The following is a 70,974-nucleotide window of genomic DNA, read 5'->3' as shown; positions in this document are numbered from 1 at the left end:
TCTTTGGAATTATGTTTTAGCTTGACAGGAAGGATAATCGAAGAGCAGCGACGTCGCCTGTTGCCTGAAATGGTGGAGATGCTGGCCTGTATAAAGGATTGGGAGTTGGGAGAGAGCAGATTACAACATACTGTTGACAACCAAGAACTGGAGGACTCCTTCAAGAATCTGTACCTCGATGATGATGCAGATGGGGCTGCTGGTGCTGGTTCATCTGGGGCTAGGGTTGGTTCATCTGGGGCTGGTACATCTAGGACTAGGGCTGCTGGTAGTTAATCACTTAATCTGTTATCTCCAATTTGTATCTGTCAGCTATGACTGACAAGTGTGACTTGGGACCTTTGAACAATGATGAAAGAGTTATTAAGAGCTGTGCTGCACTCTTTTTTCTTTTGTAGGGTTTCTCATAAGGGTGAGTTTTATTTAGAAATGTTTTTAATGAGGCAGCATTGCACAAACAACTCATTTATCTTATCTCCTTTGGTGCCTTTTGTTTTGTTGGCTTGGATTTGGTCATTTGGAGTTTGCTAAGTTCTTGACTGTGTGTGATCAGTTTGTGGCTGAGTATTGGTCTGTTGGATGAGAATGGGAAGAATTTTGGAGTTTGCTTAGTTCTTGACTTAGGCCCTGTTCGTTTGGAGGAATTTGGATGAATCTGTAGGAATTTGTGAGAGCGTGAACAGTATTTTTCATCCGCGCACAGTGAATTCCGGCTGAAATTGTGAGCAGCCGAACGGCCCCTTAGAAGTTAGAATCTGAGAAGAATTTATGATCAGTTTGACAGTTTGTGAATCTGTGATCAGTTTTACAGTTTGTGACTTAGAAGTTCTTGACTTGTGAGTTGAGATTTTGAAATTTGAATAAATGAATATGTGCTAACTGTTGGATGAGAAGAATTTTGAGGTGACTTACGATCACCGGGCTTTGAGCCAGCCCGGCTCATAGTTCTGGCCGTGCTTCCTGGGTCAGCACGGCATGAATTTCGGCCCGTAGGGCCGTGCTTGGGCCGAAGGCCAGGCACGATGCCCGGAGGGTCACGGCACGGAGGCACGGCGTGCCGTGCCGGCACGACCACCTGCGGGCCATGCTTGGCCCGGGCCAGGGCCTGGCCGGGCCGTTGGCCAACTATACCTTCAGCTGGCGTTTGCTCCGTTGCCCAAGGTACGGCGCTCCAAACTTTGCTGAGCCAATGCTAGTTCATTTCGGCGCCATAGCCTGCCAATTGTTTGGCGAGCAAATCGAGCGCCCAAGTTGTGGCGTCGCCCGTGTTCTGGCTCGGTGAGATGAGGCGTAGGCCAAACAGGCCCTAAAGCTTTACCAGATGCCCTAACAGGGCAGGAGACGCTACTTGCCCAATGCCCATCCAAAGATGGACCAGGGAAGTGGCGATCAGCTCTGAGCTAAATTCTCTGGCTGGGCTCAAGTGACAGTGGGCCACAATTGGGTTACAACGATTACCTATATAAGTCGGCCAGCCTACATCTAATCTTAAGCCATTTGAGTGTCATTTCATTCTCCAACTATTATACTTTGGAGAGATTATCTAGTGTCACGAGGAGACGCTATGTATGTTTGAGAGAGCACCACCATTCCTCTCCACCATAAATCGCAGTGGTCAGAGAACAAGCAAACCTGGACAGCAAACCTTCCTTTGAAGATAACCAGAGACTGGCGAGACAGCGACACACACCAGGGTACCAGAAACAGACCATGCTGTCATTACACCGGAACGTGACCCATCAAACAAGTTCAGGCGTCTTGGAAATTAAGATTCAGAATCAAGGGACCTGCTAAGTACAACACACAAGTTTATTCTTGTTGAAAATGAGAGTAAATTTTTTTGGTTATTCTACTTCGCACATCTGCATTGCCACAACAAATAATCACGACTGTCAACTGTTTCTATGAAAAGAATCCCCCAAGTAACAAATAAACATGTTTACTCCAAAACACCCATAGATGCTCCATTTGACAATCAACTCCCATGCACAAAGTTCAATATCCCAGTGTCAAACGTAGCATCCTTGCATCCAGTCCATTCAAATCTTATCACAGATCTGTCAAAATGATTCTTTGTAGCAACGTGTTTATGGGGTTGAACAATATCTTCAAGAGCGAAGCCGCGAAGGTCACCGAAGATATGAAGCCAACACAGAGCGCTCACTTTTTTGAGGAACCGAACCCGCCAAAACCCATCATGGCAGCAATGTCAGGGTCAACATCCTCAGGTTCATGTTGGGCTGACTGTTCTCTCTGAAACCATTTGATACCAAAGAGAGTATGAATTGTACTGATACTCAAACCCCAAAGGACTCAGTTATAATTTTCAGTTCAAACTTCAAAGTGAAAAGAAAAAATTGGCAACAGGTTGGGATCTGTGTTGCATGACTGCACTTACTTTCTTCTCTTTCTTCTTTTCTTTGCGTTGCCGCTTCCGTTCCTCCTCCTCTTGCTGTTGTTTCATTATTCTCTCATCCAAATCTGTAAATATTAAAAAAAACAATGGGATGATTTTGCTAGTAATTGCTTATGCTCCCTATTCCCTAGAGTTATATTGTGGAAAGATTATGTTCTGAATGGTAGAATGGGGCGACGAAATTGACACCATATATGAGGGATTTTCTTTCTCACCTTGTTCAGTAAAGGCGCTTGGGTCCTTCCTTTTCTTAAGTGCCTCAAACCTTTTCTGAACCTGCAGCCAGAAAATTCTGAGTGAAAACAAATAGCAGATGGTTAAAAGAATACCACTGGCTGAATATTGGCTGACAAACCTAACTATTCAAGCATTTGTTCACTAGCCTTGCATGAACCAATAAGAATAATGTCACGACATGATGTGCCTCTTTGGAATAGTTTCTGCTTCATCATCTAACAGGAAAAACAAAAGGCAAAGTACTACCAAACAAATTGATTCTAAAGCGGCTTATGAGGACTGAAATTGAACTTCTGCTTCTCACAAGCTATTCCTACGAGCTGGATTCTGCACAAGCAGAAGCTGTGCCAAAGGGAGCCAACGTATGACAAGAATTTGGGTCTGCTACTAAATATGACAAGAACAAAATTGCTGACTATCAAAGCGGATCCAATACCAGGCTCAAATGTACTACCTGTTCAAGTGATGCCCTTTCAACACGCATAGACATGCCCAGCGCTCTCTGATCTGTCAAATGTTAAAACCATGACCCATGAAACATGAAGATGCTGATGACAGCAAAATTTAATGCACTAAATGAGTATAAACTAGAGCTTCATCCACTTACGCTTCTTGCCATTTATATGATCCAAATAGTTGGCTGAATCTTTAACAACACATTCACATACAGAACAGTAGTACCCAGCCTGTCAGAAAGTAGGTAAACTTGAGAGGAAACTTTTATGTGTTGAATTAATTGTCGAAGTAAGAGAGGTTCATTCTGTAGACACACTAAGGTTTGTAAATAGCATTGGTATGAAATGCACGTAGTAACAAGTAGACTGAAATGAACACTGATGAACTGCAAAAGGATGAAATCAAGCCTACAACATGATAAAAGAATAAGAGGTAAGACACAAAAGTATCTTCTACTAAGACCTATGTTTACTATGGAAGGAGCAAAGCAACTACATTCTAGCAACTTTTTTCAAGAATTAAGGTATAATGAAAATAATGCAAGATCACTGTAAACACTACATGACATGCCTTATGGGATTTATGCACAAACCTGCTGATTCAACGGTGCAATCGGGGTCACCACCTGGAAAAATAGATAATGAAAGGCACGGTTAATTAACTTTTAAAATAGAAAGGTGCTCATTTTCTGAAAGCAAGTTGTTTACAGTAAAGGACTGAATGAAGTCAGAGTCCATATCTGCCTCTAATCGTACACACTACACAGCTTTACAACTCATTTAATTGTAGCAAAGAACCCACAAAAATATTGATGAAACTAGATGCAAGAAAACTAGGGCAGAACTAATTGATGAAGTTGCTCCTACAGCATGAAGTATTGAAGTAGCATGCTAAATGCACAAAGTATATAGTAAGATATTTACAAACCTGAGTCTTGCCAAGACGAGAATCAAGATCAACTTCATAGTCTCTGTGCTTCAAAGGCTGTCTTTGCACAGGAGGACCCCTTTCTGCATTCATAATTGAAAGTAGTCAAGTTTCATATATCACCAAAAACTAGTACAACTACAGATTTATTGAACTAAAAGTTGGACCACATACCCTTGCCTTTCCGGGCTTCATCCTGGATCAGCGACGGAGAAATGCAGAGTGAAGTTAGCAATACATAGAGGCAAAGATAAGTATGATCATAGTTTTGTTCAGTCTTGACAAAATTTAAAACAAATAAGACACATTACAACCTTTTCCCGCTGCTCCCTCTGTCGAGCTCTCTCCAAGTACTCTTCCTTGTCAAATTTCCTCCTAGAAGTGTTGTCGACGCCGACTGGCTGCACACAGCATACAAGAGATCAGATGGAATGCGCCACGGACCTCCACACATCAAAAGAGATTCCCCTCTTGCTCCAAGTTAGAGCGGCTCACAGTTCCAGACATCTTCCTCAGCTCACTGTAAACCACCGCCTACACATCCGAAGCAGGAGCCGACAAGTTTTTATAAAAAAAAAATGGAAGTTAGTAGGCATAATAACACATGTAATTAGGTCAGATCCGAACACAAATGGTTTACACTAGGGTTTGGCAGCTAGGTTTCGAACAGCAGGTAGGGAAGAGAAGCGGTGGCCGTTGGGCATACCTTGGTGGGCACTCGTCACCGCTGAAGGGCCGGCCGGCAAAGGGAGAAAGGGGAAAAAGGTTACACAGAAACACGTGCTCGCCTCCGGACCTTCCCGGCGATCTCGCTAGGGTTCCGCGATGGCGACACCGCGTTCCCGAGCCCCAGCGGCGACGCGCTCCTGGACTCGGCGCCTTTCCTCGGCGGTGTCGAGCGGCACCGCGAGGGCGCGCTGTGCCAGTCGTCTCTCCGGGGCGCGGGGCGGGCGCCGAGCGATGTTTGAGCCGCCGCTGCTGGTGCTGGAGGCCGCGGCGGAGCAGATGGCTGTGCGTGCGTGCGCACAGATTGAACCCTGGGTCGAGTTGTTCTGCTTCTGCGGCACAACGCAACGAAGAAAGGAGTCGGGGCGCTGACACGCGGGCCCATCCAATCAGCGAGTCGAAGGAGAAGGGAGGAACGTGGGGAAATAACGGGCTCTGCTGCTAAGCCTGAGCGGTTAGCGGGCTGGCCCAAAAAGAAGACAGGCCCAAGCTCGGCTGTGAAGGAAAGAAAGGAGATAAGCCTCCCCTAAAAAAAAGAGAGATAAGCCGAACCCAAAATATATATATATATATATATATATATATATATATATATATATATATATATATATATATATATATATATATATATATATATATTATGTGAACTCATACGAAGATAATATTATATGGAGATTGTAGAGAAAAAATGTATGTGCAACTTTTTAGTTTATGGTTTTTTTTATTTCAGATTGTTTTGATACTTAAACATTTGATACAATGTTCAGATTTGTATTTGTAGAACTGAATAGGTTTTTAGGTATCTGAAAGCATCTAGCCCCCTAGTTGGGTTTCGGTGATTAATGACAATATAAGGCTACTATGACTAACGTGTGTTTTGCAGAGACAAGTAAGTTAGGTCATGGTAATGAAGATCAATTGGGCAATCAAGGTTGTCATGCCCCTACGATGGAAATCGTTTCGGTCTTCAAAGGATAGACGACAAGGTTAAGGATGACTAGTTCTAAGTGTCGATTGAAGTTGAAGTGACACTTAGAGTAGTTTAGGACTTTGTTTTTCCTTTGGCCGTACTATTAAGGGGGGGTATGGATGGGTAGCTTGACCTAGCTGAGTCTAGTGAGTTAGGTGTGGTGCACACTTGTTAAAACTGGCTCTAGGTAGCTCCTATGAATGCCTAAGATCCTTTGGAGCAAACTTCATTCACATATGATCAAGAGTTGGAAGTGAATGGAGGGTCAAATGCTGACCGGACGCTGGCCGCAGGGTCCGGTCAGTTCATTTGATCAGCAGTCTACGTTCGGTGCGACCGGACGCTCGAGAGGTCAAGTGACCAGACGCTGAAAGGCAGCGTCCGGATCGACTCCAGTAAGGTTCCAGAGAAGGAAATCTGCGACCGGACGCGTCCGGTCAGTACTGACCGGACCCTGGGGGTTCAGCGTCCGGTCGAGTCCAGTAAGGTTCTAGTAAGGGTTTAATGCGACCGGACGCGTCCGGTCAGTGGTGACCGGACCCTGTCAGCGTCCGGTCAACACATTTTCACTGGTTCGCGGGTTGAACTGACCGGAGCGTCCGGTCACCCCGCAGAAGCTCATAACAGGTTCGTTTTTCAGGCTGCCTTATAAATAGAAGCTCCACTCGTGTGTGGAGTCACTTTTGCTCATTCCAACAACTGAGAAACACGTTTGAGTGCAAGAAGAGCAAGGTCCTAGTGAGGTGATTGAGATTTGAGAATCCAAGAGAGTAGCCTCATCAGTGAATCAAGAGTAGCCAAGTGTGCATCCATCTTCTCATTAGGCTTCGCGTGGTCAAGTGAGAGTTCGTGCTTGTTACTCTTGGTGATCGCCATCACCTAGACGGCTTGGTGGTGATTGGGAGTTTGGTGATCACCCGGCGAAGCTTGTGGGTGACCCAACTCAAGTTGTGAGCAGCTTTGGGTGATTCGCCGCGACGAAGTGTCGAAGAATTAACCCGTAGAGAGCACTTGATCCTTGCGCAGGATCAAGGGGAAGCTACACCCTTGCGCGGGTGCTCCAACGAGGACTAGTGGGGAGTGGCGACTCTCCGATACCTCGGCAAAACATCACCTGCGTTCCTCTCTCTCTATTTACTTTGAGCATTTACTTTGAGCAATTCAATACTTGTTCTTACATTCATAGAATTGCTATGCTTAGAGTAAGTTTGGAATATAGGTTGCAAGTCCTCTGTGCGTTAGAGTAATAGAAACACTTTTCTAGACACAAGGGGTTAATTGGGCTAACCGTAGGATTTAATTATTGCAAGAAAATTTAGAATTAGCCCAATTCACCCCCCCCCTCTTGGGCATCTTGATCCTTTCAGTATCAAGATGGCTTTAGACAAAAATATTGTTAAGTAAAAAATGTTGATCTCTTTGGTATCTACAACATTTTTATAATTATTATCCTATATGAGGTTTTATGAAAATATATTATTTCTCCAAAACATGTTGCACTTTCTAGTGGATAAATCAAGGCAATTTAATCACATCCTTACCTAGCACATCTTTAAATAATTATATTTTTTCACATAGTAACAACGAAGGTAAAATTTACATAAGAGTTGTATTTTTTTATATACCAATGAGATATACAACTTCAATTCACAACATTTTCGCTTGAAAGCCATCTTGTTACCAAAATAATCGATATAATGTTTAATTCTACAAGTATAAATCCTTTTACTAAACCTTTAGTTAATCAAATCCAAACAAATCCTTCTGTTGACCCTTGGTCAAATCAAAATTCCCTTCTTCCAAAATTAGTAAACCAAACACCTACTTCATTTGAAAATCAACATACCACAAAGACCCACCCATCAATCGAAGTCCACACCAACTGTACTGGTCCTATTAGACCGCTCGACACGCACCACCAGGACAGTTTGACGTGCTAATCAAAGGCTACCTTAGCATCAGCCTTGACATGTCAGCGCCTGTTTGACGATCCGCACCTTCACGATAGACAAAGTAGTCAAATCCACATATACATCAACACCTTCCATGGCCGACCATAGATTATCTCCAACGACGGGAACCTAAAACAGAGACCCATTCTACGATTTACGTCGCCTACAGTAAAAGGGTATCACACCCAAATCTTTCATTCTCCAACTGGCGACCGCAAAAAAAGAAAACGCGAGCGAGCAGGCGGGGGGGGGGGGGGGGGGAGCGAGCGAGCGAGCACGCTGGCTGGGCGAGCGGCGGGGGCTGGGTGGAGCTCGAGGGCGAACCAGATCTGGACGGAGAAGCAGCAGGCCTCGCCGTCGGCGCCTAGGCGGAGCTCAAGGCCATGGTCGCCGGGAGCAGCGGTGGCCTGGGCGAGCAGCAGCGCACCTGGGCTCCAGGGGGCGGCGCGCCTCGCGCGGATCTAGGCGAGCGGCGCGCATGGCGGAGGCGGCATACCTGGTCTTCGTGAGGGCGGCGCGCATGGCGACGGCGGCGCTCCTGGGTGAGTGGCAGCGACTTTGGGTGCTCCGTTTCGGGCTCTGTTTCGCACGGCAGGGAGGGCAGAGAAGCGGCTTTGGGTGGCTTCCTCTCCCCTTCCGGCCAGCTGCCTCGACGTCCGCGCAGATGGCCTCCGCGCAGGAGCTTCCAGGGGCAGGCGCGCCTCGCCATTCGTCGTTCGCTACAACATTGCTGTCGTGGAGAATGAGGACGCGTTTTTGCCTACCGATTCACATGGTACGCAAAATGGCTGGTTGGTTTGCGCCCTCCGTTGGAGCGGATTTCCGGGACGCAAATCACTGTACGTAGCGCATTTTGCGTTTGGGTTGCTCTTTGCGTCCACCGTTGGAGACAGTCTTAGCTTGATTGGTCCATGTCTGGTACACAATCCATCAGTACATAGCAACACATGTTCCGTACTTCCATGCACCATCTAAGGTGTCATATGCACCCTACCAGTCCCTCTCTCTCTCTCTCAACATCAGAACAGAAGACGAAAAGAGGAGAGCGCTCCCCAAAACCCACCATCCCCGCCAGAGTTCATCGGGAAGCTCGTCGGAGAGGCTTTCCGTCCTTCTCACCGACGTCTTCCCCACCCCAGATTGGAGAAAGGAGTCCTTCCCCATGCCTTCTTTTGTTGTTCAAGCCATGGATTATCCACAAACATCGAATCCCTTTTCCAAGCCACTCAAAACGGAGCTACTATTGGTGGAGCATCCCTTCGACCCGGTGAGACAACCGCCAAGCCCCTCTCTCTTCCTTCCTATCCCTACTTACAGCCTGTTCGTTTGACTGTGGCTTGTCGTAAACGATCGTAAATTTTCAGCTGGAACAATATTTTTCTCTCACACAAACCTAGCCAGCAGTATTTCTTCACGAACCAACAACGATACGAACCAGCCTAACCGAACAGGCTGTTAGCTCCTAGAACCGCATGCATGCGAAATCCATTATCCAAACAAGTTCCCCACACTCAGGCTACAGGCTAATATATGTAGACCGTGTATGATTCAGCTCAGCAGCAGACTGAGATAGAGACCTAACGTATTTAGCGGGTGCCAAGGAGCACTCAGGTGCTCGTCAATTTTTAAATAAACCCTACGACGACTGATGGAGTGATGGTGGGTAGCAAAGTACGTAGGTCCTAGGAAGCGTAGCAAAGCATGCATGTTTGTTTTCTCCAAAAGCAACAAATACGTACGCATCATCAGAGTAAACATGCACCACGTTATCATCAGCAATTCAGCATAGATAAAAGGCATAACCAAATAGAGCCATATCATCAGGAGCAGTCGTGATGGAGTGTAATGGTAACTATAGGTTGGTCGTTGCCAGTGCTACATCTGCTGCTGCTAGAAACAAAAAAGGGAAAAAGAAAAGACGAAAGGGAAATGGCAACCGGCAGCAGCAGGAGCAAAGAGGAGTAAAGTAACGTGCTAGGCAAACCGCACCGTACGTACCGTTATCATCACACACACGACACACAGGGACAGGCCATGTAGGAGTATCCTCCTTCAGTAGTCAACGTCCCTTGCAACGTACGTCTGGCTCTAGCAACTGCGCGTGTGCGTGCATGGACACACGCACGCGGTCCTCACTCTCCTCTCCCCTCTGGACCTGGACTGTTTCTTCATTCTCGCGTTGCTTTTGCTGCGTCGTCCCTGTGGCACGTTGCTTTTTAGGCTGTTGGGAATCCAGGACTAAAGTTTAAGGAGGCTATGTCTCATACGGAGGTGTCACATTGAGTGTTTGATAGTAATAATCACTACTATATGATCGAATTTGTGCGACGTCGCCCGGGTGGCCTCCGTGGCGGGCATCTTTTTGCCCGCCACGGTTAATGCCTGTCGATTTACGTAGGCGGGCGTTTTTATTTTCTGAGGCGGGCACTTTTGCCCGTCACGGTAAATCGATTTACCGTGGCGAGCGTCTTAAGACGTCCGCCTCGGAAAATAGCCTATTTCCCGAGGCGGGCGTCTTAAGGTGCCCGCTACGGTAAATTGATTTACCGTGGCGGGCATCCTATATGGCCCGCCTCGGAAAAGACCCAAGCCCAAAATCCCCAGCAAGGCCCGATTTTAACCTTGAACTATATATACGAGGAGTTAGGGTTTTCTATCCCACTCCTCTGTCTCTCTCTTCCTCCACCGGTCGGCCCGACCTCCTCTCCGTTCCGCACGACTGAGTCCGAGGCGAGGCGACCTCCCCACTCCCCACTCCACGTGAGACCGAGGCAGTCTCCTCTCCACTCCGTCGTCACCACCTCTCCACTCCTCTCCCGACGCGACATCCACCGGCGGCGCTGGGGACAGGGGACGCGCGTCGGCTTCTGCGCGCGGGACCTGGCTCCCTTCCTCGCGCGGCGGCGCGACATCCACCGGCGGCGCGCCCTGGTCTCCTCTCTCTCCCTCGGGCAGATCTAGCCCCCTTCTTCCTCCCTGGGCGGATCTGGTGGGAGGCGGCCTCCCCATCCCTCCCTGACGACGGCGGCAGGCGGTTCTAGGTGGAGGGCTGCCGGATCCTATAGGAGGGCGGCTGGATCCGACGGATCCCGGCCGGATCCGGTGAATGCCGCGACGGTGGCGCTGCCAATGCAGGTACATGTCTCTCTTCGTCTCCCTCGCTTTCTCTCTTCGCCTCCCTCACTGTGCCCTCTCCCCAATCCCAGATCTAGAGCCGGCACGGACGTCGGAGCTACGGTGGCGGCGCACGCGGATGCGCGGCTGCTCGGCGCCCTCCTCCTTTCCAGCGTCATCTTCGGCAGCGGCGCTACAGAGGCGGTTGCAGCTGGATCCAGGGACGATGATGGCGGCGCTAGGGTTTTCGGTTTGGGATTGGGCTCGCCGGTGGGCTTTGGGTTTTTTTTGTTTTTTCCAAACGATTAACCGCGGCGGGCGGTGTAACGTGCCCGCCGTGGTAAATCGGTTAACCACGGCGGGCAAGGCCTGCCCACCTGCGGTTAAGCCACGATTTACCGTGGCCTCTAGGCCGCGGCGGACGGCTTTGTCCCGCCGCGGAAAACCGAAAACGTCCGCCTCCAGTAAAGTTTTTAGTAGTAGTGAATAAAACAAATTACAGAAGTCATCGGTAATCCGCGAGATGAATTTATTAAGCCTAATTAACCAGTCATTAGCACATATTTACTGTAGCACCACATTATTAAATCCTAGGACTAATTATGGTCTGTTTGGTTTCCATAAGTCAGGTGACTTATTAAGTCAGGTGACTGAAAACCAGTGACTTATAAGTCATGCATGTTTGGTTGTAGATGACTTATAAGCTCATTAAAGGTGTGGGCCCCACGTGAAAAAGGGTGACTTATAAGTTTTAAGCAGGGGTGAACCAACTTAAAACTTATAAGCAGGGGTGACTTATAAGTTAGGTGGTGTTTGACAAAATAAGTCACTTATTTTACTTTTTAATAACTTATAAGTAGGTGACTTATTTGGAACCAAACAGGCCCTTAGGGTATGTTTGGTTCCAAATAAGTCACCTACCTATAAGTTAAAAAGTGAAATAAGTGGCTGATTTTGTTAAACACCACCAACTTATAAGCCGCCCCTGCTTATAAGAAATAAGCTAGGTTCACCCCTGCTTAAAACTTATAAGCCACCCTTTTTCACGTGGGACCCACACCTTTCACTTAACAGGCATGAGCTTATAAGTCATCTACAACCAAACAGGCAATGACTTATAAGTCACTGATTTTCAGTCACCTGACTTAATAAGTCACCCGACTTATGAAAACAAATAGGGCCTTAGGTTTGAAAAAACCGTCTCGCAAATTCGTCTCAATCTGTGCATTTAGTTTCGTAATTAGTCTATATTTAATACTCCATGCACGTGTTCAATCCGGCTAGGTAGCTATATATATATATATATATATATATATATATATATATATATATATATATATATATATATATATATATATATATATATATATATATATAGGGAGAGGCTATTCAGCAGCCGGCTACAAAATAAGTTATTCTGTAGCCACCTCTATTTACCATAATTTTATATACTAATTTACCATAATGTCAATACATATTTACGATAGTTGGGTTACTATAACACATGGGAATATTTACCATAACGTTATAGTAAACCACTTAGTAAGAAGTTACTGTAAATCTCGTAAATTAACATAGTAATTATCGTAACTCAAAGTGGCTACAGAATAAGTTATTCTGCAGCCAGCTATAGGATAGTAGTTCTATATATATATATATATATATATATATATATATATATATATATATATATATATATATATATATATATATATATATATATATATATATATATATAGGAAAATAGGATTTGAACCAGCAAAGAAAAAAAGTTTCAAAAAAAGAAAAGGACGATGCACGTGCGTGCGCACGCACGCACGCGACGCATATGCGTGGCCCGGCCCTGTGTACTATTGCCATTGCAATAATGGCCGGCCAGCGGCTGGTCTACGGCTTCAATTCGTCACGTTGGGACCGGAGGAGAGACCAAACGGCGGCGGATCGGATCGGAGGAAGAAGCTGCTGCCGCGGTCGCGCTGGTTGCTCACTTTTGCTTGTTTCCATTGGTTCGTCCGTTCCGTTCGATCATGGAGATAGAGGAGTGGTTGCCATACATGCATGTTAATTACCTAACCAAATGGCTAGACGATTGATTGATTAGTACGTAGTACCAATTAATTAGCGGGTAAAGACAGGACAGGATGCGTGGGCGCACGTTGCAATGATGCATAGGCTAAAACCAACAATGGACTATATATATGATCTATATATACCTATTACCTGGTACTTAGCTAGTTAATCCGCGAGTTGTTGCGTGCAACATCAGTGCACACTGCTGGATCGGCAAAGGCCAGATTACACTTGACAAAGCCTTTGCCGAATGCGACACTCGGCAAAGAACACACGGCAAAAAATTGATCGGTAAAGCCCTCTTTGCTGAATGTCTTTTATCGGACACTCGGCAAAGGCTTTGCCGAGAGCCCGGGGGCACTCAGCAAAGAAAAGCGACCGTCACAGTACCGGCCCGTTGACGGTCGCTTTGTCGAGTGCCAACCCTGCAGGCACTCGGCAAAGATTTTTTATTTTTTTAAAAAAAATTCTTTGCCGAGTGCCCTCTATCGGGCCCTTGGCAAAGATGTTTTTTTTTTCTAAAAATTCTTTGCCGAGTGCCCTCTGGCCGGCGCTCGGCAAAGTTTGATTTTTTTTTAAAAAAAATTCTTTGCCGAGTGCCTTCTGGTCGGCACTCGGCAAAGTTTGAATTTTTTTTTAAAAAAAAAATTCTTTGCCGAGTACCATGGTCATGACACTCGGCGAAGCTGAAAAAATGTTTTTCCGAGCGCCCTTTTTTCCAGCTTTGCCGAGTGTTGTGACCATGGCACTCGGTAACGGGTTTTTTGCCGAGTGCAACACTCGGCAAAATGACCAAAAACGGTAATTTTTAATTTTTTTTTACATTTCATCATGACAAATAAATTCATACAAACATATATCACATATATATCTCATCCATCACATATATATCCCATCCATCCACACATCCATCCGCACATATCGCATCCATCATAATATCTATCACATATATAATAATAAGTGCTCAAGTCCATCCAAATAAATCCACAAGTCTATCACAAAGTCCATCAAAATCCACAAGTGCATCACAAGTCTATCATCAAGTGAACAACAAATGAAAAAAATACAACGTGCACTCATCTCGGACACTACGACTGTGGTAAAGGCTGAGCTCCATCATTCGGAGGTGCATGAGGTGGATTATGCGAACCACCGTCAGATGGAGACCGCACAAAGAAGAAAAGATTGCATATGAGACAAGATTATTTGGATAGCTAATCTAGGAAGGTAGAGGCCATACAAACAAAGCACAAGCGAAAATAAAAAACTTTCATACTCACAGGAGTAGTTGCAGCTGCAGGACACGGAGGCGGAGGTGGAACCAACAGCCCAGCTGGCAGAGAGAAGCCCACACGTTGCCCAAGCCCTTGTAGGAACTCCGTAATGTCCGTTAGCCTCTGCGCCTCAGTCTGCCGCTCGGCCCGCTCGGACTCTAACTGGGCCGCCATCCTGTGCTGCCCAGCCTTTAGCTCCTGACGTTGCCTCATTTCTTGTTCTAGCCAGGTCTGTAATATTTCACTCCAATGTTTCAGTAATGCAAAGCTAATTAAGGTATGTAAAGATCAATGTATGACGAGTAAAATAGGAATAACCTCGAGTCCGTTGACCCGGTGCTGTGCAGCGATCGGCCGTGTGCGAATGGCCGGGCTCTCGCTTGTGCTCCATGCTCGGATCTGAGAGAGAGAGAGGGAGTAGAGACCGTGTCGATGACGCCATCGCCAAGCCAGAACCATCCATGTTTCTTGCCTTGCCCCACCCTCATGACGGCCTCTCCATTGAAGTCCTAGGTGCTTGAATCGTGGTCTGGCCCATGGAGCGACCTTGTCACCTCAGTGTACTCACTGATACGGGAGTGGACGCTCGGGTTCGTGTATGCCTCAAGCGGGTCCTCCAGGTTGAAGGAGACGTCGGACGTCGCCTTGCCCTTGTGGGCCATATACCATGCCTGGAAGTTCGAGCAAGCCTGACCACTATGTGACGTCGACTGCGAGAAAGACAGCACGATGATTAGAAATCAGGCAGACACATATAGAGATGTCTTAGTTTATAAGTATCGTACGTGACATCGTGCACAAAATCTTCTGAAATTTTTATCATAGCCTCCACATACGATATCACGATATCTCAACAAGTTTCATGATTTTTGGACTTCGTTTGTTTTTTTTATAGAATTTAAAAACACTTCGCACGCAAGTTCGCGGTCATGTTTCATGAACAAGATGTCCGAAATTTCGGGTCCGTTCCTGGATACGGCCTCACACTACACTCAGTAATATGACTATCATTTTTTGAATCATTAAATTCCATTATTCGTACCACGTGCAGTTCAAATTTATTTTTTTCGAAAAAATTCAAGTAAACGAAATAAAGTAACTAAATATATCAAAAATGGAAAATGGTGTTCTTACCCTGTCCAGTAAGCTAATTGTGATTTTGCCCTTCCTTTTTTATCTTTGTGTTTTTACCCCTGTTATTTTGAACTGAACGGTCCGTTTGCCCCTGCTTCTGACGTCCGTCACATAGACATGGATTAAATGAATGAAAAAATTCTAAATCTGAAAAACAAAGGCCAAATGACCATAGTGCCCCTTATCTTATCTCATCATCCCAAACCGAGCTCTCGCTTTCGGCGCGGTCCTCTCCCCCGCGTCTTCCAGGGCACCCATGAGCTGAGGCCGCCGCCGATGGGCCCGCCCCACGCCACGCAGGACACCGCGCCGTCGCCGTCTGGTGGCAGCGGCTTCGGCTCCTCCAGGCGCCTCCTCCGCCGGCTCGACCGCCGCAACGCGTCCAAGAACATCGACTACAACGCCCCCAACTACTGCCAGTACCCGCCGTCCCCGCAGCCCGCCTCCGCGCCGGGGTCCGGGCCGACCTCGCTCGCCGCCTCCGTCGCCTGCTCCCTCGACCTCGTCAACAGCTTCCGCATCGACGGTAGCGGCGATGGGGGCAGGGACCTCCGCTTCCTGTGCGAAAGCCTCGGCCTCTCCGGGCCCGACGACTTCGCCATCCCGCTGGCTGACTGGGAGGCGCACAAGGCCATTCGCTCCTCCACCTCCGCTTCGAGCTCCCCCTCCTCCGCACGCCCCAACCATGACTCCCCTCAGCGGGACTCACCGCTCTGTCAGGTGGGTGCCGAGGAGCCCGCCCAGGCTACGGACGCCGACCCGGAGCTACCGGCCGCAACGGGAAGGGACAGCCCAATCGAAGCTCCGGAAGCGGCCGGCGCGCCTGGATCCGCCGCCCGAGTCCACCTTTCCGGATGCGAGGAGGGCAGCTGGGGAGGGAGGAATCAAGGGCGTGCGCCCGCCGCCGGTGCTCAAGCCGCCGCCTTCGATGGCGCTGCCAGCTATCTGCGGCGTCGGATCCACGTGGGATATCTTGCGGTCGTTCGCGCCGGATGAGAAAGAAGGATGCCCCCGCGAGCAGATATGGCCGTCGTTTTGGACACCGGGATGCAGTGGAGAAGGATGACGATGAGGATGGGGCGGTATTGTTAATGTTGGACGATCTTGGGCTAGAGGAGTCGTCCGAGGGCTTCACTGGTACTTCTTCGCTATCAACGACCAACGATGACGAGACCTCAAGCACCACCACAGAATCCATGTTCTATATCTCACCAAACGGGATTGTCCTGGATGAAGCAATTCAGCATTTGTCCTTTTTTCTCCCAATATGCAATAGGGATGGTTGCCTTCACTATTTATAGCCTGCTCTAGTTTTTTCCTGTTGCAAGCCTGAGCCCAGTCTCTTACATGCTTTTCTGCTTCTGTGTCATATTATCAGTGAGGGTGTCTTCTTTGCTGTCAAAGAAGTAAACTTATTTGATCAAGGGAGCAATGCGAAGCAGTGTATCTTTCAGCTTGAGCAGGTTCGTTTCACTATTTTTTTCTTGATAGTACGAGAGATTTAATCTATTACTGGCAATTTCCCATCCTATCATGAATTGCATGTCCCGTGTTCTTCAACTTGAATGGCATAGTTCATGATAGGTTGAAAGGTTATTTAGGACAAGTACATCTGTACGTGTGAGCCGTCTCATAGGCCATCTCATGCCCCTTGTATGCATGCTTAGGCTATTAGATTGATGACCCTCCAACTGTGTTACTATTGCAGGAAGATTCAAAGCTTTACATCTTCCTTGAATTAGTGACCCAAGGATCCCTTGCATCATTGTATCAAAAATTCTAAGGGTTAAGTTTATTTCTGGAGTGTTTGAGCATCCATTTTCAGACCAATCTCTACTGGACATAGTTGGCTGTAAGGTAACATGCTTCTGGTTTCTTTCAAACTTCTGCGTATCTTTCTGCTTGAGCCATCTCAAAATTGATGTCACTAATGATAGGCAATATGTTGACCTTTCAGGAACATCGATTACTAGGGTGTGAGGCTGTTCGCAAGTCTTTGGTACTTCTGAAAAATGGCAAGGATCAGAAGGAGCCATTCCTTCCATTGGCCAAAGATGTGAAAAGAATACTGGTTGCAGGAACACATGCTGACGATATTGGATATCAATGTGGTGGGTGGACGATAGCATGGCATGGAGACAGTGGAAAAATAACTCCTTTGAGTATTGGATCACTGAAGTAGTATGCTGTGATTTTCCTTTGAGTAGATCAATGTTGTAGTTTTCCCTTGAGGGGCTCTGATCGGTGGATGGCGCGTCGGATTGGAGCAGTCGAGTTTGGGGGATTTCCTGTCCCACTGGAAGGGATCAAATGCAGCGCCTACCTGGTGGACTGGGCGGAGCTCTAGTGTCAGCTAGTGCTCGTCCTGCTGGCGCCTGCCTCATCTAGGTCCCCGTTATTCAGTTCTTGCTGCGAGTTGTTAATCTATGTACCAGGGATCCGTTTGGCCGGAGGTTTTGAGGAGATGGATGACGAGGACTACTCGTGGGTGCGGCGCACCAGGTTCTCGCAGTCCATCGTCAGGTCCAACTCCGGCAGGGAGCAGTATGGTGCGTTCATCAAGCAGTTCAGTCATGGCGCCGAGCTGAGGCAGAATGGGTTGGGCACAGGGTACAAAGCACCCTCACCAAGAAAAGGGGGTCGTCGGCCTGAACTTGGACATTCCTCAGCGGCATGTGGTTCGGCCATCCAAGGAGAGCCCAGACGCGCTGGATTTCTCTTTCCACTCGGACGATCACAGCCAGAGGCTCCAGAGAGTGTGTTCCAACCCGGCTCCTTTCTTTATGAAGGATGCAACAACAACAACTGATTCATGTCATTCTCTTTTCCAGCTTGGTTAGTAAATACATGGTGTAGTTTTAGTGCTTGTGTTACATGAACCAACTTGTATGGCGGTTACTTTTGCTGAAAAAACATGTACTGTATGAAGGTTATCAGTGCATGCATCTACTTATACAGTTTATTAACCGATGTTCTACATGCATTCTTATACATTGAAGATTTTTGGTCCCACACAAAAGATTATATCGAATATTTCTTTATGGCGTTACATCTAGCATCATTATGAACCTTTTGGTCCCAAAATTTTGAATATTTATCAATATTAAATCTGAGTTCAAATAAAGTTGTGCCAAATATGTTTGACCAAATTTAATCAATTGTCAGTATATAATAAAAAAGTCTAATTTCAAATCATGGTAAAATCACAATTATGCATAACAAACAGGGGCAAAATCGCATGGGCATTCATGTCCTTTTGTATAAAGTTTAACACCGTTAGGGGTGGATGACGGAGCATGGGTAAACTGGTGCTTCGTGAATGGCACAGTAGGGGTAAATTCACAAAGTCAAAAAATATGGGCAAAATCACAATTTCGATACAAACAAGGGTACAAACACAAGAGCCCCTATCAAAAAACCACAAAAAAAATCCCCAAATTCTAACGAGGAGTTCCTGGTACTTTAAAAGGGCTGCACAAAAAATTTGGAGGCTAAAAACAAAAAAAAAACTTTATCGAGCGCCGAGGCATGGCACTCGACAAGGGTGTCTTTGTCGAGTGCCAAGAATAAGGCGCTCGGCAAAAATGTTTTTTGATTTTTTTTTTTAGAAATTTTCTCTTTGCCGAGTGCCTTCACGGGGGCACTTGACAAAGGTATTTCAAAAAATGTAATTTTTTTTAATTTCTTTCTTTGGCGAGTGCCAAAGCTGTTAGACACTCGGCAAAGACATTTCAAAAAAATATTGAATCTTTGCCGAGCGCTCAGGGGCACTCGACAAAGTATTTTCCAAAAAAAAATCTTTGCTGAGTGCCTAATAGCAGGCACTCGCCAAAGAAGGACGTGGCCGAACACCGTTACACGGGGCAGCCTATGTCGAGTGCCGCGTTTTTGCCGAGAGCCTGGCACTCTCTAAATAAGTCTTTTGTCGAGTGCCCTTTTTGCGAGTGCCCGGTACTCGACAAAGAATTCTTTGCCGAGTGTAATTCTTTGCCGAGTGCGGCACTCGACAAAGAAGGCCTTTGTCGAGTGCCCGATTTTTAACATTCGACAAAGCAGTTTGCACTCGGCAAAGACCCTGTTTCGGGTACGTGCCAACATCACCCAACATTACCTAGTAGTACTGAGAAAACGGGAAAAAATTGGGTGCGCGATGGGCTCGTTCAGCCAGCCATGCGCCCCTACGCGAGATGTGACGTGTGGCGTGGGGAAAGAATCAGCGCTCGTGGGATGAAGCGACTCGTATGAAGCGCTCGCGAACGCCTGGCTGGTTGGCAACGCTCTCGTCCACGACTTGGTCAGCGGCTCGGCTCCAAGCGCAGGGGCGGGGCGGTGCATAGCTGTGGCCATGGCGCTGGGCAGTGCGTAGCTGTGGTGGTGTGTGCGTTCATGGCCTTGCCCTCGCGTGCACTCGTTGGGATGCACGGAGGAGCTCGTGCCGACGTCATCCATGGCTTGCCCCTGCAGGTAGCTGGAGTACGCGCTCCGGCAGAGGAGGTCGTGCCGATGCCGTCCATGGCGTCGCAGGAAGCTGGACGCGCCCTTGCGAAGGAGCTCGTGTGCCGACATCATCCATGGCCTCGCCCTCGTAGGAAGCTGCACTCGCCGCCGTTGCGGCAAAGAACTTTTGTGCCCTAACTCGATCTGTTACAACTCCGCTCCTATCGGCCAGGCACTCGGCGTGGTGCTACGCTTGGAGCCGAGCCGCTGATCGAGCCGCGGACGAGAGCGTTGCCAGCCAGCAAGCGTCCGCGATCGCTTCATCCCGCGAGCGTTGATTCTTTTCCCATGCCACACATCAGACATCTCGCCTAGGGGTGAATGAGCCCGTCGTGCACCCATTTTTTCCCCGAGAAAACGACTTCACCCAACCTGATGATACAGTTAGGGTTTGATACCATGAGCTAATTGTTAGTTAGATAATTTTAGTTCAAATTAGTTTTTAGTGCATCTAAATGGGGAGGCCTATTAGGTGGGCTAACTTTTTATTCAAGTCTTCAACTAATTTTTAGCCAGCTAGATAGCTAGCAAACCATAACTAACTTTTTTTGGGGGGGGGGGGGGGTTGCTACGATACCTCTAAATAATTGTGGATCGTCGATCTAGGTGGCTATGAAGTAATAGGAGAAATACTTTTTTATTATTTTTGAGAAATAGGAAGGAATCAAATTTGAGGTAACACATCTACATTGCAATCTTGGTTTGTGCTTTACTTTCCTAGCTTAGTGATAGACTAGTTGGTAGGTTTGGAACCTATGTTGCATAACTCTTTTTTACGGTAGAGATAGCAACACACTAGCAAAACCGTAGTTGTACATTTAGATAGTTTACTTTCCAGCATAGGTTTTGACTATGTGAAATTAGAGGCCATAGTGAGAAGTAGAATTTAAGTTGCCTAATTCACCCCCTCTTAGGCGTCACGGTCCCTTACATCGCGTCCAGTGCAGCGTCCAATCAGGAACCGATGCCGCCTTTTCTTTTTCTAAGTTCACAACCACTTCGCCCTTGCTTTCAACCTGCCAACCACAGAATGTAGAACTTTGTGTGCACGTGTGTTAGCACTTTTCCAAGTATTTTACAAGGTTAGAACTTAGCACACTAGGTCCCTAAATACAATGCATGAATCATGTCACCTAGTGGCACTCGATAAACCGTTTAGCCAATGATTTTCCCTCTTTATAGTACAACTATGGATCTTAAATCACTCACACCCTCTATAATGTCTTGAGTGCAAACTAAAATGGCTCCTATAATTATAACTTTGACTTGAGCCCATTTTTGTTTTTCTCTTTCATATTTTCCAAATTGAGCACTTGATCATCTCTTTTGTGGCCATCACCTTCACCATGGCCATCATCTAGCTTCACCACTTGGGTTGGACCACCTTATCTAATTTACACACTTAGATCAAAAGTTAGTCCTAGGTTTCATCAATTAACCAAAACCAAACTAGGGCTTTCAAACGTGCTTCAAGATGGCCGTCGGCTGGTTGCTACCGGTCGCTGTCTCAGATCTGAAGGTAGCAATTTCAGAGAAAATTCTATTACTAATTCTAGATCTGAGAGTAGTTGTACATGGGATTCAAATAACAAAATTCATCTGACGTCAAATAACAAGTAATAGAATATAGAGGGGTTCTGTTACTCACTTGTTAGGATCATTATTGACTTGGTTAGCTTCTTTTCTGTTAGCCTCTTCTTCCATCTCCATGGAACATAATACAAGAGCAGAGCAACTCGTCCCTCCAGCGCTTGAATAACCCAGGGAATTGTCTTCTTTGTCGATAAATCCGGCGATCACTCCTTGGCAGGTCCGTCTGTGCAGCCCTCTCGCAACTGTGCCCTTTTTCGACTACGCGGCCGTCTGTGTAGTTTGCCTGCCATTTTCCTTGGCTCGCGCCTTTTTCCTCGTCGCGCGTGCTACAGGAATAGGCCATAAAGAGGCTTATGGACCGACGTATGTGCTTGTTCTTTGCCTATTTGCTTCCTACCGCTCGATCAGGAACAAAGGGAATTGGGCGCAGGTACATCCCAGGACGTAGTTGGTCATAAGTTAGAGGAGCTGGTTCCGTCTTCTTTACACAACAGAGCCACTTGCCTTGGTTGCAAGCAATTTGTTTTGAAAAGTTCTTCTATTCTGCTCCCTCCACACATTCCATAAAAATAGATCCTGCTGCCGTCAAACTCTTTCCTCTGTCCTCTATCAAATTTTGTGCGACATCTACGCCAGTAGCTATGCAATGATCCGTTTGTTCCAAACTCCGTCGATCACTGATAATCCAAACCAATGTTTTATGAGCGACCACACCTGGTTTGAGAAAACACAGCCCTTGCAAAGGTGTGTTGGAGTTTCTAGATCGCTTCCGCAAAGCTTGCAAATTGGGTCATTTGGCCAATGCCGTTTCATCAAATTGTTGGCAGTCAGTATCTTTTTATGCAGCAAAGCCCAAGCGAAAAATCTGCATTTGGGTTCCGCCTTTGCTTTCCATATCGGCAACAGTTTCAACTTACTGAAGGTCCCTGGAACTGGATACTGTAAGCACTCATGGTTGTATATTCTCCATTTTCTGTCCACCGCAAAACAACGGTATCCTCCCTGCTATCATCTAACTCTATTTGGTTAACGGCTTCCCAAAGTGTGGCATATTCATGTATTTCGTGTGGTGTGGTTAATGGTGTGATATGGGATATCCATCTGTTGTCCTGAAGGGCCTTCTGTACCGTATTTTTTTTCCTTTTCGCTCTCTTGAACAGACTTGGTGCAATACTTTGGGAGTTCACCCTTGCACCCAGGAGGATGTCTAAAACATGGCCAGTTTACCCGTCGCCAATCGTCACTACTGTGGACGCCGTGAAAAGGTCTCTGTCATGAGTGTCACAAGGGAGATCAAGCCTATTCCATGCGCTTTCCCTCTATCTAAGCCTATTCCACGCTCTTTCCCTCTATCTCCACAGGAACCAAAGCCAGTGCAATCTTAAAGCCCGGGCAAAACGTTCGAGGTCCAGAATCCCTAGGCCGCCTCTATCTTTTGGTCGGCAAGTCGTAGGCCAATTGATGATCGAGTGTCCCCATACACTTAATCTGGAGTTTCACCCCCCCCCCCCCACAAAGGAAACTCCGCCTTAACCGATCGATCCTCTTGATTAACCATTTGTGTTCATGGAAAGCGGTCATGTGATAAATTGGTTGAGATGAAAGCACAGTTTTTACCAGCGTCTCTCTCCCTGCTATAGATAGGAACCTCCTGTCCACCCCGGCAATCTAGCTCCTATCTTATCTATAAGAGGCTGCACTTCTACCTTACGCAGCTTCCTAATATGCAAAGGAGGACCAAGATATTTCCCAGGGAATTTGCATATCTTTCCAGGGAAATTCTATAGTATCTGAGAGACCATGCTGCTATCAATTCTTACTGGGAAGATCTCCGTTTTGGCGATGTTGATCTTAAGTCCCGAACACTCCCCCAAAAAAATTTAAGATCCCGTGTAGATGCTCAATTTCGGTATTGCTAGGGCCTGCAAAAATTGCCACGTCATCCGCATACAATGAGCAACGTAAATTTGCCGCCTTACAGATGAGGAGTAAATTATGCATTTTAATTCGTTTATATGAACAGACGAATGATAATAAACTATTGAAAAAACATCATATGTATCCAACTGGCTACAGCGGAGAGGGGCTCAAGACCCCCTATCAATGTGCAGACCATGGAGGTCCCCCACAATCTTCCACATAATTTTTGGTCGTGAAGGAAGGAGAGAGCAACATAAAGTACAATAGAATAACATTTCTCAATTCTTATTTAGGGTCAGGAATGAATGGTCGCTGATCCACTGCACTTATTCCTCACAAGCACGTTAATAAGTCCATATGAGGTACAAAACTTTTTCATACTAAAATTCACACAATCATCTCATTCCATCACTAAGAACAATATAATAAAGAGTTGTAAGTGAGCTTTATGTCGAGGTAAAGCAGAGAGAAGAGAACTTGACTATAAGTTTATTGCCACTTTGTCAGGTGCTGGCTAATATTCGAGCTCAAAAAAAAAACTCTACTAGAAAAGAAAATGAACCATGTATTACCGATGAAGTAAGACCTAGCAACCAAACTATTTATATAGACGTGCATACAGTTAAATGTATATATAACCAACAGTGAGTTGTATTATTAACAAGCATGTTAATTTAATCTGTTGCTAGCTAAGCCAGTATAATAGCCAAGGCCTTGTTTAGTTCCAAAAACTTTTCCCAAAAAAGTGCTATAGTAGACATCACATCAAATTTTGCGATACGTGCATGGAGCATTAAATGTAGACAAAAAAAAACTAATTGCACAGTTTGGTTGAAAATTGCGAGACGAACGTTTTGAGCGTAATTAGTCTATGATTGAACACTAATTGCTAAATAAAAACGAAAGTGCTACAGTAGCCCAATTTCCAAAATTTGGCCAACTAACAAGGCCCAACTCATATAGTAACAGTCTTCATTTTAGCACCAATTTAATGTGGCAACTCACTAATAAACCGCCTGTTCGGGAGGCCGTAAACGATCGTGGATTATTTACTGTTGGCTGGTTTGGTGTGAGAGAAAAACATTGTTTCTGACTGGAAATTTACGATCGTTTACGAGCAAGCGAACAGGCTCGGGAGTATACCACTTTATTATGTTTGCTCTCAAACATTGTTTGACTCCTCACAAAGGAAAACCTTCCGTGCTTCTGCTATGCTCATGGATCAGTGATCCGTGCCAGGCTCAAAAGGAAGCTAGAGCCGCCAGATCGATATGATATTATTGCAGCAAATTTGACCAAAGTTTGCAGCTCGATTAAATGTCAATTTCGTCTAGCTACAATACAAGCATGCTGCCCACTTCCTCGGAACCATCCTTATTCAATTTCCTCATTTTTTTGAAAAAATAAATAAAAGAATTTTGCAAGTTGTCTTGCTGGAGTAGATTGCACTATAGTGGATCCAGTCGTGCCTTAATTGGAACGGGCATTTGTGAAAGGAACGAAGCCCTGTTTATTTTATTTTTCTTTCGTCGCATCAGGTATGCAATCGCGTAGGTGTTTGGTTCGAGCTACTAAACTTTAGTAGTTACTAAATGGTTTAGTCAGTTACTAAAGAGGACTAAAGTCCTTTAGTCATATTTAGTCATAGCGTTTGGTAAAAAAATTACTGAAGTGACTAAAAGCTACTAAATTTAGTAGCTATTAGGCGAAACAAACAGACCCTAAGTATGCACAATTCACTGGTGGTTAGGTTAGTGAAGCACATGAAGCACTTGGTATCGTCTCGTATATACAACCTATGTATCAATTCGATGTACTACTCTTTGGTTTAATAAAAGCTTCCGTTTGAAAATGCTGTATATACATGATTAGAAAAGGAGAGACTTCATTGGAAGGTCCCAGTGTCTTTTTGTGAGCTCCAATGTTTGGTGCTAGGGAAGATTATAAGATGAAAAAAAAGATACAGTACGCTATAGTGGTCAGTGGCCGAGTGGCCGTGTTTAGTCGCCGAAGTTGGCGTCGTAGGAATTTGCACTGTAGCATTTCGTTTGTATTTGGTAATAATTGTCCAATCGTTGATTAATTAGGCTCAAAACGTTCGTCTCGCGAAGTACAACTAAACTGTGCAATTAGTTTTTAATTTCGTCAGCATTTAATACTCCATGCATGTACCGCAAGTCTGATGTGACGGAAAATCTTCTTTTTGCATAATGCCAAAGTTTAGATTTTGGGTTTTTTCTTATGAGTAGTACTACCTAGTCGTAGGTGAGATTGGAGTTGCGTCTTGCATCATTTCCATCCCGTGGGGCAGGTTCGATCCGGACACCTGTGATTATATTTGAGCTATGTTTGCTTGGACAAAACATCTTCACTCGACTGGATCAAACGTTGCTGCATTTATTTATTTCATTCAGGTGAGGTCTACGTAGATCTCGCAACGGGGACATGAGATAGAGGGAGGGAAATCTTTCGCAATGTAGTTATATATTATTAGTGCTACTAGTTTCCTAAAGTCGTAGCAAGATGCGTACGCATAAGGAGGGAGGTGAGTCTCTGCTCTGAATGTAACTGACAGCTTGACACGCTCTCCTCTGAATTCTCTCAAAGCAAAAGGCTTTCCTCTGAATTTTATCTCATAGCAAAGGTACGAATATTCACTTTTCCATAACTGAATAACGTCCATTCGCTTCCTCCAGAATAAAATTTGTCTGGACCCTGCTGTTTATCTGATGAAACTGAAGATTCTGAACACTGTCCCGTTGTTCGTAACCCAGAACAACGGATCAATTTTCAGTAAGGCCTCGTATAGATCCTCCACAAAAGTTTACACTCTATTTCATAGAATTTTAGACTATTAAATATAGACTAAAAAAAGTAACTAATTAGACCCCATTCGTTGGTCTGAAACTTGGCTGAAACTGGCTGTTTGTATGAGAGAGAACACTGTTCGACTGGTTTGGTGAACAGTAAAATGTGAGGGGGAGCAGCCGGCTAGTCTGGAACTTTCAGACCAGCGAACAGCCCCTTACACAGATTGCGACTACTTTACGAGATGAATCTTTTAAGTCTAATTAGGCTATGATTTGATAATGTGGTACTACCGTAACACATGTGCTAATGACGGATTAATTATGCTTAATAAATTCGTCTCGCGGTTTACTGACGGATTCTGCCGAACATCCGTGATACCCCCGTATAACACCCGATGTGATACCCCAAAACTTTACTGATTTAAACCAGGTTAATGCAGCATATTTGCCCTGGATCTGAAACATACAACTTGTTCGGCTGAGCAAGTTTGGCGTTTTTTTTTTAGCCAGAGCAGTGTTTTTGTCTCATAAAATTTCAACGTACACGGTGTTCTGAGCGTAAACAGTGCTTTATTTAGTCTCCACGGAACACTCGCATAATGTCCAACAGTCAGCCTGTTCGGGAGGCCGTATCGTATCGTGGATTATTCACTGCTGGCTGGTTTGGTGTGAGAAAAAAACACTATTCCTGATTGGAAATTTACGATCGTTTACGAGCAAGCAAACAGGCTGAGTAGCTGCGACTGCCTCAACGTACGGCATGCGGCGTATGTACGTGAACGTGAAAGTGAAACATCCATCCATCCGATCCGCGCATCCGGCGGCCCATCTCGGCCGTCGCAGCCACCGAACCGGCACCGGAAATTCAACGCGCTGTCCCACGGGGCCCCCGCCTGCCAGCGACACACGCGCCAGACTCCACTGCTGCACTGTGCAGCTTGCAAGGCAAGCTCAAGCTCCTTCTCCATCTAGGTCCTGTTTGACAGTGTTCTGACTTCTTTAAAAATAGTTTCAGCTCTAGCTTCTCTGAAGGAGCAGCTCCTCTGGAGAAGCCAAAGTAGTTCTGAAAAATGTTTGGCAAAACGGCTTCTTTACACTAGACAACGTGAACCCACGACAAGAAACCAAGCAAAACTCGTTTTTGGGTTTCTCCTGCACAGGGAAAAAAAAAAAATAGCTCCGGCTCTTAGCAACTCCCAATGCAAAATCCTTTCCAAAACAGACGTCGCACAGCTCTGCAAGCTCGTGCAGCAGCCCTGCCAAACGGCCTCTTAAGTCCACCCAGCTCACGGAGCTCATCGAAGCCGCCTGCCTCCACCCAACAAATTCCTGAGACGCCGGGCATTCTCACCATCCCCACAAAGCCAAAGCCAAGAGCACCACCAGAGCAGAGCAGAGTCGTCGTCGTCGTTCACTCGGCCGTCGGGCAGCAGGCATGGCGGGGTTCAAGGTGACGCGGATCTCGGAGGGCCCCGTGAAGCCGGCGTCGGCGACGCCCGAGGAGACGCTGCCGCTGGCGTGGGTGGACCGGTACCCGACGCACCGAGGCCTGGTGGAGTCGATGCACATCTTCCGCTCCGGCGCGGACGCGGCGCCCGCCGTGATCCGTGCCGCGCTGGAGAAGGCGCTGGCCTTCTTCTACCCGCTGGCGGGGCGCATCGTGGAAGGGGAGCAGGCCGGGTGCCCCGCCATCCGGTGCACCGCCGACGGCGTCTACTTCGCGGAGGCCCTGGCGGACTGCAGCCTGGAGGACGTGCGGTTCCTGGAGCGGCCCCTGCTGCTGCCCAAGGAGGACCTCGTCCCTTACCCCGGCGACGACCGCTGGCCCGTCGAGCCGCACAACACCATCATGATGATGCAGGTACTGGCCGTCTGTCTCTTCATCCCAGCCCGACCGATTCTCTCGCTTGCCGATTGCAGATTGCGCTGCGCGCTAGAGGGATTCGTTGTTCGTCGGGTTAGATCCGAGCACGAGCACGGGCACGCGCAGGCGCGCGGTAGATCTGGGGAGCACTGCAGCAGGGGCCAGGGGCGGGCGACAGGTCAAAAGCCCAGGGTCAGAGATGGCGCGTTCGCCTTCGCCGGCCAGTTGGGGAGGTTGACCGTGTCGGTGCACGAGACTGGCAAGTGGGACCGTCGCATAATAATCACCTCGCGCCCCGTCCAAATTTTTATTTTTTCCCACCACTTGATGACTCCAAAATTAGAAGTAGCGCGGCGTGGGGTCGGCTAGAATGCAGGGAACGATTAACGGCTACTGGTAGTACTAGCTGCAGTCATCAGTTAGGGAGATTCCCTCCGTTTCGCACGGGCACAGGCTCTTTCTGTGAGAGCGCCGCGGTGTCGGGGGCGGTGGGCGGTGGTAGTTGGCGGTTGGAACGGATGGCCCCGTACTGAATGCGGCGGTGAGGCTGATCCGCGCCGCGCCGATCTGGATATGTCCGTGCGTGGGCGTGAGCTCGCGTCCGTGTTCCCCGTTCCGGTAGACGAGCCCAGATCGTCGGACACGCACCGCGTCAGGTGAGCAGAGGAGAACTTGTAGCGTTGCGTGGATAGCCAGTAGACCACGCCAACGCCACGCATGCGGCCGCAGAGCACAGCGACCAATTCCGCCGACAGAAACCACTGCGTCACAAGCGGCGTGACCTTGCGTCGACTCTAATCCAGCCTTCCATCCTCGGTTTGGCCGTGTCGTTACGCATGGGGCTGGGGCTGGGGCTGGGTGGGTAGGGACTAGGGAGGGCGGCTGGTAGGCAGGTCCGCACTGGCGTAGACGGCGGCCGGACTCGACAGCCTGTTCGGCTAAGATCGTGTATTATAAACTGAAATAGTATTTTTCTCTTACACGAAACCAGCCGTCCATGATGGTTTACGACGAAACGAACAGCCTGTCGGTGCCCGAAAGCGGCGCCTCGATCTGAACGGGAGACGCGTACTGAACTCGTCATGCTCTGACCACGACGCTCCAATCGCCATATGTTGGTAGTGGTAGTGATCATCTTGCCATAAGGCACAAAGTGACACAAACTGTACCTGTGGTGATGCCGACCGGGCATGACCAGTAGCCGCCCGGTCGTTGCCAGATACTAGCGGTAGTTTACTCGTACATGGATGTTGCTTTTGAGCTAAGGTCACGATTAGTTCCCAAAAAGTACTATAGTAGCCATCACATCGAATTTTGCAATACATATATAGAGCATTAAATATAGACGAAAAAAAACTAATTACACAGTTTGGTTGGAAATCACGAGACGAACGTTTTGAGCCTAATTAGTCCATAATTGAACAATACTTGTCAAATAAAAACAAAAGTGCTACAGTAGCCAAATTCCAAAATTTCGCGAACTAAACACAGCCTAGGGCTTTGGCTTCTTTCCTTCTTTCGTCCACGGCCCACCGACAGCTTTGCTTTGCGGTAGTTGGACAAGAGCAGTGTCATGTGTGAGACCGCTCGTATAGATCTTTCAACCGTTCTTTTATCAGCCAAGCCAACAGCGCACACATACTCTTTCTTTACTGTTGTGTGACTGATTGCACCGAGAGATGATTAAGCTGCCTACTTCAGATTTGACAAACATAACCTGTACAAAAATAAAATAAAATGCATGCCTATAGAACTATGACCGATTAATCCATTTAATAATGCTTGAGATCTCGAGCAGCAGGTATGATTTACATGAACTTTGCTGAAGTTCCAAACAAAATTTTTCTTACAAACTAGTAGGCTCAGTGCTGAATGACATTCTTGCATGGTCTCAGATCACCAAGTTCACCTGCGGCGGGTTCGTGATGGGCCTGCGGTTCAACCACGCGTCGGCGGACGGCATGGGCGCGGCGCAGTTCATCAACGCCGTCGGTGACATGGCGCGGGGGCTGACGGAGCCCAAGGTGATGCCCGTGTGGCACCGGGAGAAGTTCCCCAACCCAAACATCAAGCCGGGCCCGCTCCCGGAGCTCCCCGTGCTGGCGCTGGACTACGTGGTGCTCGACTTCCCCACGCCCTACATCGACGACCTCAAGAGGCAGTACAAGGCGCACAGCGGCAAGTTCTGCTCGGGCTTCGACGTGCTCACGGCCAAGCTCTGGCAGTGCCGCACCCGGGCGCTCGCCCTGGACCCCACCACCGAGGTCAAGCTCTGCTTCTTTGCCAGCGTCCGCCACCTGCTCAAGCTCGACAGGGGTTACTACGGCAACTCCATCTTCCCCGTGAAGATGTCCGCGCCCGCGGAGAAGGTGCTCGCCTCCTCCATCATGGAGGTGGTCGACATGATCCGGGAGGCCAAGGACAGGATGGCCGTCGAGTTCTTCCGCTTCGCCAAGGAGGAGACAGACCAGGACCCGTTCCAGATGACCTTCAACTACGAGTCCATCTATGTCTCCGACTGGAGCAAGCTCGGGTTCTCTGAGGTGGACTACGGTTTTGGCCCGCCCATGTTCGCCGGCCCGCTCGTCAACAATGACTTCATCGCCTCCGTCGTCATCCTCAAGGCGCCGCTCCCGCTGGACGGCACCAGGATGCTCGCCAGCTGCGTCACCAAGGAGCACTCCGAGGAGTTCGCCCGTGGCATGAAGGAAGATCTGCCCTGAACTTCTTGTTCCTTATCATAGAGCTGATCGATGATGAAACGGGGAAACTGAGATGAATGGTGACATGATGCTTCTGTTTGGTTAATGCTGTTGTTACTTTTGGTTGTATTTATTTGTCACTTTTATATCTTGGTCAATACAGTACTACTTTAGACAGCAAATTCGATCTTAATTTGTACCATTTGATATGAGACAGACAATAAAAAGAGTATACCGTCCATTTTTTCGGTTGTTTGATGATCTTTCTTGTATGGCTACAATTTTATGGAACAAAGAAATATTAGACAAAATGTAGAAACTCAATCCATTAAAAAACTTATATGGACGCGGTATTATATAATATAGGGCTGTCTGCAGCGCGACTCAAATCATGGCATGTCGCCATGAAACTTTTGGGCCGTGTCATGCCTCAAACCTTGCACGATAGGCTTTACATCCCTCAACTAACTGTCGCGCTGGTTTGATTTTCCTCCTTTAACTATAATAAAACCGGTTTTCTGATCTCCCTCAAATTTTACAACCGTTTGTTGTTGCACATTTATGATTTGATGATGTTTTTGCTGATGTTGCACTACGTCAAAGGAGGTAAATCAGACTACACCGAAAGTTCAAGAAGGTAAATCGGACTACAAAATATTTTTTGAAACAAAAAATATCCAAAAATAAAAAAACTACCCAAATATTTTTAGTGCAATTAAAAATCTTAAAATCTAGTTTAATCCTAGAAAATTAACCGAAAGTTTTTGTTTTACCATGGAAAATTATGCAACTAATTTTAGGGTTTTCATAAAATCAGATCTATCTTATGGTGTCTAGCTTAAAATTGTTTCAATCTTAATGGGCTTATTTTGGTGCTTATTTGCTAGTAGAAACTCTTGTTTTCTATTATAATTAGTCAACGTTGATCATCTGACTACGTAGAAGCGCCAGTGGAGCATCCTTAGGACAACATATTTGGTTTACTGGCGACATTGACGTGGCGAAGGCAATGATGCATTAAATGTCTCTTCGACCTCCATGATGTCTGATCTGGTTCTAGCGAAGGGTCGGTGTGAATATGCGGCCTGTTCGCTGGTTGGTTTCTGGGCTGGTTTGGGCTGGCTGGTGCTGATTTATTGTGAGAGAAAAACACTGTTGGCTGACTGGTTTGGGCTGGCTGAAATCAACAAGCGAACATGTTGATGTTCTATCAAATGCTCTTTTTGAAACTTGGAGGTTGATACAGTTATCTTGAGAAATAGTTGTTGACTTTTTTATGTGGCAGTTTCGATCTCTTCATTTAGTGGTTGGCTTTCAGTGTCGTGATTTTGACTTCTTGTTTTAGTCTATTCTATGACAAGGTCCAATTTCTCTAATACTCTATTCTTGTGATGAAGGATTGTAGGATTATGTTATTTGGGCCTTCCTTAGTTGATGTTTTTTTCAGTGCGTACTAAGGGCACGTTTGGCGCAGCTCTGAAGGGCTCCGGCTCCCTACGTCCACCACTGTGCATACTGTACATGACTGTAGTAGCCAGAAAACGGCTCCGGCTCTGCCCCAACCCAAGACAGGAGCTGACAGAGCTGCAGTTTTGATGCTACGGCCGGCTCCGCCACAGTGGTGCTACGGTAGTGGAGCCGAAGCCGGTCGGAGCCACACCAAACACTGCCTAAATTTCATTGCCAATGACAACTAGTATTTTGTGTCTTCAAAGAAAAAACATAAAAAAAAACAATTCTAGTATATTAAGTACCGAGTCAAACTATTTGAGATAGACTAAGTTTATAAAAAAATTCAATATTTATGATATATTTTTATAGCATATATATTTTATTGTAATTTTTTTTAAAATTTTTTGATTAAACATATAATGTTTGACTAAGAATAGAGTTAGAATTGTACTAGCTCCATCCTAAATTATAAGACGTTTGACTTTTTTTGACACCAAGTTTGACCACTCGTCTTATTAAAAAATTTGTGCAAAAATATCACATCTTTTGTCGTGGCTTGCTTTATTAATAAAATTATTCAAGAATGACTTAAATTTGACTATGTTTGTATAATTTTTTTAATAAGATGAGTGGTTAAACTTGGGGTAAAAAAAAGCAAACGTCTTATAATTTGGGCGTGGAGGTAGTATTATTTTTCTAAGGGTGGTAATTGTATCCTTTTCCAGAGGACGTTGTACAGTTGTAGCCATTGTTATACCAGCTCCAAAGCCGCTCTTCGCCGCGCCGCGGGACCTGTGGGCCGTGGCCACCGGCCCACCGCTGTACAGCTACAGCCCCAGTGTTCTCCTCGCCGGCGATGTCGGCGCCACCTGTGCGGACGCTCGCCGACCTTGATGGCGACGTGCTGGCTCACTGCGCCGGCTACCTCGGCGCCCGCGACGTCGCCAGCCTCTCCATGTCCTGTCGCTCCCTGCGCGCCGTCGCCTACTGCGACGCGGTCTGGTACCGCCTCTTCAGGTCGTGACTCTAACGCTTCCCTCTTGTATGATTCAGAATCTGGGATTCATCATCCGCTGGTACATCTCGTTGCGCGTTTGCCTTCGCCTAGGTCAAAATTTAGGGCGCAATAGTTTTCGGCTTGGGTTATCGGTGATTAGTATTTGGACTTTGGAGATGGAGCAGGGTCGGTTAAATCTTGGACAGAGTTTTGTGACTTTCTGGGTCCTATGCTAGTTGTTCTGGTGGCAGCTGGGCCTAGGAAGGCACAAACATGGAGGGGAGGACAATCATTTGGGTTCCTTAATTTTTAATTGTTTGGATCGGCTTTTATTCTAAATCTCCCTAATTTGCAGTTCATAACATGTAGTGGGACAAATCTTTCAATTCCACATTTTTTAGATTTCAGGATCATCCTTGTGAAACTTGCAATTTATTCATGATTAGCAAGTGCCTTCTTTGAGCAATTCTGTGTTGCACAATCCAGTGATTTTTTCCATAAGAAGACATGATCTTTGCTGCTGGACACAATTACATATGTTTGCTATCGAACACATTTAAGTGACCTAATATGATCTTTATTTTAGGACACTACTCTAACCTTCAGCAAATGTACACAATTTTGTAGTGCCAGAACAAGATCAGTTTTTTTGGTGTCTTTCAGCACTGACTATTCAGAGTGTCTTGTTGTGAAGTGCCTATATGTTGGGGACAGGGAATGACAATGGCAGTGCTGTCTTCCATGACAAATTAGGATGTTGAAGCTTCAAATTAGCAGTGAACAATGTCAAATGGATTATGTAATTCTGTCCAGGGGTTGAGATGTTATTTTTAATGACTATGCACACGGTTTACTTTTAATGCTAAGATACATGAAATTTGATAGTGACATATATTAACAAGAAAACCGTTGGGGGTGCATCACTCATAGCAAATCAACCTCTCTATATGGCTTTAGATTTTTATATCCTCATTGTTTGTGTCTCTTGTTGGGTCTCATCTGTAGCCTACCTCAACTTGCTTGGGAATGGAAGTCTTTGTTGTTGCTGATAAAAATTGTTATGTTCATCTTATAGCTTACTTATATTTCTTTTGTATAATTATTTAAACATTCAGGGATCAATGGCCATTTGAGAAAGTGCCTTGTGATGCTTTGGGGCTAAGAGAACTATACATCCATAGGCACACTAAAATACATCAGATGAAATTTGGTGACCCCATATCAGCTCTTTATTACTTAGATCCTGCAGAAACAACACCAAGCCATCTAATGCTGGATAGGAACTCCATCTGGTTTTGTCAAGTGAGTTGAAATAACCTTTTTTTTTTGTCTGAACCTACACACGATGTGTAATTTCTTCTTTGCAGGGTCCAGCAGCCAAAAAACTGAATATTAATTGGCCAGAAACTGAAATGGCGGAAACCCACAGGAATCATAGTGCAAGGATCACTTGTCTGAGGTAACTGAAAAACAAATAACTGTTGCAGTATTGCTCACTCTCATGTAATTATAATTATTCTTAATCTGTGAAGAGAATTAAGGGTTCAAAATTAAGCCTTTGATTTTATTTCGCTATAAAACAATGACCAAGAGAGTAAAAGTTATATGTTTTACTGTCTTATACTATAGTTATATTTATACTTGTGCTTTTCCCTGAATCATGAGTCTCTCAATTTCTCCATGTGTCTACAACACAACTACAGTGCTAAACTGCTAATGCAAATAATGCTATGCTGCTACTTAGATTCACTCCTTTAATAGCTGAAATAGCAGCGGTTGAGATCTCTAACGTATTATTTATTAATTGTGCAGGTTATTTTCTCTGACTGATACCCCACTGTTTCGAAGTGATACACAAAAAAATGAAAAAGCATTAGTCACTTCAAGCACTGACAGAACAATCCGTCTTTGTTGGAAGGTACCTCATTTCAACATTACAGTACCCTGCTGGTACTGCTCTCCTTGCCTACAGCATGTGCATTTGCTTATGAATATCTGCAATTTTTAACATGCTTTGAAGGCATAACCCCACAATGACAAAACAACAACGAGAAAGCCTTTCCCTGTTTCAAAATCATAAATAAAGTGAGATTAATTTGCATCTGCCTCACATATTGTCATCTTATTTTTCTTCCTACAATATTGTGAGAACCTTCACTCTGCACCAGCTCTGGTAGCTATTATATAAAGTTGTGCTGCTGTGCTTCCTCACCTTGCCTTGTCAGCCTTCCATGTGCTTCCACAATCCACACGAGGCTATTAACATGCTGCTCTTGCTTTTGTACGACATCTTCTGTTCCTCCTTTAGGTGGCGTTTGGTTCATGGGATAGAGAGGGTGGGAAAGGAATATCATAACCCTATGGCCTCATAACCCATGTTTGGATTCTTGGATAGGGATATTCCTGTGGGTTTGGGTTTGGGAAACTAGAGCCTCCTATCCCACCAAAGCTATCCCGAAGGGGAGGGTGGGTTACGAACGGAAAACACCACCTGTGTCGTCTCCTTTCGTTGGCAGCCGGAGGAGGCCCATGACGTCGCCGGCGCCGGCACCACAGCCTGCGACATCCGACTCCGCCCGCAACAGAGGAGCGTGTGGTGCCAATGAGGCGCAAGGCTTGAGGCTGAGGACTGCCCCTTTTTGCGGCTGCTGCAAGGGGGCCCAAGTGCGAGAGCGAGCGCATGGCTACGTGATGCGCAGAGTAGAAGCCGCTGCCACCGCTGCCACGGAGAGGGACGCCGTGGCACTGGCACTCCCGGCCGCCATATCTACCGAATGGGACCGAACTGGACTGCTCTGGTGGCGGTGGCGCTCCCCACTAGAGAGAACGGAGCAGAGCAGAGGAGAAGAAATGGATAAGATTCACGAATTCGAGCTAGGGAGATTGGAGGCGAGGAAGAACTGCTCTCATGCGCCGCCCGCGTGGGATCTCGAGGCTGGAGCCGTCGACACGGAGCTGCTGGAGGCGCTATTGGCCTTCAGGACTGGACCTGGGTCTGACGGAGAAGGAGGCATGGAGCCAGCAATGAGTTCACGAGGAAGGAAATAAAGGCATTTTTTTGTTTTTTTATATGTGGGTCCCACCACATAACCCAACCCCACTCCAAAAGAAACCAAACATGGGAAATGGATAAAATCTCATATCCTCATCCCTAACCCACACCATCATAACCCATCTCATTTCCTCAACCCAAACCCAGCAGCTATCCAAACGCCACCTTAAGGATTAACCTCTTACATGGTATGCTTAGTTGTTTCGAGCCTCTTCCTAGTATGCTTAGGTGCTTGTAGATCTGCCATGGCATCAAATTACTATTTGAAATCATAACAATGCCCATATACATGTTCCAAAAGATTGAGATGACATAGTGGACTTTATTATTATTTGTAGTAGCATGAATTTTGGACAGTGTAAGTTATAAAAGCACATCTGCTGTGTTCTATGCCTCTATGGTTTTGAAAGAATATATTTTAAACCTTTTCTTTCTTTCGAGACACGATTGTAGTTCCAAATCCCACTGTTACACAGATGAATGTGGATACTGCTTCCATTTTTTTATTCCCTTTTCAAATCTCCATGTCTATTTATGATAAGCTTTCTTTCTCAGCCTCTGGTATGGGTTTACCCCCTCTGATACAGGTTTTGCCCATTGTGATGTGATATATGAATGCAAACGCTCATGATTTTTTTAGACCAAATACCGCAAACCCTCATGATTGGATATCACAAGCTTCTCTACATGATTTTACTTAAAACATTGTCCAATTTTTGTAGTATGAGTCCATTGCATACACGCCTTTTAGTTCACATTTATCCCCATTGGACACATCAACTGATGTTATATTGGCCCTCAACATTTTTTTTACGTAGGGTTATTCACGCTGTTACAAGGGCCATTCAGCGCCTGTCACTGCTCTGGCTGACAGATTGATTATGGATGGTGAATCTAAAGTACTTGCAAGTGGAGGGGAAGACTGCACCATTCGCCTATGGTCTATGAGTACGAGGGCAAAAAATCACCCTCTAATAGCAACATTTCATGGGCATGAAAAGGCACTGTCATTTTTATCTGTTGCGTGGTATGTACTGTCAAACTATCTGAATGAAGTTCATTATACTGTTACAATGTGTATTGTACTGCTATCCAGAACATACATGTGCTGGCACTCTGCTTCAAGTAATAGTTTTCAGATATAATGTGATTCTCATAGTAGTTGCCTTCAGCATATGTTTCTTACTTCGCACTGCTTCATGTACCATTATATGTTGAAGGAGAAAAGCTACTCAAAGCATGCTATGACATCTTCAGACCATGGTCATGAAAACAAATTTCTAGTTTTAACCATTTTCCTTTCTTTTTATCTTTCAGGCATAAGTCCTCCCTATTGGTGAGCTGTTCCAAAGACTCAAAGGTAATGGGGCATCTGTCGCAAATATATCTGGCAAACCACAATAAGCAAAAAAAAAAAAAAAACACTTTAAAGATAAATTTGTCAATGACCATATCTTCTCTTCTTTTTCACTGGCTTTACCTTAGCAGTATGTTTATCGTCTCAGACAGTGCTTTGATGCCGATGCAAGTCCTTTTTCCTTAGGAACCATGTTACATTCTTTTCATGCTGTTATGTTGCATCAGGTTAAAGTTTGGGACACAGTGGCTCCTTCCAGTGGTTCATCATCATGTGTAGGCAGTACTCACCTCAACTCAAATGGGCCACCAATTGCTATGAAATGCCATGAATCCCTTTGCTATATCGCTGCTGGACCTGAAGTGACAGCGATTGACTTGAGGACAATGAGGAAGGCTTCTGTTCTTGCACTCCACAACCATAGAATACTTTCTTGTGAGATGCTGCCTTCTAAATGGTTAATATGTACTGGCACGAAAGACAAGTAAGCTCACAAAATCCTTGCAAGCACTGGTCTTCATTTATCCTTGTAGCTTTGACTGAGATCATTAAACCTACATTACTACTCATCGTTGTTTGTTGACCAGGGCTCTTCTGTGGGACATCCGTAAGGCTCAAGAACTCCCAAACACAGTGGCAGAAATGCAATCAGATGGCCCAGTGACATTGCTTCACTTGGATCAATACAAGGTGGTGACTGGAGTGCCGTCAGACGGCCAGGTCCATGTCTGGGAAACGCGGACAGGGGACTTGTCGAACACGTTGGGCTGTGGCGAACCTTCAAGATTAGGCGTGCAGAGCAGGGTGTCCGCCATGGCTGTGGACGGGTGCAGGATTGCCATGGCAGGCAACTCTCCAGAAGGCAGCGTGTTGCACTACCGTGACTTTATGACGTCTTCTGCCCCTGTATCTTTGCCAGGCAAGGAGAAGGAGGTCTCCAGGTTCTGGAGACCCCAGCAATCCGAGGACACTGAGGACGATAGTGAGGAAGAAGACTTTTGATTAATTCTCTTATCTCGCTGAGCTTCCAGTTTTGGCTTCCTGCAGTTGTAACTTGTATTGTATGACGAGAAGTTTGTATATGAGCGTGGTTTTTTGAGTTTATGCATTCTTTTGTGAAGATTAATAAGTACATACATCTGGCCCCTGGACTACGCAGTATATTGTATATAGGATATGTGCCAAGTGAAGTGAGCATCCCTTGTTAAAAAGAATGAGCATCTGTCAACTGGGCCTGGGTGCACGGCGTGCTTGCGTCGTGCGTGCACGTCTGCAGGGTACTACACAAGATGCTAGAAGTGATACCAGAGGCTACATTACCGTGGGCGCCGCAGGTGTTGATCAGTATACCGCTGTGTGTGTTCTGTTTGTGTTGCTTTGGACTTGGTGAGGATAATGCTAATGCTACGGGTAATGCGCCTCTGCTTTGCTCTTTGTTTATGCCTGCAATTCCAAAGCTTTGTGGAATATGCAGCAAAGAGTTCTATATAAAAGAAATAGAAATGCAAAAGCAATTAGCTTAACAAAAGTACTTGCATTGATACGCACCCAGACAGGTCATCGTCACAGGCCTTTTATCCATTGGAATCCTGTGTGGACGGCGACAAGAGCTATCTGTATTTGTAGAGGGCACGCGGATCCTGGCTCTGCATTGTACATGACAAAATAAGCATGCAACAAGAAGGCAGAAGGCAGAAGGCAGAAGGCAGAAAAGGACCTCAGCAGGCCCCTGCAAGTTTTCCAGAGCTGTTTGGCTTGGCTGCCCTGCCCAGCCCACAGGAATGTCTGATGCGATGGTCTCTGGTTTGGTTCCTCTTCGTCTTCCTCTCCGGCAGCCGGCAGCTTATATTATAAAACTTCAGAGGGAGACCATTTTCCTTAGTGTACACCAGCGGCAACAGGATACGACGACGAAAGCGCAGTCGGAGTACTCAATTTTCTAAGGCTTTTAGTGTGTAGAGGCAGAAATACAACGCGATTAGGCTAACAAGTCATTTGTTTGGAAGGTATTTAAGTGGACCAAGCATTGTTACTGGCAGGCTGTGGCTACTACTAAGCTCTTACTAACAACATGGGCACTTTGGCATGTATAGCATTATGAAATCTGATTAGAATTCTTGGATGCAAAAGTTCCACATGGTAAATATCTATTTTTGAATGCAGGAAAATTTCTACGTTCTCATAAAAAATGATTCACTAAGACAAATAAAAACATTAGGTCAAACTATTATATATTTTGTAATAATAAGATAATAGCCTAAAAAGGCCATCGATCATCATCGACTATTTGATTCGTCAGCATGCACCAAGCAAAGAGGAGTCTCATTGTGTGTGTGTGTGTGTCTGCCGGGAGTAGTCTTTTCTACTCCCTTTGCATTATTTCATATGGTAAAAAGATCTGATTGAAATTCTCCTTTATCCATCACAATTAACTTCACAAGCATATGCATTCCACTAGCTAGTAATGTTAAATAACTACTCCCTTTGGTGAAACGAATATTGTAGAAATCGAAATTTATAGCCTTCGCTCTTAATTTAGCTTTAAAAAACCATTTATTTCATAAGAACATAACTATAATATCTAGTAAATGTATGATTATAAAAGTATCTTTCAAGACAAACCTACGTGCATGACTTCTATGTTTCCAAATCAAATATTTTGAATGTTCATTGATGGTTAATGCATTCATACGTTTAGCATCAAATGCCGTTATTTGTGAATGGATTAGATACTAATGATGTGTATGTGCAAACTGAGTCTAGTAAAATTTAAAATGATCGATTGCACGCAATCTCAAATGTCTAGCCGGAGGGAGTATGTTGGTACAACCCGGGACGTGTAGCGAAAATCATTACTCCTAATTTCGCAATATAGAATATTCCCCGGCCACCACCTTCGCCTATAAAAATCTTCGGGTACTCCTAAGTTTCCCCAGCTCAATCAACGCCAGCACTTTCGGCGGCCGTCGTCCAAAGCTCTCTCCAAGCCCTTGCCCCTCACACTCCCGAGAGGGTTTTGACGCGGGTGGAGTCCAGCGGCGGCCTCCCTGAGCTGGAAGACAGCAGGTGGGCGCCGAGAGACGCCGGCGCGCACGGGCGGCGGCGGCAGCAGCGACGGCCGCGGCGCGGTGCGGGGGCGCCCCAACCGATGGCCGCGCCCGCCACCGCCGTGCAGCGGCTCTTCGAGGCGTGCCGCGAGGTCTTCACCGGAGCTGGTCCAGGAGCTGTTCCACCGCCTGCCGGCGTCGAGAGGATCAAGTCTGTTCTAGGTAATCGATTGATTCCCAACGTCTGTCCACATAGTCGTCGTTCCATTACCAGAGATCGTACTCGTACCCTTGTGCGTGTGGCCACATGTCACATTGTATGCGATCGTAGACTCGTAGTTCATCGTTGGGCGGGGGAACGTCATGGATCCGGCCTGTGATACCTCAACTAGATCGTTTGATTTGTGAGAATTGCACTTTGGTGGAAATAAGGATCACAATTATTCAGCCTCTCAAAAGAAAAATGTTGAGGGTCTTTCTATACTCATCTAGTAAACGTGGAACTGCATGCGGTGCAGTTGCTAACTTAGACTCGTTGCTTTCTTCCCACGAAGAGAATCTTTCTGCAAGTAAACTAACAAACAACCAATGGACCGGAATAGCTCATTTCCTTTTGATATAATTACTAAGGTTAGATACAAATGTGCAATGCCAATTTATGTCATGAATTTGTTGCAACTTGCAAGTAGCAAGCTATTGGTGAGAATGAAATACGAAATATGCCTGACTTGTGCAACTTGTGTTCCTGGTGGAAATAAAGATGGGCAATTGAGAACAGAAACCATGTGCTGCCCATGGTATATGCATTATGCATACATATGATGTAACTGTTGGTATTGTCTCGCTTTGTGTGGGGGTTGGATGCCGTCAAGACTAGACGTCCATCTTGGAGCTGCACTAGCTAGCTAGGGTTGTCTTTTATTTCATTTGGCCACCAAAACCTTGCGAGGTACTCCATGAATAGTTACTTAATGAGCGCATTTCTCGAATGATGAGGCCAATGCTGGAAGCTGTTGTTGTACCATCCTTTTGACAATGTTTGTTTATTCATCATTGATCTACCGTGATGTTTGTTGCGAAAGATGCCTATGGTGTTATTGTTGGCCCCTGGATCTTCGGCACGGGTGAGCCGACTGCTCACCGGCGTTGTTGACCACACACTATGGCTAGAGGTAGAAGAAGGGAGGGAGAACAGAGCGCGCACACATAACACAAGCATCAGCGTTGGCCAAAGCTCTGCAGAGGAGATAGCAAAACTGAACTCTCTCTCTTTACTGAGTTGCAGTGAAAAACTATATATACAACTCTACCCATCTAATCCTAGTACACAGACATGTCAGACTGCCATGTTGCTACAGTGACTAGATGTGACAGCAAGGCTGACTTGGCGCCTGCCCCTACTGTGGCTACACTACGGCAGGAGAGCCTTTCGACGCCTGCCCCTGCAGCGCTACAGTGCAGCAGCAGGGGCGCCCTTTCGACGCCTGCCTCTGCCGCGCTGTACAGAGGAGAGCAGCAGATTACTTAACAGTTATGTTTACGTCTACATGCATGCTAATTGGTTGTTTGGTTTTCTTTTTGGGTACACCTTAGCACACATCATATCAATATATTTTAGTTGCTCCATGCATATCTGACAAGCTACACCGTTAATCCTGCAGATACCCGGTGATAAAGCATTTTTGTTGTCTCTGTACTTTATTAAAATGGTATCCTTAGGACTTTTATGCCAACCAATCCCACATATTGGACTATCTTTAGTTCTATGATATATCGTGTAGCTAATTAGTACGAGTCCTTGCATACGAGCTAACGCGGCTCTTCTTTGAGTTCCACAAGTAAAACTTTTTTTCATGCTGAGTTCAGCACATATTCATAATGATATAACTCATCTTTTTCTAGTCAAGTTCTAGTTAAAACTCACCTCAATCTATTTTGTTTCATGCCGACATGTGGCAACTTCTGTACCTCATTGCCATAGGTCCAACCACAATTACAAGAGTTGCAGTACAAGTTTCATATATACATGTGTTAGACCTTCATATTTCAAAGACCCATGCTCTCTAACGGGTATTCATATCCTTGAGAGACCTCCAATGCAATCATGTTACACCTAATGAAAACGAATTTCGATTTTGCTAATATTTGTTTCACCATTTATGTCCTGCAGATAGTATCACAGCAGCAGATGTTCGTCTAACATCCAACATGTCATATTTCCGACGTGTTGACGCCCATGGTACTCCAAAAATCACTTACTTGCACCTATACAAGTGTGAAGCTTTCTCGGTATGCTTAACCACTACTAACAACAGTTCTTGATAATTTACCATATTGTTGAAGCTGTCACATTTGTAAGCTAAGGTGTACATGGCTGTATTTATTTGTACAGATTGGCATCTTTTGTTTGCCTTCAAGGGGTGTCATTCCTCTCCATAATCACCCTGGCATGACTGTGTTCAGCAAGCTTTTGTTTGGTGCCATGCATATAAAATCTTATGACTGGGCTGCTGCTCAACAAGATACACCTGGTATTGTTGTTCGTTTCCCTAAGCTTAACACTCTCACACATAGCTTAACAAATTGCCTTTTTTTAGGGTTTAATTGCCTTTTCTTTTCTCTCTCCTTTGATCATAGATGTTCAATTGCAAGGACCACGTTTGGCAAAGGTGAAGGTTGATGGCATCTTGACTGCACCTCATGAAACATCGGTACTATATCCAGAAGATGGTGGTAATATGCATTGCTTTACTGCACAAAATGCTTGTGCAGTGCTTGATGTCCTTGGCCCTCCATATGATGATGGTAGTGGAAGGCACTGCCAGTACTACAATGTCTCTTCCTCTGCAATTTCTGTTGGTAAGATTTTTACCTGAGTTAAATGGCTGATATATATTAGTACTTACAGTATTGGAATATTGTTGTTTTGTAAACCAACTGTTTGCCTTGGCATAATATGTTTATGTCTTTTGCTTCAGCATACTTATCCTTGATCCCAAAAATATGTATATAAAAATTAAACTGTGGGTATAGAACAAATCAGATATTTATATGCATATCCTTATACAAGTACTGCCCCTTCTATTAAATCTACGTATGTCTGCCCCGTGAAATTATAAGATTGCAGTCCCATAAAATACTCTGTTAGTTAAACAAGCATCATGCCCTTGTTTGTTTCTAAATCATCAGGCTCCTACCCAACTGAAAATGACAAGACTGTACTCTTAATATTGTCCACTCACACCTTAAGTTTAATTTTGATCATATTATACATTGTAACTTGTAAGCGTACAAGAAGAAAACTAAACTATTGGCGGCTAACTTGAAAAGGTGCATTTTACAGCAGGCACAACTATATTGCCTGGAGGTGACAGATATGAATGGCTGGAGGAGAGCGAGCCACCACGAAATTTTTATCTTGTTGGATCAACATATATGGGCCCAAGAATTTTGGATCATTGAACTCCTATGCTTGTGAGGATGCCTTGGCTTCTTGGAGAACATGAGTTCTGCATACGTATATTCCTGAAAGGAAGGCGACCAAATGGAAATCTGTACATAGATAACTGGGCCTCAAGGTCTGCATTGATTATCGTTAACCTGCTGGTCATCATTACTTCAACTGGGAAGACTGTGCCTCGTTTAGATTGGGGTTAGGAATCAGTATTTGATACTGTAGCACTTTCGTTTGTATTTGACAATTATTGTCCAATCATGGCCTAACTAGGCTCAAAAGATTCGTCTCGTAATTTACAATCAAACTGTGTAATTAGTTATTTTTTTATCTATATTTAATACTCTATGTATGTGTCCAAAGATTTAATGTGATGGAGAGAGAGTAAAAAAACTTGCAATCTAAACGAGGCCTGGAACTGCTTATAGTAATAAGCAATGAGAACAAGGAAAGTGCTTGTCAGCTGAATAGGTTATGTAGACCCCTGTTTATACTCCCCCCTCCCTATTTTTCTGTATCTGCAGTCCCTATCTGTTAGAGTGTGATTCAGTCCTACTCATTCCCGGGTTGGCAAGAAGGTAGCCTAGCAGCGGTCTTTGACTCTTAGTCCAAAGTCTAGTGGATCAATGCATTCACACAATATGTAGCGTAGTTACTTATCTATGAATTGTTAGAAATTTTAGAGGAAATTTCTGATGTGACACGTCACTACGGGATACTGTGCAGTTACCGAGTGTGAGTAACACTCGTCAAACAGTGCTACACACTCGGCAAATTCTTTACAGAGTGCCACACTCGGTAAAGTGGACTCGGCAAACAACGACTCGGTGAAGTTATTTTACCGAGTGTCTAATATCGGCGCACTCGGAGCATGGATTTACCGAGTGCTTCAATGACACTCGGTAAACAATTATGACTTGACGGTCGTCAGCCTCCAAACTGACCGTTAACGGCGACTTTTACCGAGTGTCACCACCAGCACTCGGTAAATAAATTACCATTTCGTGATTAAAACAATTCCGCAAATAAATTTTTTGAATAATGTTTGCCGAGTGTACCTCCTAACACTCGGTAAAATAATAACCATTTTCGTGATTAAAACAATTCCGCAAATAAACTTCGGGAAATAATGTTTACCGAGTGTTCCCACTCGGTAAAAAGTAGTCAAATATTTCCGAGTGGGGTTTCGGCACTCGGTAAAAAATGGCACACTCGGCAAAATTCACAGAATCAGAACCAATTTGGTTCTGTTCTCTGTTTTACCGAGTGCTACACTCGATAAAACTGACAGAATCTCTGTTTTACCGAGTGCTACACTCGGTAAAATATGTCCACATAATTTTTTTTGTTTGTTTCAGTGCATATCCAGTCACAATAAGCAACAAAATCATAGGAAATTATAATAACATGACAGATAGCCAATATATATCACATATATGTCCACAAATGTCACATCCACTCACAATAACCAACATATGTCGATAAGCACCATGCAAAGTCCACAAACACCATCAACATGTGTCCAAAGTTCAACCAAGTCCACAGTTCAACATACAAACCCATCAAACAAGGTCGGATGGCCTGTCACATGGTCGGAGGCCTGCGGAGAAACGGAGTCAAGTCCAGGTCTTGATCACCCTGCATATCGTTGTTCGATCCAGCTGTAGAAGGTCCCTAGAATGAGATTGCACATGTGAGTTATCTGGATCAAAGCAAATTCTAAGGTCTAAGCTATGGTAGGTCAAACTAAGGTATAAGTCGAAGGTAGCTCTATATGACACGAAAGTGAAAAAGTGCATCTAAGTGACTCACAGGAGTGCCGTCGCGCGGCGGTGGAGGCACCAACGGTATCATCGGCGGCGGCGGAGGCGGTGGAGGCTGGCCCATGCTCTGAGAAAAACGGGCCATGTACTCGTACCAGTTCTTGTGCGCCTGCTGGAAGGCCTCAAGCTGGGCCTGCACTCGCGCCCTCTCCTGTGCCAACTCGGCCTGGTGCGACAGCTCGAGGGCCTGAAGCTGGCTCTGTGAGGCCTGCTGTGACTCCTGCAGGGCTTCAATCTGGGCCTACAATTATTTATCACATAGTTAGAATGCAACTAAAGAACGAGTAGAAAATGAATGGACAACGAATGTAACAGAACTAACCTGGAGTGCTACCACCTGGGGCTGTGAGCGTGGGCGTATGGCCGGACTCGAACTCGTGCTCCGGGCTCTAATCTGGGCGAGTGTCTGAGTGTTGGCCGTGTCTATGGTGCTGTTGCCCATATAGTACCACCCGTGTGGCTTACCTGGTCCCAATCTCATGACGATGTCACCCTCGAGGTCAGCGGTGCTCGGATCGAATTCTGACCCATGGATCTCTCTCGCCATCGCCGTGTACTCGCCGAGGCGCCTGTGCACGCTCGGGTTGCTGTATGCCTCAGGCGGGTCCTCCGCGTTGTAGACGAGGTCGGGGTCCTTTGCCTTGCCCTTGTGTGCCAAGGCATATGCCTTGAACGAGGCGCACTCCTGGCCGGGGTGGAACCGCGTCTGCAGGAAGAAGCACAACAATAAGATATTATGCATTCAGGAGTTAGCATAGCAACAACGAAATGAAATCCATGTACATATCTGGCTGCATATTCCTTGAGGGTAGTGGGGCCTTGTTTGTGTGAGGAACCCTGCATCATCGCACGACAACGTGAGCGTACGGCGTGATATTGCTCGTACTCCTCACTCAACCACTTGTCCACAATGGCCTCCCAGCAGTTGTCCATCCCCGCACACCAAGCAGGAGGCACCTGCACGTACACGAGCACATGACAAATCATAAATCAATTTCAGTGCAATTAATCGCAGACGATGTAATCTCATGTTTACCGTCAAGTATTGCTCCTTAGTCAGGGGCAGGTGCACTGCTTGCGCTCTGGTGACTCTGTGTCCTCTACGGGCATGGTAAATTCTTCTGCACATGAGCTTTGTCTCGTAGAAGAGGTCCTGCACTCGGTGAACACAGACTCTGTTCACCACGTCATCCGCGTCCTCCCTACGTACTCCCTCCGCCAAGGTGTAGTAATCCTACAAGCAAATACAGTCAGTAATATACAATTAATGTGATGTTATTATCAGCATAGTGCGATGAACATGTACCCACAGCTCTTTCATCACCCGGTCGGCCTTGCTGTTATAACACCTGCCAGCTCGATCAGTCTGATCGCTGGTGGCGTGCCAGTGGGACCACTTCATGGCAGGCTGCACAACACCATCGATCCTCACCATCCCGGGGTAGTTTGCCCTGCACAGAAGACCCAGGATCCCGTTTACTCGATGAGAGTGACTCCCTGGTATCACCATTTCCCAATCCCTGCACAAAGTTATTGTGTGAAGGACCGCCTTGGCGAAATTCTTTTCAGTGTGCATTACATCAATGTTATGTGGAAGAAGGAGGTCCTTAAAGTAAGGAAGCTTCCACAAGCACGACTTGTGTGTCCAGGCATGCTCTTTTCCGTATCCCACGAAGCCTCCCTTTTCATTGTCGACCACAAGACCATCTAACATCTCAAGAACCTAGGCACCTGTCATCATTTCCGGTGCAGAGTCTTCCACTATGACACCTTTTCGAAAGTTCTTCTTGTCTCTCCTGAATGGGTGGTCAAGAGGGAGGAATTGTCGATGTTTGTCAAACGATGAAAACTTGCCCCCCTTCTCCAACCGAAAGAACTCCACAGCTGACTTGCATATCGGGCATGGCATCTTCGTGTGAACACACCAGCCACAAAATAACCCATAAGCCAGGAAGTCATGCATGGAATAATGGTACCAAATATGCATTCTGAAGTTTGTCTTTGTGAATCGGTCGTATGTCACTACCCCTTCGTCCCATGCACGGACCAAATCGTCTATGAGAGGCTCCATGTACACACTCATATTAGCCCCCGGGTGTCCTGGAATTATAAGTGACAAGAAAATATTTTGCCGTTGAAAGGCGACGCCAGGTGGGAGGTTGAGAGGGATGACGAATACGGGCCAACATGTGTATGGTGAAGAACCCATTCCATAAGGATTGAACCCATCAGTTGCCAGTGCAATGCGTACATTACGAGCCTCGTCAGCTTTGTCGGTATGCTTCCGATCGAAGCTTTTCCATGATTCACCATCGGACGGATGTATCATCTTGTCAGTGTATCGGCATCCAGTTTTGTGCCATGTCATCTGTTTTGCGGATTCCTCGCTCATGAAAAGCCGTTGGATCCTCGGTATGAAAGGAAGGTACCTCAGGATCTTTGCGCCGACTTTTGTTTGCGTCTTCCGACCATCACCAGATTCTAACTCAATGTACCTAGATGCCTTACACTTTGGATAGTACTTATCGTCAGCATGTTCTCCCCTGAATAAGATGCATCCGTTCGGACAAGCATGTATCTGCTCGTACGACATCTTGAGTGCACGAAGGATTTTATTTGACTCATACGTGTTCTTTGGCAGAACGTGATCATCCGGAAGTAGGGTGCCAACTACTGTCAACAGTTGATCGAAGGATTCTCTACTCCAGCTAAACTGGGACTTCACAGCCATTAGACGTGCAATGGCATCCAGTTTAGAAACATTGGTGCGCCCGTGAAGGGGTTGTTGTGCCACATCCAACATGGCGTAAAACGCCTTTGCAGTTTGCTCTGGCTCCTGCTCTGCACTTCCTTCATCGAAAGCCATGTCATGGTCATTTAACATTTCTGCCACCCCCGCTTCAGAATCAAACTCCTTGATCCGTTGTCTCACGACCTCTTCTCTCGCACGATGGCGTTCACCATGCATGGTCCACCGGGTATAGTTCTCTACAAATCCATTGTTGACAAGATCTTTAGTCATCTCCTCATATGTTTTCATTGCCTTGTTCTTACACTTCCTACAGGGACACCAGGCATGTCGCCGTCCGTTTGCAAATGCCTTCGTCATGAAATCATTGGCCTTCTCAATCCATTCATTTGTGTATTGACCCCTCTTCTGATAGCCCGTGTACATCCACTGACGGTCATCCATCCTAACATATAGACGATATTGCAGTTTAGAGCAATAGAGTAGTAGTGCTAGAGAAAAACCATATGAGATGATAAAGAGACATTCATGTTCTTGGTCGATTCACATAGAAGATGTTTGCTAGATTGGATGATGAGATTTTACCTAAGGTTGAAAGGCCGCTATGTCACTTGTAGATGGAGGAATACATGGAACCAATTTTTTTGTAGCCACAAACATCACTAGCAAGATTTATCGAAGATTGAGGTAGAGCATCAGCAGGTTGACAATCCCCTTTGCGTCTTTTTAGCTGTAAAGATATGCTACTTTTTTGGTACTACAGGTAGTACGAAGCTGCCATGGAAATAAATAATGTAAAGAAATATGCTCTTGCGTTTCCTGCCATGCCATAGACTGATGAGTTGTTATTTGCTCTAGGTGCTGGTTTCATACTGTTAGTTTCAAAGTTTAACCGTGGTAAACATATGGTATATGTATCTCATTATCAAAGCACTTCTTTTCTAGTACCTGTGCTGGAAATAAGCGTCTTTTTTAGTTAGTCGGTCTGTTTGAAATATATGGTATATTGTACTGCAAGTTCATTGAATTTTAGCAGGGCAGGCTCAATCATGATATCACAATAAAAGTTAGGAAAAGGTAAGATTTTGGTATGTCTTCTGTCAAAGCTTTCCTCACTTTCATTTGATAACCTTATGCCCTGAGGTAAACTTTAGCCTCGCTGACTATGGACGTCCCTGAAATCTGAATTGCACTTGCATTTGGAGCCATGTTCACGGACCAACACGCATTTGACCGGATGGACCCGGGACCCTGGACCCGTCACGTCAACATCCGGGTAGGGGAGGGGATCTCCGACAGTACCGCCCGGAAGCTGCTGCTGCTTGCCTATCTCATTTCTCAATCCGTGAGTGCCTATCTGTCTCATGATTTCGGTTGGACAAGGTAAACACGGATGGTTACTGTAACAGACTAACAGTGGTCAACCTTTTGGTTACTGCCAGTCGGAGGAGTACGTATGCATGTACTTACTGTGTATAGTGATGGATGTCAAAAAAAAACGCAGGCTCTTTGCTGCTCCAATTCCTTTTGCTGATGCATGCCGGATTTATATTACTATATATACTATAAATGGAGTACTCCTAAATACTAATACTACTATGGCCAGTTGGCCCCCTTTGTACATTGGACATTGGACATTGGACTTTGGAGTCAAAGGCGCAAAGCAGTCTCGGCTCGGATGCAGATGCACATTGCACAGCACAGCTGTAGCACATGCTCCAACAACTCTACTCCATGCTGGAGATCCTCAATTCAGAAATGGGAGCAAAATGCCTAGCAAGATTTGGTCGCAAGGCTTTTCGGTTAACTTATTGACAACATGATCACACTCCATGTATGTCAAGAAAAGATGAGTGTTCAGTAGAAGAATTTTTTCACAGATGTTGATGTCTTGATGACACATCTCTAAGGTGTTGTTTGAATCCCATCGGATTCTGAGAATCCAGATAAAAAGAATCACAACAGTTTTATTGGATTTGAGTATTTTAAATATCTATGAGTGAAAATCCCTCTAAAATCAAGACTGTTTGATGAGATACTAGGATTTTGGGAATTTTTCTATGTGGATTCTCAGAATCCAAATGGTTCAAATGGGGCCTAAGTATTTAGGGATTCTGGTAATTTTAAGGTTCCTCTCCTTTTATTCTATACGGTGTTATATGTTAAACTTATGATGCTAATATGTTGCTTGTCAGGGTAAAACTTCATGCCCACCGGGTTGTGTTTGTGCTCAACAATCAAACTGGAAAATCGAGAAACTTTCATTGATTAACCTTCAAGAAATAGAAATCCTACAGTTCAGAGGATCTGAACATGAAGTTTGTTTTGTGAAGCGACTATTCAATTGGGCAACAGCACTGAACAAGATAACAGCATCCATCAACCACTGAATATTTTCTCTTTCTCTACTGATTTATCTCTTCTCTAATTTGCAGTGCTTCGGATAGAATCAAAGCAATGGGCCAAGTTTTATCAAAAGCAAGGGATCTATTGTACGATTGCAAGGAAATTACCGAGCGTTTGAGAGCAATGCTTCAGTCAGCAGATGAGCAGGTCCGGAGCTTGGAGGGGAGGAGGCGGCCGCGGCGGCGGCAGTCCCGCGGTGGCGGCGGGTGACCGCCCTCCCCCGGTGGCGGCGGCTGTGGGGGACCGCCCGGTGGCGGCGGTGGTGGAGGGGAGAGAGTGCTTCGCCGCCGCTGTTGCTGCTGGGGCCCACCCCACCCCACCTCGCGGGAACGGGAGCGAAGGAGGGAGCACGGGGCGGCGTCGGCGGAGGGGATCGTCGTTCGGTGCGCCGGTGCCGCTGTCTCTCTCTCCGTCTCTCTCTCTCTCTCTCCGTCTCTCCGGTGGCGGCGGCTGTGGGGGACCGCCCGGTGGCGGCGGTGGTGGAGGGGAGGAGGCGGCCACGGCGGTGGGGAGGCGTGTGCGGTGTGTGTGTGTGTGCGTTTGTGCACGATTTGAGGGAGAAACGGCTGTGTTGAATGCTTCTGTTTACCGAGTGCCTAGATGTACGGCACTCGGTAAACTCATGTTTACCGAGTGCCCATATCTACGGCACTCGGTAAATATAAGCCTGGTACATGTTTACCGAGTGCCCAGATCTACGGCACTCGGTAAACAGAAGCATGGCAGCCCACTGTGGCAGACAGGTGGGCCGTGGCTAACCTTTACCGAGTGTTTCAGGTCACACTCGGTAAAAGTATCCATTATTTCATGCAAAACAAAAAAGAAAAAATGCCAATTTAATCCTAAAATTCACCAAACTTTCACATGAACTATTTCATGTCATCTATTTACTATCTAAAAAATTCCAAGTTCAAATCATATTGTTGAATTTCACTCTTAATAGAAATCCTACTCGTCATTGTGAATGTTTAGCGTCTCTTTGGGAGATGTACCGGTTCGGCAGCGACGAATGTAAAAATACTTCCAAAACGTTATGAAATTTTTTCTATAACATAGATGTATGCTTCAATGTTAATTCTTCCAATCTCGTGATTTATCGAGTTCGATTTTAATTATTACAATTAAATTTACACGATATGTACCTAATTTTCATAAAGAATGAAAATTTTGTGAAATATAGTAAATAAATCGAAATAAACACCATATTTTGGAATGGAGTACTAAATATTATATGTGGATAGAGGAAAAAGAATGAAGGGAAAAACAAGAAATTTGGTTGAATTTTACCGAGTGTTGCGCCAATACACTCGATAAAAGATAGTGTTTACCGAGTGTTGTGCAGTGACACTCGGTAAACATTTTCGGTCTTTTTTATTTGCTATGGGCGCTTTACGGGCGGAGCTGTTACCGTGATTTTTGCCGAGTGTACGCTCATAACACTCGGTAAACATGTCATGCCGTGACGCCGTTCGGCGCACGGTTGCTATCCTAGGTGACGTGGCACCTCAATACCGAGTGTCTGTTTTTACCGAGTGCGCCCCTTCGGTAAACTTGTAGTTTTACCGATTGTCTTAAGTTACCGAGTGTGTGAACTCGGTAAAGCGGTCTACTACCGGGTGTTTTTGTTTTCCGAGTGTTGACACTCGGTAAATACTGTTTTCCAAGTGCCCCGACTTCTGACACTCGGTAATTGTCGGGGCACTCGGTAACTACACAGTCTCCGGTAGTGCGTACAAATTGTTTGATATGAATATTGTTGTTATGCACTGTAAGTGTTTATTGGTAATTTTTATACATCTATGTATCTTTATATATATTGATGATTATTTTGATGTTTATAGTAAAAGGGTCTATATTTTTAGTTTCGCTCCAGGTCACCAAAATCTTAGTACCGGACCTGGCTCCTGGTCGGCATTGTCAAAGTCTCGAGTAGATTAAATTAGGTCAAGTTATTAGGCACTAGCACAATGGATTTGGTAAGTGGGCAGATGTTTGAGGCTGTATTTGTCCACTAAATCTAGGGGTAAAACCCTAAATCTCTCTAGCCTCCCTATGCTCGAGCCGCCAGCGGACATGCGGCCCTCCCTGTGCCTGGACTTGGTGCAGTACACTGCCACCACCCCCTACTCTCTAAGGTGCTGGGCATCTCAAGAGTTTTCTACTTTTTTTTCTCCTAAAAACTTATAGTTTAGCGACTTCTAAAAAGATTTAGAGAGAGAAAAAATTATCTCAAGAGTTTTAATAAATGACATTAAAAAATCAATTTTGGAGCCACATGAATTATGTGTGCCGCCGCGGAGAGCACTTCAACGCCTCCAACTGCAACCGGAAACTCACCGGGGCGCGGTTCTACTCCAAGGGCCACCGCGCCAACTACCCGACCAACCCTTCGGAGGCCAGCGTCCTGGGCGCCGGGCTCGGGGAGGCGCGCGGCGTCGCCCCGGCGCGCACGTCGCCGCATACAAGGTGTGCTGGTTCAACGGCTGCTACAGCTCCGACATCGTCGCCGGGATGGTCGACGCGGTGCGCGACGGCGTCGACGTGATGTCCCTCTCTCTCGGCGGGTTCCCCATCCTGCTCTTCGAGGACAGCATCGCCATCGGCAGCTTCCGAGCCACGACGCGCGGCGTCTCCGTCGTGTGTGCCGCCGGGAGCAACGGGCCGGCGCGGAGCTCCGTCGCCAACGAGGCGCCATGGGTGCTAACCGTCGGCGCGGGAGGCGAAGGACTCCGCGGGAACGGCGTCTCCGCCCGTGGCTTTGGCTGCCTAAAGTTACGCGGAACGAGGAGGAATTTCTCGAGTACTAAAAGATTAGGAGTAAATATTAGGAGTTGTTGGAGAGGTTTTTTTTCTATCTTTCAAAAAAAAAATAAGGATTATGAGGATGTTCAGTGAACTCTTGGAGATGCTCTAAGAAAGTCGTTCTCCTCCTCTAATCACTCCTAATTCAACTCTCTAATCCCTCTTCTGGTCTTTCCAGATGCAAACAATTACTTTCCACATCCTTATTTTTATCATTGAAGTGTAGTGAGCAATTTTTTTTCTTGAACACACGGTTCTACTGGTGGGCAAATTTAATAGCGAAAAAAACAATTTGCTGAAGCCGCTGTCGATGCAATGCAACTGAAAGTCGGTAGAGATCCAGTAGCACATATATTGCTGCTATTTGATGCTTTTTCTGACAATAATGTCACCACTTAAGCTTTTATTGCAGCTCAAGAAGCAACCCTACTGCAACAAATGCATGTGCTATGCATCATAGATCTAGCGGAAATAACATCGTTACCTGCCTCTGTTCACAAGGAGAGTATATGGTATTTAGCAGAAAGGCAGTTGCTTTCAAATACATCTCTTCCTAGATGGGGAACTAACATCGTTACCTGCCTCTTCAGTAGTTTAACAGCTTTTTAACAGATCAGTAGATGTTTTTGGAGGAACTGATCAGAAAGAAGAAACTATGGGCCATAATGATAAGTGCTGATTGGTTGTCGTTATCCAAACTCATCAGCGTACTACTCACTTCGGACTGAATTATTGTTTGTTCTTTTCCATGAGACCATGAGGACATCCCGAAGTTACAGTCATGCTTCAGTATGATTTTTTTTTTGAAATAATGGTAGGAGCTCTGACTTTCAATTAAAAAGAATAAAGTTGGCCTAGATTATAAGGGAAACCAGGCCTAAAAACCTTACATACGCACGGATTAACACACAGAAAGAACCCACATAACCATAACACAATTACACAATAGTCCAGCCGACTAACCCACTTACACAGAGAGCTAGCTCACAAACTAACGGTGCCCACCGCATATCATCATTGCCGAGCTTATCACCAGCAACAAGCTTCAGTATGAATACAACCTGGATCCTCACAAAATTATGAAGTGTATTGTATCCTGTTACAATGTCAATTGTCAAACATGCATTGTCACCGGAGATAAGAGAAGTCTCCTGACTTGTCGTACAATATTGTCACAGCCCAAGCTGCCTATGCAAGTGTTCACACATTACAAATCCAGAGTTGACATTTTAACTGTTTGCTGACTACAGAGGTGAGCAACCCTTACGATTTTATCCTCGGTGGTGTGACCGAATCAAATCATCTTTGGTTTCCTCACACCAACCGTAAGTAGTTGACATCTGAATTAATCATATTATTTTATTCTGATTTTATATACTTCCTCTCATCCTAATTATAGTTCACTTTGGGTTTGTCCTACGTCAAACTTATCTAGCTTTGATCAAGTTTCTTAAAAATATATTAACATCTATGAGTTCAAATAAGTGCACTATCAAATCATATTTCATGGAGAATCTAATGAAACTAATTTGATACTGTAAATGTTGATACAATTTCTATAAACTTGGTCAAAGTTAGAGAAAATTGACCTAGAAAAAGCCAAAGCGAACTACAATTTGGAACATAGGTGTTCTTGATGCTGCTCTGCTTGAGAAGGTCTTGGTTTACTTTCTCAGAGTTGCTTAAGCAGTACCATCTTTAGATGCTGACAAGCCATCATTTTCCCATGCTTTCCATGTAGACTTGAGAACCATCTATGCCTTTGTTGTTGTTTTTGGAAGGAAATATATAGCCCAGCCGCCAAATCACCTCCGCAGGCAGAATGGAGATGCTTTGTTTTTTAAAGGATATGGTTAATTATTTCATTTCATATTTCAAATTTAGAGAGTATACTATTTTACAGGGAAAGTAGTTTATAAAATTGAAAACAAACCTCAGGCTTCTTTTAAAGTAATAATCAAACCGATGCCCCTGAATCACAAACTTCACTACCTCTGAAATTTGTATAGAGCACTGCCAAACATGCCTTTATCAGATCTTTTAGGAAGTCATTGTTAAATAAGTGAGAACGATAGTACGGCTTGCGTCATTATGTGCATAGAGACAAGTGGAGCTTGGCTATTTCCTGGAAGCTGACAGTGCAGCCTTATCTTTATCCCATTCCCACTGTTATCGCTAATGATGGTTATAGGGGCAGTAAACTAGCTATATAGTAAATTAATAACTGATGAATCATTGCATGAAGAGTAAAATTATAGTGGAGTGAGGTCCGTGCCAAAAAAAAAAGTCTATGCTAAGCACACTGCACACAGGGTTGAAGTTGAACATGCAACTTGGATAGTACTTAGTACATTGAAACTGAGCATCCGCAAGTCAAAATTTTGACGTCGCCTACTTTTACATCTGCCTGTGCTGTCCTGTCGTCGCTTTTACCTAATTAATCACATATAAATAGCATTACACATTTTTTTTGTAAGGTGCTTGATTCTTCTGTGCTGAAAAAGTGAAAACCTTTGATTCTACCTTGCTGAATTATCCCTCCACTGCAACTCAGCTACTGATCCATAAAAGTCAACTGAAGTTGACATTTTTTACGATTCACTGAAAGCTAACACTTCATCTGCACCTCAAACCATTAACAATATACGATCGTTGTTGTCTGAACCCTTTCAAGGAAGCATAGTGACTGGTGACTGGTGACTGGTGAGAATCACCAAATAGCCCTTTGTTAAGTTTACTTCATTTTGATAGATCAACAACCAGTCAAACCACATTTGTCAGTATTTGTGTGCAGTTGCTGTATAATTAGTAGCAAGTAAGCTACTATCAGCATCTCCAAACTAATTGCTAACAACTCAGTTAATTACAGGCAGTCCATTGTTTGATATAAGCCACGACACACCACCGGTGTTCAGTTTTTAGAATTAGTAGTTAATGTAGCCTTGAATCTTGATTTTATGGGGCATCCACAGATTTGTCCTTTCCATGTCAGCGTTTAGTCCACAAATAAATTGTAAAGTCTATGTCATTACTCCATTAGGTTAGCTAAACAAAGTGATCCCAGCTTGACTATGCTGGTCCCTGTTGTTTTCCAAACAGAGGTCACAATGTGCTGTCACTACAATCCAGAAAATTTTCTGGTGTTATATCTTCGGTGCTAAAGAAGGATTGTTTTCAGCTATGCATGCAGGGCTGCTCAACAGCTTGATTCACATCTCTGTTCAGATTTTGAGCCTGACATCTGTATTTTTATGAGCTATTTTCATTTTTCTTTTTACCAGTGAACAAACGGAGATGAACTACATGTTGGTTTTACACCGACAACAACCAAACACCATTATTCAATAGTGACATGACTTGGTTATAGCTAGGGACTAGGGTATTTCAAAAACACATCGGTCTGAAGATTACACGGTGACAGAGGTGGCCGTCATAGTCATATAAAGCAGCCTCTCAAGTTTCTACACAGAAAGTGAAATAGCAACAAACAGTTCTTTTACACAATAAATTCCATGTACTTGACCGCTTTTGTTCTTTTGATGGATTCCTTTCCACATGCAATCAAAAAAAAGTGTTGTTCAAGTCTTGATCCTGGTCAAGCAACTGCAAAGAGTCTTCCGAGGAAAATTACTGTTACTGTTCCAAGTCTGACAACAAGGTGTCTTATGGGGGCTGCAATGTATGATCTGTAACAGTTGAATTACATACATACTATATATATATTTTCCCGTCATTAATCTTCAGTTCAGTCCTGGTGTGGCAGATCCATGATCTGACACTTTCGTAACTTCTGACAAATTGTTGACCTCGAGTATTTGAATGCACAGGTCGCAAGAACTCGCTAATTGATATTCTATTCAGTTCGATCGTGGCTAAGTGACATTTCAGTTCTTCCCATAGGGCATGATGCAGCTCCCTGAACCGATCCATCCATGTGAAAGACGACTTTTTAGCAGGATGATCTCCGCCTTCTGACTTTCTGCAGTTTTCTTTTTCATTCAGGAATCAGGACTCGGTAATCCACAAAATGAAAACTCCGCCAGCGGAATTTGATAGCTGGAAAAAATCGAACTCGGCGGCGAGAACCGTCGTCGTCATCGTCGTCGGTAGGGTGAGCTTGAATTTGGGACGGCTCACGGCCGGATTTGAATATGCTGATGATGTAGCAGCAGTGGCTTCCAAGCATCAAACACCCGGAAGAAGAGAACAGACAAGGGGAGAAGACATCTGTTTTCGCTTAATTTCCTTGCGGAATTGCAAGGTGGTCTTTGCTTAAGAAAAATGTGATGGAAACCCGCATCGCGCCGCCCCCACTTGAGGACCAAAGATTTGACCAGATCGTTGAAAAGGTTGGCCTCACATGACGCGCGCGTCGGCGAAACAAGGTCTGCTCATCCGCTTACTGTACTTTTTTTTTTCCCTGGGCGCTAGCTGTATTCGTTGATTAGAGAAATGGTTGATAATATACTAAATATTTAGGAATAAGGTAGGAAAGACGCCTCCTTGATGCATCTCCGTTGACTAACACCTGCAGTTTACTGGAGCTGATCGAGTCCATGCATCATGCATATCATCATCCAACCGCCATGTGCATGCATGCTTTTGTATATTTGTATATATGCCGTTTTGTCTCCGCGGCCATACATTTTTCAATTCCAAATTGTGTGTTTCCTTGTGGGAAATGGCGCTGTTGCATGACACCAGCATGGCTGATTTCCTTCTTATTAGACCTAATCTTCTCCTGCAGTACGTACGATCAGAATGGCTAAGTCTCAGATGCGGCTGACACACGAACTGCTGACACAGGACTGCCTTCATTTTCCAGGGTATGTACATCCTCTGATGGAGTCAAATTTCAAAAAAAAAAAAAAAAAAAAAAAAATCCTCTGATGGAGTCATGGGAGCTCCAGCAACACCTTACACCTATCATATATCCTCAAGCACGGACGTACTAGGAGTACCTTGCCCCTATTGGAGTCCCTACTTCTGATTTGGGCATAGCTTCCTTGCCTCTACCTCCAAATCAGCCCCATATTTTATATTTTATTTCTCTTTTCTTAGTTATATACTCCATGTAGTACGTCTATGTATTTGACCCGGCATAAATTTAAACAATAATGTTATGAGTTTATATAAATGATTTATATTCAAACCTACAAATTGAAACATAAAATTAAAATTTAAAAGAGCAGATAAAGTCTCGTCACATCATCATCATCATCAGAGTTTGTCTTCCTCCTACCATTGTTCAATTAAATCTTCATCATCTGTGAAACCATATACATACCAAATTGTAGACAAATTGACATGGCATTCACAAGACATAAAACTTCACAATGGGGCAGAGGCCGAGCTCGGTCGGAAGGAGCTTAGGCGCTAGATGTTGACAAATAAGGCATTTTCATATTTATTTTAATCCATAAAAATAACGCAATAAAAAAGAGAGTGAAGTCATGAATGAAAAGACAGAAACAGTTCATGACAAAAGTTAACATGATGATAAGACAAATTATAGAGCCAAAACATATGTGAAACATTGTTTTACATAGCTGAAGCATCACAGACATGATCATAAATATTAAAAATGTGTTCTCAAATATCAAGACCATGATGATCACAAAAATAAAAGGAACCAGAAAACCAGCATAATCATCCAAATCAACCAAACAGAACATGTTGAATATGAAAGCAGTATTGCCTAGAAACATCATGATATTGATAATGAAACTCAGAAGAGGGTGAAGAAGATTATACCCTGCGGCGGAGCCGCTCGCACCAGGAAAGGCCATGGTGGTGCTTTGTTGTTGTAGTCGTCCCGCTCGATGCAGTGCAGACAAGGACGCCGTGAAGAAGCACCGCTACTGGTTCACCAGCGAGTAGTCGTGTCACCACTGACACTCCCCAAAAACGTAATCGCCCGTCTTCACCCGAGCAGGTGAAGCCCACGACGGAGACGCGTTTCGGAGGCCTACTCTTCCATCTCTGGTGCTCGCCGGAGGTGGAACGGGAAGAACTTGCGCTGCTGGAGAGTGGTGTACTTCGCCAAGAGAGCTTAACCGAGAGGGGAGGATTTGTTTTATAGGCAGAGGCCAGAAGACGAGAAGCCGACGGCACCGAGGGGTCACACCTCCCTTCTGCGGTGGAAGAGACGGAGACGGAGAGCCAGGAGTCACGGGAGTTACCAGAAACTCCTCCAATCAATTCCAATCAATTCGTCAGTTTCAAAAATAAAGGCCTCGCCCGCCCGTCCGCTCGCTCGCCACCGCCCGCCTGCCTGCCTCGCCTCGCCTCGCCACGCCACGCCCACGCCCACGCGCACGGGCTCGGGCCGGGCCGGGCGGCGGCGGCGGCGGCACGCGCGCGCGCGCGTGTGGCATCCAGGTGACCCACTTTTACTTCTCAAATAGATCGATCAATGATCAAGTATTTAAGTAGAGTCGTCTCTCGATTAAATTCCCATATGGTACAAAACCATTAATGTACATGTACGGACCATAGAGTTTAATAGAGATATTAAATAAATGGGCCAAGCCCATAATATCTAACAATATCTAACAATCCCCACCAAACTCTAGGGTACACAGTTTGAAATTCTCAGAACCACATTCCTTTTATATACCAGTGTTTCGATGGAGACTGTTAAGTTGAACATCCATCTAGAAAGCTAGCTACACTCATCCACAACTGAACAATGGACAGAACCTTGAATTGACAGTTTTGTGCGAGATGAGTTTCACATAACCTCTTAACTGATACTAGGCTGCCAAGTGCCTTCCCTCTGTTTTGAAGCATATAAGTCACACTTCGAGGCCTTTTCATGAGCATCTAGAGATTACCCACATCTCATAGATTGTGACTAGCAATCGAGCTCATATAGGTGTGTTCCTTATAGGATGTTCTGTAGGACAACATCCCCGCTATACCAAGCCGCTCGGATCACATTAAGAACTTAATCATCCTGCCTAACAGTATTAGAGAGACGGTGCATCTCCAACGAACTGAGCTATAATCTAAGGGGTCTCTCCCTCAGTCAATCAACAGCTTGTTTCGCCATCCTAATTCACGGGATCTCCGATCACATAGAATAGGTTACCACTGTTGATGGCTCTATGTGGGTCTCAAACCCAGTTCCCTCGACGCACCTTCTATCACATTGCGTGACAGACCCTTAGTGAATTGATCTGCCAGATTATTTGATGTATGGACATAGTCCAATGCAATTACTCCGGAGTTTCTCAGTTTTCTGACAGTCTTCAAACGTCTCTTCACATGCTTTGTGGACTTCATGTTATCCTTAGAACTGTTTACCTTAGTGATCACAGTTTGATTATCACAGTTCATGGAAATTGCTGGGATTGGTTTCTCAACAATCGGCAAATCCATCAGGAGATCATGGAGCCACTCTGCCTCAGCACTAGCGGTATCCAATGCGGTCAGTTCTGCTTCCATTGTAGACTTCGTTAAGATAGTCTGCTTGCAAGACTTCCAAGAAACAGCACCACCTCCAAGTAGAAACACGTATCCACTCGTGGCATACAGCTGATCCGCATCAGAAATCCAATTAGCATCACAATAACCCTCTAGTACCCTCGGATACCCGGAAAAGTGAATGCTGTAACTCATTGTCCCTTTCAAATAGCGCAGCACTCTCTCAAGAGCATTCCAGTGAGTATCTCCCGAATTTGACACAAACCGGCTCAGTTTGCTTACAGCGAACGAGATATCAGGCCTGGTTGCGCTAGCTAGGTACATAAGAGAACCAATTATCTGTGAATATCTCAATTGGTCTCTTGCAATTCTGTGATTCTTCCTCAAATGAATACTTGGATCGTACGGAGTAGGAGCAGGCGTACACTCATTGTACCCAAATCGGTTCAAGACCTTTTCCACATAGTGAGACTGCATAAGAGTTACCCCACCATTTCCTTCCTCCCTTGAAAGCTTAATGTTGAGAATAACATCAGCCTCTCCCAAGTCTTTCATCTCAAAGTTACTCGACAAAAAATCTTTTACTTCTTTAATCACATTTAGATTGTTGCCAAATATTAATATATCATCCACATATAAGCATAGTATCACACCATCACCACCACCAAACCGATAATATACACATTTATCAGCTTCATTCACAACAAAGCCGGCTGATGTTAAAGTTTTATCAAACTTCTCATGCCACTGCTTGGGGGCTTGCTTTAGGCCGTACAGGGACTTCAATAACTTACAGACTTTACCCTCTTGACCATTTGCAATAAACCCATCAGGCTGATCCATGTAGATCTCTTCCTCAAGCTCTCCATTTAGGAAGGCTGTCTTAACATCCATCTGATGAATGAAAAGACCATGTGAGGCAGCCAGGGATAGCAACACACGAATGGTCGTCAATCGAGCAACAGGTGAGTAAGTATCAAAGTAATCTTCACCTTCCTTCTGTGTATAACCCTTAGCAACAAGCCTAGCTTTGTACTTCTCAATTGTACCATCAGGCCTCAGCTTCTTTTTAAACACCCATTTACAGCCCACAGGTTTGCAACCAAATGGACGATCAACCACTTCCCACGTCCCATTGGACATAATGGAGTTCATCTCACTTTGCACTGCCTCCTTCCACATGTCAGAATCAGGAGAAGAGTATGCCTCAGAAATGGTTGTGGGAGTGTCATCCACGAGATATATAATAAAGTCTTCTCCAAAGGATTTTGCAACTCTTTGCCTCTTACTCCTTCGAGTGACAGTATTATCATCCTTCTCAGGATTTTGCTCAAGCTCATAGGTGTTATCATCAGCGTGTATATTTGATTCATGAAGTTCAGGAATAGAATCATGACTAGACATTCTAGATGCACCTATTTTCATTGGAAATTCATTCTCAAAGAATGTGGCATCTCTAGACTCCATGACCGTTCCAACAGCCATATCAGGAGCACTAGAATTTATTATTAAAAAACGATAGCCCACACTATGAATGGCATAGCCTAAGAAAACACAATCTACAGTTTTTTGGTCCAAGCTTTCACTTTTTGTTTATTGGCACATTCACTTTGGCCAAACAACCCCAAACGCGAAGATAAGAAATATTTAATCTCTTTTTCTCCCAATCCTCAAATGGAGTGATTTCTTTGTTCTTTGTGGGCACTCTATTTAGGACATGATTCGCAGTTAAAATTGCCTCACCCCACCATTCCTTAGATAAACCAGCTGTCTCCAACATGGCATTCACCAAGTCAGTTAGAGTGCGGTTCTTTCTTTCAGCAATCCCATTGGATTGTGGTGAGTATGGAGGTGTCCTCTCATGAATTATACCGTGCACCGCGCAAAACTCAGAAAATTCATTAGAGAAATATTCTCCCCCGCGATCGGACCGCAACCGTTTGATATGCTTTTCAAGTTGATTCTCAGCCTCGGCTTTAAAGGTTTTAAAATAATGTAATGCCTCATCTTTTGTTTTAATTAGGTACACATAGCAATATCGAGTGCAATCATCTATGAACGTTATGAAGTATCTCTTACCACCTTTTGTCAAAATTCCGTTCATTTCACAAATATCGGAATGGATGAGATCAAGTGGTGCCAACTCTCTCGCCACAGCTGCCTTGTGAGGCTTGCGAGGTTGTTTTGCCTCAACGCATGTATGACATTTGGAGCTTTTGGCAACGTCAAATTTAGGAATTAAATTCAAACCAGCTAAGCGGGACATGCAACCAAGATTAACATGACATAATCGAGAATGCCAAACATTCATCTCAACATTAACGTTATTAACGACATTATTCACTGCAAGAGGTAAAGTATCAACCAAAGACAAGCGGAACAAGCCTCCGCTCTCATAGCCTTTTCCAACAAAGGTTCCATACTTTGACATAACACATTTATTCGACTCAAACACAAGTTTAAAACCGTCTCGACATAGCAGAGAGCCACTAATAAGATTTTTCCTTATTGAGGGGACATGATGCACGTTCTTGAGTTGCACGGTCTTCCCCGAAGTAAGCTTCAGATCCACCGTACCAACACCATGAATACCAGCACGCGCGCCATTCCCCATCAGCAAGGCTCCACTCCTCCCGACCTGGTAAAAAGAAAACAAGGACTTATCAGCACACACATGTATATTTGCACCTGTATCAACCCACCAATCAGGTGAGGAACAAACTGTAAATGCAGATAAATTACCATACCCAGCAGCGTCTGCATCAGTCTCAATGGTGTTGACTGTCTTCGCCTTTGGTGGGGGCTTCCACTTAGCCTCAGGACACTCTCTAGAAAAGTGCCCAGTGTTCCCACAAGTGAAGCAGTTCATCTTTGCCTTGTCTAATCCCATCTTCTTAATATTACCTTTCTTGAAGAAGGTAGTGGATTTCTGCTTAAGCTCCTGCTGGGGCTTCTTCTTTTGTGGCTTAGGACGAAACTTTTGCACCACATGTGCACTAGTAGTCGCCTCACCATTCCCGCCCTTGCTCTTTCCCTTAACATCCTTTGCTCTTGCCTTGTCCTCAACATCAAGAGTGCCAACAAGTTCAGCAATGCTAAACTGCTGCCTCTTGTGTTTCAAGGTAGTAGCAAAATCAGTCCAGGAAGGTGGCAGCTTAGCAATAATGCAACCTGCCACGAACCTGTCAGGGAGAGGACAGCCGTACAGCTCCAATTCCTTCACCAGTCCCTGTATCTCATGAGCCTGTTCGACTACAGGACGGTTATCCACCATCTTGTAGTCATGGAACTGCTCCATGATGTACAGCTCAGAACCGGCGTCGGAAAGACCGTACCGGGCCTCAAGGGCTTCCCACACAGCTCTGCCAGTCGGGAGTGGTATGTAGGCATCAACCAGAGAATCATTGATGATGCTCAACAGTGCAGCCTTGCACATGGTCTCAGCATGTCCCCAAGCCTGCTCATCCTCATCGGATCTCACAGTAGCAGGCTGCTCATTGAGCACATGACCACAGCGCATGGCCGACAACCACAGAAGGGCTTTCTCACGCCACCTCTTGTAGTGAGTGCCCTCAAACGGCGTAGGCTTTAGCATGCCCGCAAAGCCAACAGATGAAAATGGCCTGAAATTACGTTTTTGGATTGTTGACAAATAAGGCATTTTCATATTTATTTTAATCCATAAAAATAACGCAATAAAAAAGAGAGTGAAGTCATGAATGAAAAGACAGAAACAGTTCATGACAAAAGTTAACATGATGATAAGACAAATTATAGAGCCAAAACATATGTGAAACATTGTTTTACATAGCTGAAGCATCACAGACATGATCATAAATATTAAAAATGTGTTCTCAAATATCAAGACCATGATGATCACAAAAATAAAAGGAACCAGAAAACCAGCATAATCATCCAAATCAACCAAACAGAACATGTTGAATATGAAAGCAGTATTGCCTAGAAACATCATGATATTGATAATGAAACTCAGAAGAGGGTGAAGAAGATTATACCCTGCGGCGGAGCCGCTCGCACCAGGAAAGGCCATGGTGGTGCTTTGTTGTTGTAGTCGTCCCGCTCGATGCAGTGCAGACAAGGACGCCGTGAAGAAGCACCGCTACTGGTTCACCAGCGAGTAGTCGTGTCACCACTGACACTCCCCAAAAACGTAATCGCCCGTCTTCACCCGAGCAGGTGAAGCCCACGACGGAGACGCGTTTCGGAGGCCTACTCTTCCATCTCTGGTGCTCGCCGGAGGTGGAACGGGAAGAACTTGCGCTGCTGGAGAGTGGTGTACTTCGCCAAGAGAGCTTAACCGAGAGGGGAGGATTTGTTTTATAGGCAGAGGCCAGAAGACGAGAAGCCGACGGCACCGAGGGGTCACACCTCCCTTCTGCGGTGGAAGAGACGGAGACGGAGAGCCAGGAGTCACGGGAGTTACCAGAAACTCCTCCAATCAATTCCAATCAATTCGTCAGTTTCAAAAATAAAGGCCTCGCCCGCCCGTCCGCTCGCTCGCCACCGCCCGCCCGCCTGCCACGCCACGCCCACGCCCACGCCCACGCCCACGCGCACGGGCTCGGGCCGGGTCGGGCGGCGGCGGCGGCGGCGCGCGCGCGCGCGCGTGTGGCATCCAGGTGACCCACTTTTACTTCTCAAATAGATCGATCAATGATCAAGTATTTAAGTAGAGTCGTCTCTCGATTAAATTCCCATATGGTACAAAACCATTAATGTACATGTACGGACCATAGAGTTTAATAGAGATATTAAATAAATGGGCCAAGCCCATAATATCTAACAATATCTAACACTAGAGGTAGGATGGCGGCAGGGGAGGCCGAGCTAGCTAGGGCGTATTGGAGGTGGGAAGGGTATGCAAGGGATGTCAAGCTACGGCGAAGCATGGGAGGCTGGCTTCGGCAGTTGGAGTTAGGGTCCCGCCTAGCCTATTCAATCCGCCAAGATAAGTTGGGGGTAGAGTTTGGCCGATAGGGTGGGGTGGTAGGAGGTAGTGGTGCAGCTCCAGCGGTGACGTATGAGCTAGCTCTAAGCATTTTATTTCATATTTTAATAGAAAAGAGATCGAGAAAAATATCTCTTGATCAAGAGCTAATCTCGTACACACATTTTAAGATTATGAGATTGTCATGTGGACCTAATCATATTATAAGCTATTGCTAAAAGTTAACATCATTGGAGATATGGTCTTAGAGCGAGATAGTAACTAGCTCATACTGTTAAGGATAGCCTTGAGTGAAGGGGAGGAGCGAGTATCCATATGGGCACGGGTGATGAAATGAAACGAGAATAAAAATATGACATGTGAGGTGACCCAGCAATGAGGGGTGGAGTGGGGAAGTAGAGAGTCCCCTACTTTTATGTGCCTGCGAGAGAGAGAGAGAGAGAGAGTACTTAACTATGTTTTTTATTAGCATTAAAAAAAATAAAATCAGAGGTTTCTGGAGCTGATCTAAGGGGTCGTTTGGTATGGCTCCTCGACCAGCTCCGGGAGCACTTCCGCAGCTTCACCAACCAAACGCTAGAAAATGGATCCGCTCCGCGTCGGGAGCCGCGGGAAACCCGCTGAGAGGAGAGGAGAGAGAGAACGGGAGCCGGAAAAACGAGCTTCGCCCGGCTCCGCCCCTGTTGCCGTGGGCCCAACGCGGGGCATGGGCGGATTTGCCCCCACCGAGCCGTGCGGGCACGCGCGGGCACGCGCGGCCGCCGCCGCCGCCGCACGGGCGCGAAGTCGCCGGAGCTCTGCGCGCGAGGCCGTCGGGGCGGGCGGCGCGGGTCCGTCAGAGTGGCTGGGAGGCGGGCTGCCAGGCTGACGCGGGGCTGCCGAGCTGCCGGGCGTGCAAGCGACGGAGTGGCTGGGAGGGCGGGGTGGAAGTGCGGCACCGATGGCGCAGTGGCGAACTTGCGAGGCGTCCACAGAGGCACAGACCGGAGGTTGAAGGAGATGGGGGTGCGTACGCGGCCACGTGAGTAGAAAAGGTTGGGAAAGAAAAAAAAAAGAAAAGAAAAGAAGAGAAAAGAGAATAGAAAAATAGAAAAATAGAAAAAAAAGAAAAAAAGGTAATACAGACATTTCATCTTTGTGCGGCTCTGCGTGCATCGGTGATACAGGGAGGGAGAGAAAGAATAAAATAAATAAAAAGAAATAAAAGGAGAGAAAAAAGAAAAAAAAGGGTATTTTGGACCTTTCATCTCATTCCATCAGAAAGAGAAGCTGTTTTGCCAAACGGTCAAAAAAAAAACAGATTCGACTTCCAAAGTGAATCTGCTCCTCAGATGAAGCCACAGCTAGAGCAGTTTTCGCTGGAGCCGGAGCTCTACCAAACAGGCCCTAAGGCTTCAAACGGCTCTAGCTCCTTGGTATAGTTTATGAAGTAGCCGGAGCCTTCAGTAAGTCTAAATTTATTTTGAGAGGAGAATAAAACTCGTTTCTTACTAAAGTGTACACGAGGATCTAAAACCGAATCAAACGAGGCCTAAGCGTCTGGAGTTGATCTAAGCGTCCGGTGGGGTACCTACTACGTGCTCCTACTAACCAGCGTCTATGCTTTGTTTCTTAAACCAATCCGACGATTCAGATCCAGCCGCGCGGCCTCACTGGCTCTCTATTGCTTCTCTCCCCGCGGTGGGCCCCCACCGGCGCAACCCATGGATGGGGACACGATCGCGGGCAGAGAGGTGAGAGGTGAGGCTAGAACGACGCATCGATGCAACATTCAACGGGCGGCGGGAGAGAGGTGAGGTCAGCGGCGCTCTCCATGACGCCAGGAAGAAGAGACTGCGTGGTCGCGCGCGGTCCCATCGCATTTCGCATGCACGGGACGGGATCGCATCGTATCGTATCTGCCAATCAAATGCGCGCGGACTCGAACTCGACCGATCGTGAGGCGGTGGCATCTTCCGTTCCGTCGCGCCCGTCCCGCTCGCGTCCATCACATGCTGGATGCTGATGCGTTTCTTTATCGGTAATGATATATGTCGGGTGTCCGACCCTTCACTTCACCTCCGGACGTGGCACGCTCTCCTCCACTCGCTCGCAGCTTATCTTTATCCGCTTGCCCCACGTTGCTCCGCCCGCTCCATACGGTGCGCCCCTGCTCAGGTAGCAATGAGATGCTCGCCGCCGCTCCCCCCCCGAGCCGCTCGTGGCGCCGCCCCGCCCGAGCCGTGCGCCCCCGCTTGCAGTAGCAACGAGACGCTCACCGGTGCCGCCCCTGCCTAGGCCGTTTGCCGGCGCACCCCTCCCGAGCTGCTCGCACGGCCCCGCCCCCGCCCACACCGCTCATGCCCCGACCCCGGCGTCCTCCTCTGCGACGGTTCCTTCCCGCACCCCGGCGTCCCCCCCCCCCCCACCCCGGTGGCGCCCCTCCCTCCCCCCCCCCCCCCCCCACACACACACCGGCGTCCTCCCCCACAAGGAGATCCGGACGCCAGCAGATCCGGCGCCCATGGCGCTCCCCGCACCAGGCTCTCTTCTCTTCCCCCATGTTGCAATTGTGCCTTTCAATTGTTTCAGAAGCTTTAGAGGTATGTTGCAGTAGAATCATATGGTTGATTGCAAAAGTAGATCTGGCATGTTGCACTTTTGTTGATATGTTGCAAGTGTTTGAAAGGATTGTTGCAAGCACTTTGTTCAAAATGTTTCACGTGTTTCTACACGATGTTGCAATCGTTTATGGTCTGGATGTTTTCATATGGTTCACTCAATTGTTGCAATAATGTTTTCCAAATTATTTCAGTTGCTTTCAGTCTTATGTTGCAGTAATTATTCCACGTTGTTCCAAGTGTTTTTTATTTGAGCGTTGTTTCATATGCTTTTAGCCTAATGTTGCAGCGGTTGTGTTATTGTAATAATATGTTCATGGTGTTTTAGATGCTTCAGCCAAATATTGCAGCAATTGTTCAGTGTTGTTGCAATAATATGTTCATGGTGTTTCAGCTGCTTGAGCCTAATGTTGCAGTAGTTGTTCCGTGTTGTTGCACGTGTTTTATTCCAGCTTTCTACGTTGTTCGGCCGGAGGGCAAGCCAGGCGGCCGGGGGCGCGTGGCTCGCCGGAGGGACAGTGGACGGAGGCATTGGAGGTCAACGGATGGGGGTGCTGTGGTCAGGGGGGCGATGGGGCATGCTCGTCGCGCACATGGGGCGTTCCGAAGGCGGAAGCGGCGGGCTATGGGGGACAGGCTGTGGGGGCGAGCTGGGGGCGCGTGGGGCGCGAGCGCCAAGCGCGGGGAAACGAGCGCAGATTGAGGCATGCGCGAGAAACGGGGGCGGGCGGGCGGGCACGGTTAGGCGCAACTGCCTCGAGCGTCTGGACGCTAGCGCCTGGATCGGACGTCCGAGCGCTAGCAGTTCCCTTTCTTTATGAGTCTGTCTATCCAACAACCATGTATTTTATGTACTTTCAACACATGAATTTTTTTACACCATAGAATTAAAAATCCAACAGCCTTTATCCTCCTTCTACCTTCAGCCTTCTTCTACCTTCAGCCTTCTTCTACCTCCAAACAATCATAAATCACAAGATCACGAATCCACAGATCACAAGAAATAATTTTTTTCTATGCAAGGACAAGAGGACAAATCGGTTTTCTCAAACTTGCAGCTCGTATATCCATGTGTGGACGGAGTGGACCAGAGAACAGGGGCGCCACTCGCTCCAGCGCTACACTGCTGCAGTGCTCCCGCTCCGATCCAGAACAGGAAGCGGCCGGTGGCCGACAACGGCGCCGTGTGCAACACCTGTGAAAAGAGAGGGAGAGAGGGACAAAAAAAAAATTCATATATTTTTTTTATGCTAAAACACATATGTGTTGTATAACATTTTTGTTCTTTGTTCCTGCTACCTGCTGGCGCCTGTGCTGCGTGCTCTGCTGGGTCCAAACTGCCGCCTTTCTTCGTTCTGAAATTCGGCACATGGCGATAAGTACGCGTGCTCTAGTGCCATGTACTACTGTTCTGTTCACACGCGACTAGCTAGGAAAGGCGACGACCACCTTTTTCTCCGGCGGTGACGGGCTGACGGCTCCCACAGTCCCACATACATACATAAGGGCTTTGCAGAGCAGCTGTTCTGCTTACAGATTCGTACGGGGCCAAGGATCGGATGACCAACCTTCTTTGAACGTGATGGGACTATACGCGAGGCATCATTCATGATTTGTCACATAGTATTTTCCACACTAAAATCCACATTATATTGAGGATATATGTGTTCAATCGATGCTTTTCTTTTATATATTTTGCCGTTTGACTCGTTAAATTTCAGAAGAGAAGTTTGACTTGACAAAGCTAGAATCATATACTCTCTGCTCCAAATTATAAGTCATTCTGGCTTTTCTTAAACAATATATCTAGAAAAGCCGTTCTGTTATAGCTATTGATGCATTTATTTTCTAAAGCTATACCAGAGATAAAGAGTAGTTTGACTTAGGAGAGGTCTAAAACATCCAGTTTGTTTGAGCTGCGTTTTTTTTTTTGGCTTCTGACTCAAAAGTTGGCTCCTTTGGTTCTGACTGTTATTTTTTTGCTATTGCTTTTGTAATAAATTTTTATCTTCTCAGCGCATCGACAACCAAAAAAAGCTCCATCCAGTGTGCTTTTCAACTTTCAGTTTATTTCTTCAGAAGTTAGCTTTTTTTTGGAAGTCAGCTCAACATATAGGCCGTATGCCAGCCGGAAGCTGAAACAGATAGCAGCGCTTCGACGGTCTGGTGGTGTGTG

At 45.7% G+C, this 70,974-nt stretch overlaps 4 protein-coding genes and 1 pseudogene across 4 annotated transcripts; 4 read left to right on the top strand and 1 right to left on the bottom strand.

The window, feature by feature from the left end:
* Positions 1-1,739: 1,739 nt before the first annotated feature.
* LOC136451473 (uncharacterized) lies at positions 1,740-5,089 on the bottom strand. Its single transcript, XM_066452178.1, has 11 exons — positions 4,743-5,089; positions 4,532-4,570; positions 4,351-4,437; positions 4,211-4,232; positions 4,037-4,119; positions 3,702-3,734; positions 3,261-3,339; positions 3,108-3,160; positions 2,632-2,692; positions 2,399-2,481; positions 1,740-2,253 (listed from the first exon to the last, which is right to left on the bottom strand). The coding sequence occupies exons 2-11, from the start codon at positions 4,541-4,543 to the stop codon at positions 2,161-2,163; spliced, it is 606 nt and encodes a 201-aa protein (XP_066308275.1). The 5' UTR covers positions 4,544-4,570; positions 4,743-5,089; the 3' UTR covers positions 1,740-2,160.
* A 10,463-nt stretch (positions 5,090-15,552) lies between these two features.
* On the top strand, positions 15,553-17,118 carry LOC136451472 (mitogen-activated protein kinase kinase kinase 1-like; annotated as a pseudogene).
* Positions 17,119-27,288: 10,170 nt separating this feature from the next.
* LOC136449472 (acyl transferase 9) lies at positions 27,289-30,903 on the top strand. Its single transcript, XM_066449512.1, has 2 exons — positions 27,289-27,957; positions 29,856-30,903. Exons 1-2 carry the CDS (start codon positions 27,532-27,534, stop codon positions 30,681-30,683), a joined length of 1,254 nt encoding a protein of 417 aa, XP_066305609.1. The 5' UTR covers positions 27,289-27,531; the 3' UTR covers positions 30,684-30,903.
* A 1,940-nt stretch (positions 30,904-32,843) lies between these two features.
* Positions 32,844-38,743, top strand: LOC136451470 (uncharacterized). Its single transcript, XM_066452177.1, has 8 exons — positions 32,844-33,131; positions 34,227-34,413; positions 34,479-34,570; positions 34,924-35,029; positions 36,982-37,190; positions 37,481-37,523; positions 37,748-38,004; positions 38,108-38,743. The coding sequence occupies exons 1-8, from the start codon at positions 32,971-32,973 to the stop codon at positions 38,520-38,522; spliced, it is 1,470 nt and encodes a 489-aa protein (XP_066308274.1). The 5' UTR covers positions 32,844-32,970; the 3' UTR covers positions 38,523-38,743.
* Positions 38,744-40,542: 1,799 nt separating this feature from the next.
* On the top strand, positions 40,543-44,355 carry LOC136451469 (plant cysteine oxidase 1-like). The gene is made up of 5 exons (XM_066452175.1): positions 40,543-40,789; positions 42,738-42,856; positions 42,960-43,098; positions 43,205-43,426; positions 43,911-44,355. The coding sequence occupies exons 1-5, from the start codon at positions 40,669-40,671 to the stop codon at positions 44,027-44,029; spliced, it is 720 nt and encodes a 239-aa protein (XP_066308272.1). The 5' UTR covers positions 40,543-40,668; the 3' UTR covers positions 44,030-44,355.
* Positions 44,356-70,974: the final 26,619 nt, after the last annotated feature.

The sequence above is a fragment of the Miscanthus floridulus genome, chromosome 5 (genome assembly GCF_019320115.1).
Source record: "Miscanthus floridulus cultivar M001 chromosome 5, ASM1932011v1, whole genome shotgun sequence".
Lineage (NCBI taxonomy): Eukaryota > Viridiplantae > Streptophyta > Magnoliopsida > Poales > Poaceae > Miscanthus > Miscanthus floridulus.
Note: the sequence above shows the minus strand (reverse complement) of the source record. Positions and strands in the feature narration are given on the sequence as shown.

What these genes read in the sequence shown, in the direction of transcription:
- LOC136451473 (XM_066452178.1), bottom strand. An exon ending in TCATATAAATGGCAAGAAGC is followed by an intron (nt 3,161 to 3,260) that starts GTAAGTGGATGA and finishes AACATTTGACAG; the next exon opens with ATCAGAGAGCGCTGGGCATG. An exon ending in AAAAGAAGAAAGAGAAGAAA is followed by an intron (nt 2,254 to 2,398) that starts GTAAGTGCAGTC and finishes AAATGGTTTCAG; the next exon opens with AGAGAACAGTCAGCCCAACA.
- LOC136449472 (XM_066449512.1), top strand. Translation starts at nt 27,532, where the DNA reads ATGGCGGGGTTCAAGGTGACGCGGATCTCGGAGGGCCCCGTGAAGCCG. An exon ending in ACACCATCATGATGATGCAG is followed by an intron (nt 27,958 to 29,855) that starts GTACTGGCCGTC and finishes GCATGGTCTCAG; the next exon opens with ATCACCAAGTTCACCTGCGG.
- LOC136451470 (XM_066452177.1), top strand. Translation starts at nt 32,971, where the DNA reads ATGTCGGCGCCACCTGTGCGGACGCTCGCCGACCTTGATGGCGACGTG. An exon ending in CAATCCGTCTTTGTTGGAAG is followed by an intron (nt 35,030 to 36,981) that starts GTACCTCATTTC and finishes TTTTTTACGTAG; the next exon opens with GGTTATTCACGCTGTTACAA. An exon ending in TCATTTTTATCTGTTGCGTG is followed by an intron (nt 37,191 to 37,480) that starts GTATGTACTGTC and finishes TTTATCTTTCAG; the next exon opens with GCATAAGTCCTCCCTATTGG.
- LOC136451469 (XM_066452175.1), top strand. Translation starts at nt 40,669, where the DNA reads ATGGCCGCGCCCGCCACCGCCGTGCAGCGGCTCTTCGAGGCGTGCCGC. An exon ending in ACAAGTGTGAAGCTTTCTCG is followed by an intron (nt 42,857 to 42,959) that starts GTATGCTTAACC and finishes TTATTTGTACAG; the next exon opens with ATTGGCATCTTTTGTTTGCC. An exon ending in TGCTCAACAAGATACACCTG is followed by an intron (nt 43,099 to 43,204) that starts GTATTGTTGTTC and finishes CTTTGATCATAG; the next exon opens with ATGTTCAATTGCAAGGACCA.